General features: G+C 32.0%; 6 protein-coding genes across 6 annotated transcripts; 5 read left to right on the forward strand and 1 right to left on the reverse strand.

The window, feature by feature from the left end:
* Positions 1-5507: 5507 nt before the first annotated feature.
* LOC123906536 (potassium transporter 8-like) lies at positions 5508-12013 on the forward strand. Its single transcript, XM_045956467.1, has 8 exons — positions 5508-6112; positions 6197-6686; positions 7074-7127; positions 8859-9119; positions 9495-9547; positions 10009-10132; positions 10227-10481; positions 10797-12013. Exons 1-8 carry the CDS (start codon positions 6074-6076, stop codon positions 11864-11866), a joined length of 2346 nt encoding a protein of 781 aa, XP_045812423.1. The 5' UTR covers positions 5508-6073; the 3' UTR covers positions 11867-12013.
* Positions 12014-19431: 7418 nt separating this feature from the next.
* LOC123906537 (ATP synthase subunit epsilon, mitochondrial) lies at positions 19432-23145 on the forward strand. Its single transcript, XM_045956468.1, has 3 exons — positions 19432-19586; positions 21196-21396; positions 22934-23145. The coding sequence occupies exons 2-3, from the start codon at positions 21213-21215 to the stop codon at positions 22960-22962; spliced, it is 213 nt and encodes a 70-aa protein (XP_045812424.1). The 5' UTR covers positions 19432-19586; positions 21196-21212; the 3' UTR covers positions 22963-23145.
* A 1761-nt stretch (positions 23146-24906) lies between these two features.
* LOC123906538 lies at positions 24907-30423 on the forward strand. Its single transcript, XM_045956469.1, has 7 exons — positions 24907-25236; positions 25312-25398; positions 25659-25835; positions 27336-27506; positions 28023-28268; positions 28543-28631; positions 29493-30423. The coding sequence occupies exons 1-7, from the start codon at positions 25107-25109 to the stop codon at positions 30285-30287; spliced, it is 1695 nt and encodes a 564-aa protein (XP_045812425.1). The 5' UTR covers positions 24907-25106; the 3' UTR covers positions 30288-30423.
* Positions 30424-32768: 2345 nt separating this feature from the next.
* LOC123906540 lies at positions 32769-33614 on the forward strand. The gene has a single exon (XM_045956470.1). It carries the CDS (start codon positions 32862-32864, stop codon positions 33345-33347), a length of 486 nt encoding a protein of 161 aa, XP_045812426.1. The 5' UTR covers positions 32769-32861; the 3' UTR covers positions 33348-33614.
* Positions 33615-42422: 8808 nt separating this feature from the next.
* Positions 42423-46217, reverse strand: LOC123904034 (nodulation receptor kinase-like). Its single transcript, XM_045953733.1, has 5 exons — positions 46100-46217; positions 45760-45875; positions 45221-45481; positions 44488-44635; positions 42423-42478 (listed from the first exon to the last, which is right to left on the reverse strand). The coding sequence occupies exons 1-5, from the start codon at positions 46215-46217 to the stop codon at positions 42423-42425; spliced, it is 699 nt and encodes a 232-aa protein (XP_045809689.1).
* A 2605-nt stretch (positions 46218-48822) lies between these two features.
* LOC123906541 (probable zinc transporter 12) lies at positions 48823-50991 on the forward strand. The gene is made up of 3 exons (XM_045956471.1): positions 48823-49445; positions 49565-49714; positions 50376-50991. Exons 1-3 carry the CDS (start codon positions 48864-48866, stop codon positions 50688-50690), a joined length of 1047 nt encoding a protein of 348 aa, XP_045812427.1. The 5' UTR covers positions 48823-48863; the 3' UTR covers positions 50691-50991.
* Positions 50992-55427: the final 4436 nt, after the last annotated feature.

The following is a 55427-nucleotide window of genomic DNA, read 5'->3' on the forward strand; positions in this document are numbered from 1 at the left end:
ATAAACTTCATATAAAAACTAATTTGTTATAAGAATCTCAAGTCCTAATTAAAATTCTTGACCAGATTTTATTTATCTTCTGATTAAATCATAAATTACGATAAAATTATTCTCTTAAAAATCATAGGATTATACGGAAAAAAAAAAGTTTTTTCCACATTCACAAATAACCCTCCTCAGATGAGAGTGAAATCCCATTCATTATGTCACTTTCACTTATCTCCCACTTTATAATAATATACTATAAGAAGCCATACTCTTCTTATCTCATCTCCTAAATCTCTTATAATTAATTATTATAATTACCTCCATTTCACTAAAAAATTGATAGCTCCTTAACACACATAGCTAAAAAATTGATTGATCAGAAAAAAGCAATCACTAAAGCAATCTTGCCCAAAAACTTTAATTGGAGTTGGTATAAGAAGAATGGTGGTGGGGTTGTTTCATTTTATGTCTTAATATAAACTTGTTGATTATGTTTACATTAGGTTGCTTAAAATACACAAACTAGTAATATATATATATACAATAATACCTAGAAAAGTATTCTTAATGGGACCCTTGTGGTCAATAATAATTAATATTAAAATTATAATTATAATATTTGAGCAAGTAGCAAACAAATGATTGTGACAAATAATTAAGCCACACAAAGACGTGTGTGTGGTTCTATCACACTCACACGTAACTTTCTTCACAAATTGCTTGTGGGATTTTTTGGTGGTGAAGTGAAGGGTAAAACTTTCTCGAGGTTTCTTGAAGATTAATGTGAAAAATGTTCATGCCACGTGTAACACATTTTACGTATAGAATTTAAATACTTTGTTCTATACGTACCTACGTGGTTTGTTAATTGTTATATTCATCATTCATGTGTTCGTTGTGATAATTACTACAAAAGCAGATGGTTATTTAGGTAGAACTCAAATTCCACAGTCTTACAAATTTAAATTTCTATGTATCTTATCATTCTTTTTTTTTTTAAACTTCAAATATCATAGATAAAAATAAAAAGTGAAGAGGGGGACCAAGCCTAAACCCTCAACAAAGGAAACAAAACAACTAGCTAGCAACATCTAAAATAAGGAAAACCTAACTTATTTCTAGTTAAATCTTCCCTAATTTCAACCGGAGCAGATGCCCACCATGTGAAACCTTGCAAAGATAATCCGAGATTAGCAAGCTTGTCTGCACAATGATTCCCCTCCCTATAGATGTGAGATATAATGAAGCTCATGTTTCTAGTCATGTATATACAGTTCATCCATCTGTTCTTTAGTTTTCAAGGAATGATATTCGGAGATTTAAAGGTCAAGGAGACTAGTTTAGAATCACTTTCTATCCAAAGATGAAACCAATTCTGAGCATATGCATGCTCAATAGCAAGAATGACCCCCATTACTTCCGCAAACAAAGCATTAGCCAACCCCAAATGCTTGGAAAAGCAACTAACCATTTCACCTCTATGGTTTCTAAAAATACCAGAACAAGCAGCAATACCAGGATTACCCAATGAAGCTCCATCTGTGTTACATTTATACCAACCAAACATAGGCGGTTGCCACAAAACCTCAATGATCTTAGGGGGCCTAACATGATGTATGTTGATTTTAAAAAATTTCAAGATACTAAAATTAGTAATAGATGAGTTAGAAGACAAAGTAAGGCAGTTACCAGTTAAAGAAACTGAAGCAATGATTTGAGATATGATAGAAGTCAAGTTTGGCTTAATATTTTTGAACCTTAAGTTATTCCTGCTTTACCAAGTACTATTGAAGATATTTATAACTGCAGCAGTTATTGTGATTCTGCACTTAGGGTTCCATCCAGCACTGGTTATGTTCAAAATGGATGTATATGAACTCAAATCAAGCCTTTGATTAATTAGAGAGGCCAAGCAATGCCAAATAGACATGACTTTTGTTAAGTTTTAGTAGAGTGTGACTCAAGGAATTGACGTTCAACTTATGTCTGAATAATATGACAATCATCATTCATTTATAGAATGGTCCAACAATTGTGCCTTTAGCGCGGCAGAGATTGAAAACTGCGCTTAGTTCATATTTATAGGAAGATTAACATGGTAACAAATTCAATACTAATATTACTCATTCTTACTCTTTTAGGGCCCGTTTGGTGCACATGATAAGGAGACAGGATATGATAATACTATCATATCCTGTTTAAATCTATTGTTTGGTACACCAAAAGGAAAGGATAAATTAAACCTATCACTAATTCTATCCTGTTGGCTCTTTGTTATTTTAATCCTTAGGCTATGTTTGGATTGATGGTACATAACGGAATGGAGCGGAATGGAATAAGATGGAATGGAGCGGAGCGGGATGGAATGGAGCATAAAATGTATTCCATTGTTTGGACATTTTGTATTCCATCCCATACACCCCAAATTGGAGGGGAAGAAAAATAAGAGAAAATGATGGAATGGGATGGAATCCATACCATCACATACCACTCCATTCCATTCATTTTTAAAGAATCCAAACAATGGAACTTCACTTCATACCACCACATACCACTCCATTCCATCTCATACCACCAATCCAAACAAAGCCTTAGTTTTAGGTGGGTTAGCAACCGGAAAGAAGAATCGAAACCTAACACGCGGAGGAAAAGTAAAATCACGCTTAACTTTTCTTCCTACACATCCTTTCCCGTCTCCATCTCCAACTTCCTGCAATTCCAACCATCGGTCCTCCAGCCTCTCCCCCACCACTCCTTCATTCTTCCTCTCTCCCATCGACTTTCCTTCTTCCTCTCTCATATGCATGTTCACGTTGCTCCTCTGTTTCATCTAACGTTTTGCAATTTAATTTGTTTGTATTCCTAATTTTTTTTGTTGCAATTTATTTGCTCGTATTCCCGATTTATTTGTTTATGTTCCCAATTTTTTCATGGTCAAAGCCTCCAGTGTTCCCAATTTTTATTTTGTTCTCACTTTTTTTCCTCATGTCTCTGCCTCTTTGTCACTCAATTTTTCTAGGTTTTTAATACACCCTTTGTTTGTTTTAATATTGCTCTGTTTTTTTAACAAATCTTCGTTAGAATTGATCAATGTCCTATTATGTACTTTATTTTAACGATGTGGTATATGATGGAATTCTGGGCAAATATTACCTTTGAATAGCTTGGACTTGGGATAGTAATTAGCAAATTATTGATGCGGAGAGAATGAAAGCTGGTATGGTTGCAGATTGCACTAGTTTAACACAAGAATCTTGGTTTACATAATGGTGTGTTAATAAGCTGGTATCCTAGTTTTTATCATGTGTGCGTCAAACACATGATAGGATAAGTGTTATCCTGTCGCTATCATATCCTATCCTTATCTAACTTTTTATCCTATCATGTCTCAATCCTATCCTGCGCACCAAACGGGCCCTTAGAGTTTAATTTGTTCATTCCTCTATTTGGAGGGAGTTAAGTTGTTGCTACATGATGTTATAAGGCTTGATATACCCTGCATAGAGTTTAGCTTTTTGTTTTGGGCCTAATTTTTTTATGGGAACATTTTTGTTCCTTTTTAAATTTGTTTTCAAAGTTCAATAATATTCTTAGTTTATATTTAATTATTAATTGATCAATACTTTTCAACTAATATTTTTTAAAATGTATAATTCAAAGAAGAATTTTTGTTTTTGGTTTTTACCACTAGTATTCGATCTATTGGACCGCTTAATCTAATTTAAGGGTCAGTTCTAACAATAAGTGGTTTCAGTTTTGTCTCACAACAATCAAACTGTGAGATGGAGTAAGAAGGTGATAAAGATATTAAATGAATGAAATGAATAAGTCAGTTTCAAGAAGTGGTCACTAGTCAGTGTTAGGTGATTGTAACTCCAAGTGTGCAAGACCTCTCAATTACTACAGTGTGCTGTGTTTGGATGGAGATTGTTAATGCTCCCTCTCAGACTCAGCATGGAATTGGAATGGTATGGATGAGGACACCTTTTCTTTCACTTACCTCGTGACCCACAATTCCCTCAAAGATTGTTCATATCCTCATACACACATGTCTAATAGTACAACTGTTCTCCATCATATTTCTTTCATCACCCCAATATATTCCTTATAGAATCTCAAAAATCACAAAAAATCATTTTATAAACAACAACCCAACAAGCAAACAATTATTTATTATTTATTCAAAATAACTTTGTAACATAAGAGGATACATACATATTTTCTTTTCTGACAAAGATGTATACATAACTTTTTTTTTTGGGTACAAGGATGCATACATACTAGTATATGTTAATTATCAGTTTTATATTATATATGATGTTACAAATATTTTTAGTAATTGTCATAATAAAATAATTTTGATCGATTGATCCAAATGATAAATGTCTTGGTCCTCTTAATGATGTGGTCAGATGTTCGATTTTTGGCTCATGTTATAAAAAAATCGGTCGGAAGGGGAGAACTCACCCTGTGTGCCCTACAAGTTCCCCGACGGAGATTAATCATTGCTAACGGCGGTGGAAACTTCTTGTCAATATCATGGTAACCAAAAAAAATAAAAATTGCAGCACTTTATGTAGTAATTGATCAGAGCCGTTTGATTTGAAATCGGTGGATGGTTGACATTATCAAACGAGTTTGATCAGTTATTGAGTGTTGCAATTTTTTATTTTTCGATTATTAAGATATTGGTACGAAATTACCACCGTCGTTAGCGATGACTAATCTCCATTGGGGAATATGTGGGACACACAAGGTGAGTTCTCCCGTCCTAACCGAATTTTTTTTCATAAGCATGAGCAAAAAACCGAACCTTAGCCAAATGTTTAATAAAACCAAAAGTCTTACGGGTGGACCAATTCAATGTTAAAACTTTTATTCCAATTACGTTCAATCTCACAAAATCAATATAATCTCACAAAGTTTTTTAAAATCTTCGAGATTTTTTTGCCAAAATAGTCTTTTAAAATCTCAATCCAATACACCCCCCTAAAATCTCACAAAATCAATATAATCTCACAAAATCTTTTAAAATCTTCGAGATTTTTTTGCCAAAATAGTCTTTTGAAATCTCAATCCAATACACCCCCCCTAAAATCTCACAAAATCAATATAATCTCACAAAGTCTTTTAAAATCCTCGAGATTTTTTTGCCAAAATAGTCTTTTGAAATCTCAATCCAATACACCCCCCTAAAATCTCACAAAATCAATATAATCTCACAAAGTCTTTTAAAATCTTCGAGATTTTTTTGCCAAAATAGTCTTTTGAAATCTCAATCCAATACACCCCCCTAAAATCTCACAAAATCAATATAATCTCAAAAAGTCTTTTAAAATATTCAATTTTTTTTTACCAAAATAGTTTTTTAAAATCTCAATCCAATTCACCCTCTTATCTGAAATTTTATTTAAGATATCTAAATTCACTTTCTCTCCGTAACTTAAAAACTTAAAAGCTTGTAATTTATGCCAAATAAAAGTTACTTATAAAACTTAAAATTAAACCAAACACACACTCAACTAAAAACCTCACACCTTAACCACCATCATTCACATACCAACAAACACCTTTCTTCCTCCTCTCTCTCTCTAAATCTCTCCCTCCTCTCTCTCACACATACACACACAAGCACACAAAACATACACTCAACCATCCACTCATTATTATTCTAATAATCTTCATTTCTCAAAAGCTTCTTCACCAACAACAACAACCTTACCTCGTCACACCACCATTCTCCTAACTCTCTTGTTTGTTCTGTTTCATGTTTCTTCTTCTTTTGTCTTCATTTGTCCCTCTTTTGTTCAGCCACTTTTCCCCTAATACACACTTTTATTTTTCCTTTTTTATAATTTATAAATTATAATATTAAAAAAAAAAGGTAGAAGAAAAGTTAACAGTTACATTACATTTACATATGTAACCCACACACTGTACCATTAACAAAAAAAGCCACTTTTTTCTCTTAAATTTCGGTTTTTGTTTCTTTTGAACTTGTTATAACAATTGGGTTTTGTGTTAATTCATAAAGGGTCATATAAAAATGGTTTCTTTCTAGTTCTAAGAAATAAAAAATCTCATCATGGATCTTGAGTCTGTGATTCACAAAAACCCAATTAAGGTAAGTATGAAACATGTTTGTGTTTATGTCTGTATGAAAAAATCTTTGCTTTTTTAGTAATTATGTGACCCTTTTTGTTTGTAGGAGGAATCATGGAAGCATGTGTTGGTTTTAGCTTATCAAAGTTTAGGAGTTGTGTATGGAGATTTAAGCACTTCACCACTTTATGTTTACAAAAGCACTTTTGCTGAAGATATTAAACATTCAGATACAAATGAAGAAATCTTCGGTGTATTGTCTTTTGTGTTTTGGACATTAACATTGATTCCTCTTCTTAAATATGTGTTCATTGTGTTGAGAGCTGATGATAATGGTGAAGGAGGGACTTTTGCTTTGTACTCTTTGTTATGTAGACATGCTCGTGTGAGTTTGATGCCTAATACTCAGCTTGCAGATGAGGATTTAACACAGTACACAATGGATGAAACTATTGAAATTAATAAGAAAAATGTTGGGTCAAGTTTGAAATCTTTGTTGGAGAAACATAGAGTGCTTCAAAAAGTACTTCTTGTTCTTGCTTTGATTGGAACATGCATGGTTATTGGTGATGGTGTGCTGACACCAGCAATTTCTGGTATTTTTTTGTTGTGATTTTGATGCAATAATAGTTTGTGCATGTTTAGATTGGCGGTGAAATTGGTGGAATCACGGCGAGCCTCCATGATTTTGACAAAAGTTATACCTTTGAGTTTCAACAAAATCACGGTGCCATCGTGATTTTGCAAACTCATCATCCAAATGTACACTTTTTTGCATGTTTGGACTTACGATGAGTGTGTCAAATCACGGTGGCACACATATCTACAAAGTATAGCTTATGTAAAAATCAGGGTGATTCACTGTAATTCCGCTAAATTCGCCGACAATCCAAACTTGTAGTTTGTGATTTAATTTGAAATAGTGAACATATTGGATCTTGGTATGGTGGTGACTCACTTTTGTGACTTTTCCTTTTTTGCAGTTTTTTCTGCTATTTCAGGTTTAGAGCTTTCCATGTCTAAAGAACAGCACAAATGTAAGTTCCTTCTTTAAGAAATAAAAAACTATTTTTTGTTTTCAAATTCTCTTTTTGCTTCCATTTCTTCTTCAAATTTTTAATCAATGTTTTAAAAACCGAACCAGAGATCGAAACTAGGCCGCTCATGGTTTAAAGTTTAAACCCCTCAAAACAGGACAAAACCACAATCAAACCACTAAAATAACCGAACCGTAGTTAATCACCGGTTCAAGGTTCAATCGGTTGAATTGTCTGCTTCAATTTTTAAAACATTTATTTTAATGAAATAGTGATAATCTATCTTCTATTCTATGAAGTTTAAGCTTAATTACTATGTGGGGTATTTGTTTCTAAGAAATAGGCCTTTTGGATAATCTGAGTCAATTGGAAAAAGCTATCCAATTTTTTAATACACAACTTGGAGTTCTTTATTCAATCATCAACTTTTTTTTTATTATACTACATGTAGCTTACAATTGCTGATTAAACTATTTGATTTGCTTTACAAAATCCAACTTTGATGATTAGTAGTTATCAAAATGTTTGGTATCATGAACAATTCTTAGGAATATGTTCTCACAATAATTTACAAGTTTAGAATAATTCTCATTGTTTGTATATCTTGTTAAATGTTACATTGCATTTGTCTTAATCAATGGCATATATGCTGTAAAGATAATCAAAGATAATAAAATTAAAAGTTTGATTTGGTAATAGAATGGATTTGTTTAATGCATGAATAAAATCTTATTTTTAACCATTTCCTTTTCATGTTACCTATTGCATGCTATTTAAATTAGTGGAAGAAAATGGAGAATCGATTTTAAAAGTAACCATTTCCTTTTCTGCTAAAACATGTAGCCGATGAGAGTAAATTGATTAGAATAATAAAACATGTGGCTAAGATGAAAAGTTTCTTAGTAATCAGAAGATCAAGTATTAAATTGAAAAAGTAAGTTCCTTTATAAAGTTAACCTTTCATTAGATTATAAGTTAATAAACACTGTGATTTGGATGAGACTTCATGCAATAAATCCCTGTGGATTAATCTGGAAAAGTCCTTGATTGAATAAAAAATTAGGTTTGCCACTATTAGATTAGTCACGCACAGTGTGTGCAATCTTACTTTGATTTCTAAATAATAATGATTATATAATATGGCCTAATTCTGTCAACTTCAAAAAACATGTAGTTGTTCAAATACTATGCATGAAGTCATCCCAATTGCACTTTTTATATATTCACCTAACTTTTTCATTTGCGAGTTTGAAATCTGCATGATTATTATTCTGTTGTTTTATAGAAAAGTCATTTGAATCACTGTTAATAACAACAATGACTTCAAGAGACTGTTTGAGAGAGCTTATGGAAACAACTTAACACATATGTCCATAAGTTGTTTTCAGTTTATTTCCATATGTTCTCCAGGAAGGATATCTTATGCAAACATCTTATAACTTATATGAAATTTTTTGACTTTAATATATTTCCTGTTACAGAAATAGCTTATACACACACGCTTATATGATAAGGCGTTAAGCTGTAAGCGCTTAATTAAGTTTTTTATCCAAACATGCCCAATAGTTAATGTTTTCCTTTACATTTTTGTACATGAACTATTCTTGGGATTATGCTATAAGCGCTTAATTAAGTATACATTCCACAACAAACACTAAAGTTAGAAGATTTCTCATTTTTGAATATTTTCTCGTGTTCTCATTGTTACTTTGGTGTATTTTGGTTATGCAGATGTGGAGGTTCCAGTTGCTTGTATAATACTGATATTTTTATTCGCCCTGCAACATTATGGCACACACCGCGTTGGATGCCTTTTCGCACCAGTTGTGTTGACCTGGCTAATATGCATCAGTGCTATCGGTCTTTATAATATAATCCACTGGAATCCACATGTTTATGAAGCTCTCTCCCCATACTACATGTTCAAATTTCTGAAAAAGACTCAATGGGGAGGTTGGATGTCGTTGGGAGGGATTCTATTATGTATAACAGGTATGGAGTATTGTCAGTTTAGATGACTTATTTGAGCTTATGTAATGGCATAAAAACTTGTGAGACTGTTTGAGAGAACTTACGGAAACAAATGTCCATAAGTTTTTTTCAGTAGCTTACAATACGTCCATAAGTTTTTTTCAGTTTATTTCCATAAGTTCTCCAGGATAATTCATGAAAACCTTTTATAGCTTAATGAAAACAGTTTAACTTTATTTTATCTTTTGTTATAGAAATAACATATACATAAACACTTCTATGATAGGCGCTTAGTTAGTGTGTTTATCCAAATTGAGCTTATGTTAAGGAAAATGTGTTCCTGTATGCTTGACATTCGTGTCATCTTTATCTGATATTGTTGGCTCTATGTTGCAGGCTCGGAAGCTATGTATGCTGATTTAGGACACTTTAATCAACTGTCTATTCAGGTACACAAATAAATGAAGCCTTTTATTTGGCACTTTGAGTTATAAATTATGAGTGAATATTGGTTGGAAAATGATGAATTGTCATTCATAGTGCCTGTTTGAATTGGTGGTGAGATTGGTGAAATTATGGTGACACCTTGATTATGCGAAGCTACAAAATGTACATAGCTTTTGTCAAAATCGTGGTGGCCAACTCTGATTCTGCCAAAACCACCGTCAATCCCAACATGCACTAAATCATAAGAAATTGTCAAAGTAACTTTGATATGCACATAAGCAAACACGCACATACAATGTGTGCATCTGATGCATTCACCAGTGAAGAGATACATATGAAAAACTACGAATAAATCTTTTACTTCTTGAAGTTGCTTTTACCTTCTTCAAAATAAAACAATTCTCAACAATTTGTAGAAATAGAAAATAATCGACTGTTTTAACAAAAAGTTGTTTGCCTGCAGATTGCTTTCACTTTCTTGGTATACCCTTCTTTGATCCTAGCATATATGGGACAAGCTGCATATCTTTCCAAGCATCATTCCCTTGAAAGTGACTATAGAATCGGGTTTTATGTGTCTGTACCAGGTAGGTCCTCTGTGATATTCTCTACGCGCACATTCAAAGAACGGTTTTTGTTTATTTAGCTGTATATCTTACTTTTCTTTTTCTCTTTTTTTAGTAAAACTTAGATGGCCTGTTCTTGCAATAGCCATACTTCAAGCTGTGGTTGGAAGTCAAGCTATCATCACCGGAACATTCTCAATAATCAAACAGTGTTCTTCTTTAGGGTGCTTCCCCAAAGTCAAAATCGTTCACACATCATCGAAAATACATGGCCAGATTTACATTCCTGAGATCAACTGGAGTTTGATGCTTCTTTGCCTGGCTGTTACAATCGGGTTTCGAGATACCAAACGAATGGGAAATGCAGCAGGTAACTACATCATGGAATAATTTCACAAGTTGTTAATCTAATTGCATCTCAAAACTGTGACTACATTGATGTGTTTATATTATTTTATGTTTTCGCCTTTGGGGTGATCGACTGTCTTAAGCTATGCTGCACCGACACTTCAAATTGAAGTAGTGTCCAGTGTTTGACACAACACTGATACATGCAGTTACACTCAATCACTTCTATTTTCTTAAGTGTCGTGTTCGGTGTCTGTGGGTGTCAATGTTTCATAGATTTTAAGCATATTTTTGGTGTATAATAATGATTAAATGATTTTTTTCTTTTCATAAACAGGTTTGGCTGTCATAACTGTTATGCTGGTAACCACATGCCTGATGTCTCTGGTTATAGTCTTATGTTGGCACAAAAGTGTTTGGCTAGCTATTTGCTTTATACTGTTCTTCGGCTCCATTGAAGCACTCTACTTCTCTGCATCCCTCATCAAGTTCCTTGAAGGGGCTTGGGTCCCTGTTGCCCTCTCACTCATCTTTCTTATTATCATGTATGTGTGGCACTATGGCACAATTAAGAAGTATGAGTTCGATGTTCAAAATAAGGTCCCTATCAATTGGCTCCTTGGTTTAGGCCCGACTCTAGGAATCGTAAGGGTTAAAGGTATCGGCCTAATACACACCGAGCTTGTATCTGGCATCCCGGCTATTTTCTCTCATTTTGTTACCAATCTTCCTGCTTTTCATCAAGTTGTAATCTTCCTCTGCGTCAAATCTGTCCCGGTACCGCACGTTGCACCTCGAGAAAGATTCTTAGTTGGTAGAATCGGTCCAAAGGAATATCGCCTTTATAGGTGTATAGCACGGTATGGCTACCGTGACTTTCACAAGGATGATATGGAGTTTGAGAAAGATCTTATATGCAGTATAGCCGAATTTATCCGATCCGATACTTCTGAGTACGGACTAGGATTAGGAAATTTTGAAGATGATACTAAGATGACAGTTGTTGGAACTTCATCGTCAAACTTAGAAGGCGTAAGGATTTCGGAAGACGATCAAGACAATAATGATCAAGATAATAATTCTCAAATAGAAGGAACTTCGGAGTTGAAGGAAGTTAAGTCACCGGAAAAAGTGAAGAAGAGAGTGAGGTTTGTTGTGCCGGATAGTCCGCGGATGGATATGGAAACAAGGGAAGAGTTGCTTGAACTAATGGAAGCAAAGGAAGCAGGAATGGCATTTATAATGAGTCACTCATATGTGAGAGCAAAAAGAGGATCAAGTTGGATGAAAAAAGTTGCTATTAATTATGGTTATGATTTCTTAAGAAGAAACTCTAGAGGACCAACTTATGCTTTAAGTTTACCTCATGCATCTACCTTAGAGGTAGGTATGATCTATCATGTATGAGTTTTTGGTTAATCGTATATTAGCTATATAGTTCTAGTTTTGTATCTAGTGATCTATACATGATAAATGGTAGCATTTTGTATAGTGACAGTGACACTAAGTGTCCAAGCTTCTTTTTATCAGTAAAATGTTACCCACCTTTTGTTATGTTTTGTATTTTCTTGGTACATAGATAAGGTAGTAGGGATTAATTCCCTCAATATCAAGCTCATTTTATTACCATGAATATGAAATGTTGATACTGAAGTATTTTGAATGAAGAGGAGAAAACTCTGAAAAAGGAAGGGGTTAATAGACAATGTAGCAAATATCAAACGCGGCAAGATATACTATGTGTGTGCGCGCGCGCACCAACATATTCAACTTTTGTAACAATGTCATGCTATGGTGTTTCAATTGAAGAAATTATAAAATATTTTTAAAATCGATTAAAAGGGTAATTAAAATAGTATATGATCTTCTATCATGTAATTCCTTTGAATTTTTTAAAATCTTGAATATATATATCTTAGTTAAATGCTATTTATCGCGAACCAAATCTCACGAATGGATCACGAATGGTTATTTTTCCAAAAAATATCTTAGTTTTTTTTTTGAAGAAAATGAACTTATAGCATTTCATTGATCAATAGGTGTTCAATACAATTTGGTATATCAACCAAAATACGGGGACTAGCTGCATATGTGGCCGCCTTAGCTAAACTATGAGCAACCTCATTGGCTTGTCGCCTAATAAACTCAACACTAGAGTTGTTGTAATAATTAGAGAATAGCTGTTTACAATGTGAAATAATATCACCGAGCTCAGTAGCATCACACTTATTTGAACGAAAACTATCCACCACTATCTTTGAGTCGAGCTCAAAATCAACTGGTCCTAAGTTTAACTCGTGAACCCAATTGAGAGCTGAAAGTAAACCGAGAGCTTCACCAAAACGAACATCACATAAAGGTGTAAATTGTTCATATTTAGCCAACACATAAGCGCCAAACTCATCTCGGATACAAACACCAATACCAACTCTATTGTTTAGAGATGAAAAGGAAGCATCAATGTTGCATTTCATCCGCCCGCTAGAAGGTTTTTTCCACCTACTCTCGTGTCGCACCTGCTGGTTCTTCACACCAGTCCTAGCTGTGTGCACAACCCGCCAATCATGTAGAGTAATATTTGCACGTGAAAAAACAAAATTTTGCGCGTCGGTAACATTATTCCAAATAATATTATTTCTTTGCTTCCAAATACTCCATATAACACACGCCAAAAGAGAAGCATCCTCCTCATTAATTTGCTGCAGCAGGTGAAATATCAATTCAGCAGCATCATACCCATTTTGCATTGCTGCTACTATTATTGGATAGAAGGTACACATACTCCACACATTCCTGCTACTTGGACAGTCAAAAAATATATGGTAACTATCTTCTTCGTGTTCGTTGCATAAAGGGCAAGTATCAATACAATTTACTCCTCTGCTACGAAGATTAACACGAGTTGGAATACATCGACGACATATGCGCCACAACAGATTTTTAACACGCGGAGGGACTTTAATTTTCCAGAGCAAAACCCAAGCACCGTTCACCTTTAAATGCGAAGTATCTAGTAATTCTTGAACACAAAGGCGATAAGCACTTCTAACAGAATACATACCATTTTTCTCCACACGCCAAATACGCATATCATCTACCACTGATTTATATAAAGGAGTATCAAGAATTTTCGTTACACAGTTTGGCTCAAAAATTGATGTTATAAGGGGCATATTCCAACACTTCTCATCCTGAATAATGATATCAGCCACTGTAAGTCTAGCATCAAGAAGCACATTGGTTTGTTGAAGGCTCACAGCTGAAGCATCATATAACCAATTTTCGTTCAATAAAGGAATATCTTTACCACTTCCTATCCGCCAACGACTACCTGCTTTAAGAATGAATTTAGAATTGCAAATACTTCTCCAAACAAAACTAGGATTATGACCCACCTTAGAATCAAAGAAGTCACAATGAGGAAAATATCTAGCTTTGTAGATTTTGGAGATAAGTATATTCGGATTGGACATCACTCGCCATCCTTGCTTGCCCAACATAGCGAGATTGAATGCAGGGAGACTTTTAAAACCCATCCCACCATCACTTTTATGCATAGATAGTTTTTCCCACGACATCCAATGAATACCTTTATTACGAACACCTGAATGACCCCACCAGAAAGAATTCATCATTTTTTCAATTTCATCACAAAGCGAGGAAGGGATTGTAAAAATGCTCATGAAGTATGTCGGTATAGACTGAAGAACAGATTTGATGAGAACTTCACGCCCTGCCTTAGAAAGAGTTTTGCTACTCCAAGAGTTTATCTTCTTCCACACTCTATCTTTAATGAAGCTGAAAATAGATTTCTTACTACGTCCAATCATCGAAGGTAATCCTAGATATTTTCCAGTACCCAGGACAGCATGTACTCCAAGACACGTAGCAACAGAGTTTTGGATATCACCTGAAACGTTTCGGCTACAGAAGATTTCTGATTTTTGAAAGTTTATAGATTGTCCTGACGCTGCTTCGTAAGTATTTAAAATATTTTTCATTGCCTCAGCTTCATTAATATTAGCTCTGAAAAATAAGAAGCAGTCATCTGCAAATAACAAATGAGAAACAATAGGAGCATTCCGACATATTTTAACGCCGTGTATGTCACCACGAGCCTCTGCCTGTCTGATAAGAGCTGTGAGCCCTTCTGCACAAATAATAAAAAGATAAGGTGAAAGCGGATCTCCTTGTCGAAGACCTCTGCTAGGAGTAATCGGCCCAGCCACTTTGTCATTCACAAGGATGGAATAGTCAACTGTTTCTACACACATCATAATCCACGTTAGCCATTGTGTACAGAAACCCATCTTTAGCATAACTCCGCGAAGATAATCCCAATCAATCCTATCATAGGCTTTGCTAATATCGAGTTTAAGAGCTATGCCTCCTACTTTACCTCTTAACTTTGATTTCATATAGTGCACCACCTCTATAGCTACCATCGCATTATCCAGGATAGATCGACCAGGGACAAAAGCAGATTGATTATCAGAAATACACTTACTTAAAATAGGCTTCAACCTGTTCGCCAAGACTTTTGCCACCAATTTGTAGATAACATTGCAAAGAGAGATAGGGCGCCAATCTTTCATAGATACTTGTGAATCCCCTTTAGGAATGAGAGCAATGTTTGTCAAAGTTAGTGTAGAAGGGAAAGAACCTGTGGTAAGCCATTTACAACATTCATCAAAGATGTCTTGACCACACAGATGCCAGAAATGTTGAAAGAAACCCGGATTAAATCCATCAGGTCCTGGACATTTATCTGGTTGCATAGAGAACATGGCATCCCTGAATTCTTCCATAGTAAAAGGTGCTACCAACATAGTATTATCTTCCAAGGATATAGAGTGATCAATAATGTTGATGACAGGATAAATAATGCTATTTTGTTTATTGAAGATGTCAACAAAATAATCACGGGCTATCTCACATAACTCATTCTCCTTTGTAACCACGTTGCCAGCAGAATCCAACAAAGAATTAACGCGATTTACCTTTCGCTTAGATGTAGATGCAGCATGAAAAAACTTTGTATTTAAATCACCATCACGTAACCAATGAGTTTTTGCACGCTGACGCCAATAAGCATCCTCCTGAACAAGTAAAAAAGCCATGCGCTTTCTCAAAGCATTAAATAAATTCACATTATCAGGGGTCACTTGACTACGAATACGATCAATTCTTTTTCGACAAGTATCAATATCCCGCTGCAGCCGCTTGAAATAATTTCTATTCCAAGAAGAAAGATCAGATGCACACATATCCAGCTTTTGCAAAATTTGGTTGTCACCATAAGAGACCCAGCGGTTGCTAACAAAATCATTAAACTCGGGCTCAACAAGCCAAGCATTTTCGAACTTGAAACGAGACCGAGCTCTTCTAGTACGAGACTCAGGCTCACGAACCAGAAGGATAGGATAGTGATCAGATGCTGGGGCAGGCAAATTTTCTAGAACAGCATTAGGGAATTTATGGAACCATGCATCATTAGCCAATGCTCTATCAAGCCGCTCCTCCACTGCGCGAAAAGTGCCGAGGCTCTTAAACCAAGTGAAGGGATAACCCTCCATATGAACATCTGCCAAACCAGATTCCAAAACAGCTGATCTAAAACCATTGATCAGCCAAGGTGCTCTGTCATTCCTACCTTTCTTCTCAGACGGAGATAAAATATCATTAAAGTCACCAAGCACACACCAAGGAAGACTAGAAATCTGTGACAATTGTTTCAAGAAATTCCAAGAGTCTCTCCTTCGACCACTTCCAGGAAATCCATAGATGCCCGTTAACCTCCAATTACCATTAACTGCATCAGCTACCTCCACATCCACATGATTAGAAGAGAAATTTGTAACAGAACAATGGAAAGAAGAGCGCCACATAAAAGCTAAACCACCCCCTCTACCTTCACGATTAACGGCAAAACAAGAATCAAAACCCAACAAATGACGCAACTCCTCCATTCTACGAGTATTTGATAAAGTTTCACTGAGGAACAGAACATCCGGCTTATACACCCGGACGAGGTACTTAAGACCAGGAACTACACGCGGGTGACCCACTCCCCGGCAGTTCCAACTAACAATATTCATTTGTGCCGGCGGACTTGGTTTCCAGCACCAGCCATTACCACATTCTCAGCAAGTTTATTTTGCATATTAATGAAATTGCAAGTGGCACCCATTCCTTCATCATCAAATATCAAATTCCACAATTGAAACATAACCGGGTTATGATAAGACCCTATCATACCATCAATACCAGAGGAAGGTTATGATAAGACCCATTCCTTAGTTATATTTGTATTCTTTATTGATTCTTTATTAATATGAAAATATTGTAACCGCTTTGCCTTATTATCACTTGTGTTGCCCACGTATACTCTGTTTTTCCGTCACCGAATGCCCCAAAAAACTCTGTTTTTTTTTTTGAACAAGATCTGCTCTGTTTTGTTGCAATACCTTTTCTTCTCATATGTACAAATGGAAGTGAGAGTGATGATCTGATATTGGGACTTGGGACCATACAAAAGAACAAGTCATGAGAAATAGTAGTGCACACAGTGATCCCAAATTTCCAACGGTTGAGACTTGAGAGAGAGTACAGAAAAAATAATAAAGATGGAAGAAGTTGGAATGGAAAGAGAGGAGAAAGACTTGCACAAAACTAAACCCTTACATAGCATGTATCCACTTCTCAAATTGGCTTCCAAGGAATCCAAACAAAGATAACGATGTACCGGCGGTGAGTTCACTTTTGTCGACAAAGATATTTTACATGGAAGGTTAACTTGGTTTGAAAGAAGAAAACAAAACGCGGCTTAAAAAAATGAAGTGAAACACGCAAGTGGCAGTGCCACGTCATTCGTGAGCCTCTCGTGATGCTATCATTTGCGATAATCAGCATTTCCCTATATATATATATATATATATATATATCAATATATAGACTAAAATCCTTCAAAACTTATATCTTAAACATATCATTCAGAAAGAATTATATTTTCATCAGACAAAATTTACTATGTCACATGGAAGATGCAAACATTTCTTGAATCCTAAGTAAATTTAATTTGGAATACACATTTGATTTTTCATACATTTGAACTTTTTTTACTTCTCTGAAATAGATACGAGTATAATCGTACAATATGGAATTATAACGTTAATTTTTGATCAATTGTTTGATCTTTATCTCTTATTTCCAAATTTTGGATAGGTCATAGGGTTTCCTTAATTCAAAACCCTAATTTTGCCACTCCTTCCCAAAATGCAATCTCCTTGCTTACACCTATTATATGAGAAATGATAATTGCTTTAATTCCATGACACATTGCTCTACGCATCGTTTTTTAATGTATCTCTAAATTTTATATTTATGAATTGCATTTTAGCTTTTCAATTTAACATCAATTTTTTGAACCAACCTTTGATAAATGCAATGTATTTTCAACTCTATTTTGAATGCATTTTGAATTGGTGCTTGTTTGTGGTCCAACTAGAGTTTTTATTGAGAAGTGGTCCAGCTAGTTGTCTAGTACAGTTTTCATTTTTTGTGGCTGTTTTAATTGTGAACAACACTTGTAAGGATAGATCACTTAAAGAATAACTAAGAAAGAGTAGAAATGTTGGGTTAGATCTCATGTCATCCATTAACAAATTATGAATTTGAAAAGAAAAAAAAAATGGTTTCAATTTCACGATGAAAATTGTTACATGAAAGTATTTTCTTCTTTAACCAAGTGATTATACTTGAGTGATTGATGAATTTTTCGAAGTATTGGAAAAATCTAAGTTCAATTCCTAATTTCTGATAAAAGATATCTAAACTCCACGTGAGCTTAACTCAGTTGGTAGAGACATCGCACTATATGTGTAGCAATGTAGGAGCTCGAAATATCGGGATGGCAATAGGTAGGGTATGGGTAGGGTACTATAGTACTCATTCTCATACCCGCAGTTTGAAAAAATATTTGTACCCATCCTCATACCCGCATGGATAACAATCTTTGTACCCGTCCCCATACCCTATGGGCACTTAAGTATCCATACCCGTACCTGTTACCCACACTTTTGCTAAAAGTAAATGAATCAATTATAAAATATCATATCATTTTAATAAAATTAAAAAAAATTTAAAATTTTTAATGTTGACTCATGAAAATTATAAACAAAATTATTACTAAACTCATGATAAAGTTCATATTTTTTATGACATATTAACATTTTGTTTGCAATAAATAAACATTTTTTTTTATTAAAATGTGTAATAATTTAATAGTTTTGTATATTTTTTTGAATAAGAATAGTTTTGTATATTATTTAAATCGATATACATATATCATTATATAATAATATAAATAAAATAAATAAATATATACTATGTGGGTATGGGGCGGGGCCGGGGTGGGTACTAGGTACCCGTACCCGCACCCGCACCCATACCCACTCACTTTTATGGGTAATTATCCATACCCGTGCCCATACCCAAAATGCAGGTTTTTTACTCAACCCGTTGTGGGTATTTTTTGTGGGTACCCAATGGGTATGAGTCAAATTGTCATCCCTACCAGGATACTTCACTTATTCACTTTTAAGGTGAATTTTCTAGCTACTAGGCTACTTGAACAAAAAAAAATCTAAACCATTTCATCTAAACACACTCTCTTAAAAAACAAGTTAAATAAAAAAATAATTTTCGATAATTATTTTCCCGCAAGGACGTGAATTCAATTCACACAGTCAACGTAATAATGAGTGGTAATTGCTAGTGTCGGACGTCATGACTAGAGTTCGAATCTCAATCACTCTACTTTGTATGTGTGAGTTTTCAATAGTTTTGTCATTTCATCTATCAACAAAAAAAATTAAAGTTTTGAAAAAATTAATCTCTATTATTATAAATTTTTCTCAATAATCCATAACTTAGTTTTTTCTCTTGGGTCAAAACAAACGGGCTTAAATGAATTTGGGCTTAAACAAAACGGGCTTATGAATTCCCAATCCCAAAAGAACTTAAAACGCAAACTTCTTCTCACAACTCTCGCATCTGACTCTCTCTCTTCGCTCTGCAACATCTCGCTTGTGTCTCTCGTATTCTCCTTCTTCCATTTTCAATTCAGGTATTCATCCATGTTCTTTGTATTTCTGTGTTCGATTTGATCGTGATTTCTGTTTGTTCCTGATTTTTACTCTGATCCATTCATTCATCCAATTTCATTGTTCTTATTGTTTGTTCTTCATATCAGATTCATTTGAATCAGATTTACAACATTTATGTGAATATTGGAAATCTGAATTTTTTTCTATAGAGTAGAATATGCAAATAAATTAGGAATAAATTGATTTTTTAGAACCATGCTTTAATAATTTTTTATATATTCATCATTATTATTATTGGGAAAATCATCATTTTGATCCTCACAAGTGAATTGTAACTCGTTGTCAATTTGGTTCTTGAATGTATCAAAATTGCAAAAGTATTGTTTTTATTAGTTATTTTGGTCCTGGAAGATGTTTTAGGTTGTCAATTTAGTCCTCGAATGTGTTTTTCGTTGGTCAAAATTAGTTGATAAAATTACAAACAAAAGAGATACTAGGAGTGTATTTGCTATTTCGATAAATTTAGGGACTAATTTGATAGCGAGTTACACTTTCAAGGACCTAAATGACATGTTGCCCTGTTATTATTTTGGAATAAACCATCAATTTGGTCCCTAAACTATGAAATCTATATTTATATCGTAACTTCGATGAAAATATGTCAAGTTTGAAATACTGCTTATGAAATCCGTCAAGTTATGTCCTAATGTATATGAAAATCTGTCAATTTAGTTCATAATATCTTAATAGCAGGAATTGAATTGATGGATTTTATATACTTTAGGGGACTACTTATTATATTTATATAGTTTAGGACTAAACTGGAGGGAGATTGTTAGTTTAAGGACTAAATTGATGGTTTATTATTTATTTTGTTTGCTTTTTTTGGGTCTTTGATTGAATGATATGATCCCGTACTTATTTAATAACCACTTTGAGTTACATGTCACAAGTTCAATGCTAGCAGTTATTATCACTAAGCAATTTGGACACTCTTCTTCTCTATTGACATTTTTTTGCAGTTGATGAAATTGTAATCGATTTATACTTTTAATGTCCTATAATTTGTTTCAAATTTTTATTATGCTTTACTAATGTTAGTTTCTGGACACACTTCTCATACATTAATGCCGTCCCTAGTTTTGGTTCAACTTGATTAATTTACAATGTCCTCTTCATGTTCTAGAATTTTGTTCTGTAGTAGTAGTAACTATTGATTTGGTTTCAAAGCTGAGTTTGGAAGCACATTTTTAAAATTCCATTGGCATATCAAGCATGAAAGACACATTTATCACTTCTTTGTACATCCGTGCCTTATCTCAAACTGTCTCCTTATTGCATCCCCATAGACAGTGAGTATTTGTTACAGTTTCTATAGTGTTTTTGGGTGCTACATTTTTTTTGCAATTATTTGTTGTTTAGCTCTTGGAAAGCTATTGACGGTGTATTTGGAATGGAGTGCTATTTGGAATATGAGTATCGTGTGATATCAGTGTTTTTTTTACTTGTCTCATTTTATGTTTTCTTCTTTTCTTATTTGCTTTTTTGTTTAACTAGCGAGTCATTCAGTTATTCATATAACTAGACAGCTTATTATCTGCTTTCAAACATCATTTTATATCCAAATAGGTCCATATATTTGATCGATGGCGTCAACCGGAGCAGTGCCATTTTGGAGGGCAGCGGGGATGACATACATAACTTACTCCAACATATGCGCGAATCTTGTCAGGAATTGCCTCAAGGAACCTCACAAGACTGAAGCTCTCTCTCGCGAGAAGGTCCATTTCTCTCTTTCCAAATGGGCCGAGGGCAAGCCCGAAAAACCTAGTACGTCCCTTTTCTGTCCTCTTCTTTTTATCATATCAAATTAACTCTAGTTACCATGATGTTTCATTCCATACTCTAATTGCAATTTTTCAGGGTTAATTTTAGTACATTAAATGAATTTTTAGACAAGTCTAGGAATGTATTTTCTCATCTAATTACCTAAGATATGGCACCACAAGTTGTTGTAGTCTATTTATATGATTCATAGGTGCAACTATGTTTAGGATCTTTATGTCTGCCATTCTGTCTATACTCTATATCCCTTTCCTTCAGAAAACAAAAAACCTCGTTATAAGAGGATAGTTTTCTCTTCAATGTGAAGAACTACTGACCTATGGTGCATGTACAACTTTCCCAAAGTGCCTTGTAGTCAGACACATTTGGGACACTGATACTTAGCATACATTCCTCTGACATGTGTAGACACCTCTTAGCTGTGTCCAGTTAAAAAAAAAATATACTGGCTTAGACATCTATTAGACATGTCTTGAACTAATGTTAAATTAAAAATAAAATAAAAAAAGGTTCGAGCGTCTGTTAGACGCGTCTCGGACACTCGTCTATATTAGATCTTAAATTTTTTGGGATAAATAGCAAAATGATGTCTCTTTTTATTTTTTGCGAGGCTCATTATCATGAGATTTACTTGTTGTTATAAAATACATGATCCATTTATTGTCATAATTTTGTTATAATTCCTCGTAATTCTCAAATTCTTGTTATGTTAATATATATATATATATATATATATATATATATATATATATATATATATATATAATATGTATGCGGTGTTCAAATGTCCTATATTTTGGACATTAGCTGTGTCGCGGTGTCTATTTTAGAGTCGGTGCTTCATAGCTACTCACCCACTTCCCTGTTTTCTATTTCATTACTTCACATACACAAAAACCATGTCATGAGAGGATACTTTTCCAACTTTTGTCATTGGCTTGTTATATTTCAAATTCTATGGACGTTGCTTGATGGTATCAGTTGTTGCTGGTTTCTAATTCATTGTAAAACTGCGATCTTGGTGTGCAACATTTATTTCTCTAACTAGTTTAATTTGCATTCAAACCCTTTAAACTCACATTCAACCCATGCTTACGTGATTTTGGTAAAGATTTTCACTTAACATAGTTGTTTTTGTCTCCAAACCTCAAAGTCAAACTGGTGAAAAGTGATACGAGTTTCATTGATTTTTGCTTCAATTTTGCTTTGAATCCACTCTAAAGTGATGTTTCCAGTAGGCTTAGAAATTTACACCAGACTTCTATTTCAAATTTGATTTTAGAGTAAAAACATTCAAACAAATTATTTTGTCAAGTTTATTGAAACCACACTTAGAATCCAAGAAAAGTTGCACTTGAAAAGGATCTTAAGGAGAAAGAGTAACAACATTTGTTTTGACTGCATGCCCTTTTTCTGTTGTCATCTCTTGATGGATTGCATTTTAATGCCTTCAATTTTTATCTAGTTTTGTATATTTGCTGTATTATTTCTGATCAAAGTGTTCAATGGTTTTTTTTATCAGCCATTCGTTCAGACACCCCAGATCATTGATTCGAAATGGATAGAAGCTATGCAAGCAGAAACCTTTGAAATCTGCCGGAAGTTATTTTCCATTGTTCTTTTTTGTCCATGATGTAGCACATGCACTGAATTTTGGATTTGCATGGTTAATCTTGTAATAATTTTAGTTTGAACACATGGTTTTTAAACTTAATAATATGCTTGTGACTTCAATCTGTTTGCCCAACTAAGTTGGGAAGTTTATGAAAGAATTTACATGGTAATATGCATTTCTAGAATGAAACTTGCTGAATTTAAATGTTATAATGGAATTGAAAGGCCTTAACTATGCATGTTTGATAAATACATTTGTTACTCTCTAATTCATGAAGGGAAGGTTGAAAACATGACCTTTTAGATAATTGTTTAGGATACATCTACATGCCAATGGAACTTTGCAGAGATGTAACCTGTTGAATTTGGGATATAATAAAGTTTACTATACACATTGTAAATAAAATTTGTTAAATATCATTGATGTATTGGTTAAGAAAGTAATTCTAGTGAAACTCTTCAATTTGGCAATGTAGTGTAGAGGCTAATACTTTTATAGTATAACTTTTAAGCTATTCATGATTTTGGTTAAAATGTGTAAACAAACCTCCATGTAAATTTTTTTTTTGACAGCCACCTCCATGTAAATTATTGAAAGTGATGATGATACACAAAAAGGCTTTACCACATGAGATGTTGCAAGCAGCGTAACCTAAACGTTACTAATTGGACTAATAAAAAGCAATTTTGTATTTTGACCACTAAAGACAATAAAACAAAAGGAATGAAAATCAGATTCGAAGAACTTGTAAAAGAAAATTCTCATGACGATATCGAAGTATCGAACTCTTAAGACTCACATGTAATCTAACCTAAGACTCACATGTAATCTAACCTAAGACTCACATGTTTAGTTAGAAGAGATGCAATGTAAGAAATAATAGAACGTGAAGATTACAAAAGATATTTTGTCACTTTGATGCATTTGATGGAACACTCTTTCATGATCCATCGTGCCACACAATATTCAAGTAGTATTGGATCCATAACTAGTTTGCCTTTAAACTTTTTAACTGACCCAAGGACCATTAACTCTCAGACCGAAGGATGTTATGGTGTATGAGTGGGTAGGCGGAAAACATGTATGTGTGAATTTGACTGGAGTTTTGCCACTTGTTGGATTGAGAGCTGAGACTTTTACTGTGAGACAGTCAGTCTTCAAAGATGCTTCAAGTAAAGTGGCTAAACATGAGAAAACATGTTCTGACAATCAACATGCATTCATATCATTTGCATTTGACACTTTTAGCGTCCTCGCACCAGAGGTTGTGAGTATTCTGTACAAAGTTCAAAAGATTATGAATAGCAATGTTGTGCCCCCTAAATCTATGAATATTGTTTTTAAGAAAATTAATTTTTTCATTCAAAAAGGGGTAGCGGCGCAACTTGTTGTCCGTTTACCTTTCATTCATATGTAATTACCCTATATTTATTAATATATTTTGTCTCTTATATTTTTTATTTATTTTATTATTTTTTACTCTCGGGGATTTTATTATTTATTTTTTTAATATATTCTGTCTCTTATATTATTTTATTTATTTATTTTATTACCCTATATTTATATATTCTGTCTCTTATGTAATTATTTTTTATTATTTATTAAATTGTTGAAGCGGTGGATTCAATCTAATTTTAAATCCAAAATAATTACACTCGAGTGAAATGCAAATCAGCAACAAACTGTTAATTCTAAATGAATTTGGATCTCAATCTTAAAATTAACTCATCACATGTGCTACAAAATATGATACCATTTTAAATTGGTTTGGATCACACTTTATCCAAACATAAAAAAAATAGATACCTTGTCGATATGAGGTTTAAATATAAATATGTTACATAAAAAAAAACAATACAAAAACTCTAAGTTATACCATTCAATGTCTCTCACCATCAGGTCTAAATTCTGTCTCCCCTGCCCCTCTTCCAAAATCTCTATCACATCTATTTTTCTATCCCCTTAATCCTTACTTTTTTTCTAAAAGGGCAGTGCTACTTTTTTTTCTGAAAGTAAATATAGCTAGCTTATATTAGACACCATCAATGTAGTATAATGTGTGAGCATTTCATTCCACAATATGGTACTCTCTTTTAAGTCTCATAACTTAGGAAAACAAACAATGACTAAGAATTATTTTATGTTACTTTTTACTTTTGTTGTCCTACTTGGTTTGTTATCTCCAACTTCAGCTACACCACCACCTGCAAGTAAGTGCAAACAACCTCTAAACTCTTATGAATATTACTTATTTTACATTAATCAAATTCATATGTGACATGCAGAAATTGTTACTGGAGTTGTTTCAAATGTTGTTTCTACTCTTTTTAAATGGATATGGTCACAAAAATCCAAACCAAAAGTACCACCAGGTATAAAAATCAATCTAGTGTAAAAACTGGTGACCAAAATAATGACAAAAATTAGTGACAGAATTAGTGACGAAAAATGAAATTTGTCATTAATTTTTATAAAGTGAGAGAATTAGACGGATTTCACATTTTTTTCTCACTAAATTTCCGTCACTAATTTGATTTGTTTTTTCTTAGTGTCTTCCATCGAGTTTCTAATTTTCTAGTTACTATATTAATGTGCTAATATTGGTCTAATTTCATCAAAAATAATTTCTCAGTGCAACATAGTCGATCCATGGTGAAATTTGAGAGTGGTTACAATGTGGAGACAATATTTGATGGAAGTAAGCTTGGAATTGAGCCATATTCAATTGAAATATCTCCAGATGGTGAATTTCTGATTCTGGATTCTGAGAGCAGTAACATCTATAAGCTTTCAAGCCCAATGTCAAGATGTAAACATTCTTTGCTTTAATTAATTTTCTAAGTTTGATAATTTTATTTTTCAGTCCCTATAATACACTATTTTTAGTCTATATGATATTTGATCTATATTAAATTAGTCCCTCTAATATTACGAATACTAATTTTAGTTCTTAGCAAATGATATTTGTTAACCACAAGTGGAATAAGGTGCATTTTTTTTCTTCTTAAACCCCCTATTACACTGGGATACACACATGATAATCCGAAGTTTGGCCGAAATATGAATTTTATGTTGTATGAAGTAAATATTACAAGGATCAAAATAATATTTTTTGTATTTTAGGAACTAAAATCAACAATAAATTTGTATAGAGGTTTAAACAAAAAAAATGTATGTTTTTTTTTTGTTACTATATGAAGTTTCCACCATCGTGGGACACAAGGTGAGTTATCTCATCCGACCAAATATTCTCCATACACATGAGTCAGAAATTAAACTCCTGAACACATGTTTAAGGAGATCAATATCCTTATCACTTGAATAAATTCATTATTGTTACATAAATGTATGTTAAAATGACTAAAAAATATTTATGCATACCTTTCATTTAAATTTCTATTTTTTTTCAGTTGTTCTTGGTTGGCATATTGATTTTAAGAATGTTGTTCTTTAGTATTGTCACATTATGGCTTTACTTTGCTTCATCATGCAAATATACTAGATTCAAAATTCAAGTGTGTCCTTTAAGAATATTTGCTGTTTTAGTCATACCTTGTACCCATGACTTTGCTTCATGCCCGGGAAATCTTTTGAGATTCTACTAAGCTTGTTACAAAGAAGCAATGAACTTTTGTTAAGCTCAAGGTTTCACTTTTTATGTTACAACAAACTTAAATAAAAGTGCAACATATCCTACATATATTTTGCAATCATTAAAAAATAAATTAAAGTACTTATAAAAAAATAAAGCAAGGAATATTTAGAGACAATTAGTTTAAACACTAGTTTGAATTCTTTACCCCACTATTTTCCTTTACTTTTCTTTTTGTTTCTTCTTGCTACTTTATAAATCTCACATATACATTTATAATATTGTAATTATTGTTTATTTATTTAGTTTTCTTAAAGAAATTATGAAATATCACATGGAGGTAGGAATTGATTCGACTAAGGAATCGATTAATCAACTCAACTAGTTAATGAGTTCCAATTAAAAACCAATCTTTTGAAAAAGTTGAGTTTTGAATTCTGGTGGAGACAATCTTTGATCAGACTAATTTATTTTTCGGTCAAACTCTAAATTATCAGAGTTCATTCTTTATGGGAACTTGTTAGTAAAAAATGTCTAATCAGATTCAATTCCGACCTTCATGTGATATTCCATAATTTCTTTATTGGCACATGATTGTTAATTTGTAAGCAAAATCATAATTTCAGGTTTTTTCTTGTTTGAGTTCCCTCTAGAAAAGTTTCCTAATTTTTTGTTTCATTTTGTTGGTTTTTTATATAATGCATGGATAAACAACAGATAGCAAACCAAAACTGCTTGCTGGATCTTCTGAGGGGTATATTGGTCATATAGATGGAAGGCCTAAAGATGCAAGACTGAACCACCCTAAAGGGATTACAGTGGATGATAGTGGCAATATTTACATTGCAGACACACTGAATATGGCTATTAGAAAGATCAGTGATGAAGGTATGTATTACTTTGAATGCTTGAGAATTCTGTTTCATAATGAAATGAATAAACCATCATATTACCGACACTTCAAATTGAAGGTATGTTGGATGTCTGACATGTGTTGGTATTAGTTTTAGATACCGACACATGTGGTTAAATTTAATAATTTCCATTTTCTCAAATTATTATCGGCATCTATGTGTCAATATTGTGTCCGATGTCTGTACTGCCACCTTTGCACTCTTAGGGTAAAGAAGAAATTTGTTAATGCCCTTCTGGCCAAATTGATTTGAGTTTACCTATTGGCGGAAGTACTTGTGAGATTTTCTGAAAAAACTTATCGAAACGGCTTATATGACATGTTCACTTATAATTTATAAGAAAGTAATTTGACTTTATTTTATCGATTTTTTTTTATAGAAATAGCTTATACATAAGTAGCTATATCATAAGCACTTATGCTATGAGCACTTAACTAAATATTGTTTATTCAAATAGAACATTAACTCTATGCCATGCCTTTTTGTATAGGGGTAACTACCATTGCAGGTGGAGGAAAAAGGGGCCAAGTAGGAGGCCATGTTGATGGTCCAAGTGAAGATGCTAAGTTTTCAAATGATTTTGATGTAGTTTATGTTAGGACTAGTTGCTCTCTTTTGGTGGTGGATAGAGGAAACAATGCAATTAGAGAAATACAACTCAATCAACATGATTGCATGACTATTACTACTACTACTAATAGTGATGAGTATGAGTTTGACAATAGTTTCCCCTTAGGTATGCCATGATCAACATCTAATATAATCTATAGTATTTTCAAATGTTTATTACCGTTTAAATTGCATGTTCGATTCCTTATGTTAATTTAGGTTTTAAGTTGATCCTCTATTTAAATAGTTTTAAATTGATCTCTTACGATACTGATGTCAAACTTTTTAAATGAAAGGGACAATTTAAAACCTAAAATAAACGTAATGAACTGAACATACAATTTAACCTTTATTATACTTAATGCTAATCTAAAATGTGTATGCAATTATTAACATTACAGGAATAGCTGCACTTGTTTGTGCTGGATTCTTTGGATATATGTTAGCATTGCTGAAGAGGAGGGTGAAGGATATGTTTTCTTCTTCAGATGTAAGTTATACTAAAACATTATTATTATCTTCTATAGCATGCTATATATTATGTCATTGTTACAAGTTGGAAAACCTATGATTTCAAAACTATGATTGTTCCAAGTTAAATCTTTGTAAATAACTACTTGCATCTTAAGGATTGGTTTGAAAAAAATGTTTTCTATTTTGATTGTGGTTTTTTAGTTTTAATTGTTTTCACCCTGTTTGCTATTCAAAAATTTGTACAAGAAACAGCGTAAAAAACTTCATTTTCCACTTTTATGAGTATCGGTGCCAGTTGTAAGGAAGGAGTCTTGGTCTCGAGTCAAGCTGGGGGAGCCACTCTTATACAACTCCTTACATCACCCCCTTCTCACTCAAGTTGTATTAGAGTCCTACGTTGATAAAGTTCTCGAATTATTGGATGTAAATATGTGTTCGATCAGTTTAAAGGATGAGAATGTCCAATTAAATATATATACATCTAGTACCATGAATTCACATTGTCAACCCTGATGCCATGTTAAATAAGCTAACTTTTAAGGGTGAGATCCAAACTTAATTAACATGCACTCAAATCCTTGTAAACTAGAAACACATTTAAAAAGTAAAAATAAGAAATGAGAGTAGAAAATGTTAACATACCAAAAAAATTTGCTTGTTCACTATATTCTTAGTCACAAAACAAACATAGGATTATCAAGAGGTTTTTAAATTGCGGTAAATGTAGTTGATGCAGCCTCAAAAATGGCCGTGTTGCGATTTTGAAGACTCGAAATTGTTATGTTGCACAACTCAGATCATTGTCGCGGACCTTTATTTAACATCCTACATGTCATAGTATATATATGAAATTTCATAATCTTGTTTCATTTTTCAGGATTCAAGGGCTCCTATAAGTACAAAAGGAGCACCATTTGTATCACAACAAAGACCTCCACCTAAATCAGTTAGGCCTCCATTAATCCCAAATGAAGATGAATTTGAAAAACATGATGAAGGCTTTTTTGTTTCTCTTGGAAGACTTTTAGTCAACTCAAGTTCAACCATGGGAGAAATCTTTTTAAGCTTATTCATAGGATCCAAAAGAAAACCGATTTCATATCATCAATACCAACAACAACAACAGCAATATCATTATGCAAATAGACATCATTCAAATTCATGGCCAATGCAAGAAAGTTTTGTGATTCCGGATGGAGATGAACCGCCTCCGAATATAGAAACTAAAACACCTACACAAAGAAAAACATATCCTTACACGAATAAAGAATTGGAAATGTTGGGAAAAACAAGAGATAATAGTCTCTATGAAGCGAATATTTTTCCTCCACCTGTGCAAATAAATAGACAACCGGAAAATACAATTCCACAACGGAATCATGCTTATATGAACATGTTAGATAATGGTTACGATGAACAACAACAACAACATTATCAACAACAACAACCGCAACATCATTCAAAGGTGCAAAGTCGATATTCTTCGACTACTCCATCGAGTTACTATGAGAAGAATTGTGAAACAAATGAGATTGTGTTTGGTGCAGTTCAAGAACATGATGGAAGGCGTGAAGCTATGGTTATAAAGGCTGTAGATTATGGTGATCCAAAATTTAGTCACCATAATATTCGTCCTAGATTAAATTATGTTGGTTACTCTCATAATTATTGAATATTTATGATGATTTTGTAGCATCAAATTTCATGAAGAGATTGTAGTACTTTTGTTTTATATTCTCTATTGGAGAATGTTGTATTAGAACACTTGAATGAGAAATTGAAAATGTTTTCGCAATTGGGTATCGAAATATTATCTATATCTAGGCATATAATAATATAAAATTATTACAGTAGTACTAAACAGATCAAAATCCTAAAAAATGAAGAGGATGTTTCTATGTAAATGGTTGTGTGTAAATTACGGGAGCATTAATGCTTATGTGTAAGCATCATTGAAATTGTATTTTAATTCGAAATCTTATTGTATGAATTATTAAAAAAAAGCAAAGGAATAATTTAAAGAGAAATTAAAACAACACAAAAAATGTGAATGATCAAAATGTGTGCTGCTAGAGTCCTAGTTCAACTGGAAAAATGTCGAAATTATTATGTCGGACGTCGTGACCCGGATTCGAACCTGAGATCTCACAATTATATCTGAGTTTAATTTCAATGCATTACTACTTCATAAAAAAAAATGTGTGCTGCTATTTTTGTAAAAATAAAAGTGCATTACTATTAGATTTCCATTAGTGGCTTTCTAGTCGTTTGTTAGCACTACACACATGTCAATGCATATCTCTAATATTTTTAATTATCTATTATAAAAAATTATAGAAGTTTTATATTTTGAAAATATCTGTCGAGACAAATTGAACGGTATATTATTTGCTAACATTTAGTTTTATATATTAATAAAAATTTATGACCAAAGTAAACTATATTAATAGTGCATAATGATCCAAAACGATACTTAAAAAAAGGACGAGATGAGTAATAATTAGATAATTGTTTGCTCAATAATTTCTCAGGTATCTCTTTTTCTCTCATCTCCTAAGTTCTAACCCTAGCCGTCACCTTTTTTCTTCTTCTTAGTTTATCAAAGAGGGGTGATTTTAGGTCAAATCTTGACCTAAAATCACCCCTCCAAATTGTTTTTTCTTTCTCGTTATTAAATAAGTGTGATTTTTCACATATTTGTTTGGTTTTGTGTTATTTGTTATCCCGTCCTTGTGCGGTGTATTCTGTTGTGTCGTCTCTGTGCGGTGTATTTTGTTTTCCCGTCTTTGTGCGGTGTTCATTTGTTTCAGGTTGAAGGATTAGATCCGATCAAGTACAAATCTATCCAATGTCGACTTTTGTGTCATCAACGCTGCAGATCTGGGGGCATGGACATTCCAGACACTTCAATATAGTCATATATGTAGGCTTATGTAATTTGCCGTTTTATGCTATTAACATGGATGCTGTGAGTTTGTTTGCAGATTCATCCTTTTTGTTTTTAGCAAATTTGTATTTGTATTACATCGATGTACTCTATCAGTTTGAATGAATGAATATCCTTTATTTTTAGTCAAAAAAAAATAATTTCTTAGGTATTGTTACCTAATCAATCAATGATAAATTTCTAGTTTTAAAAATTGAATCAAAATGTTTTCCTTTTTTCATGAATCAAAGTACTAAATTTCTAGGTGTGGTTAGAGGTATGGCTGTATTAGGCTGGAGCCTGGAGTAATATTTTAGTAACTTACCTAAAATTATTCCCCTTAGAAAGTAACCCATCATAAATAAATACATTAGTAATGTACACTTTTGAATTTGGTGTGCTAATTCACATTATTGGTTGGTTTTCTTAAAATCACAGCTGTGTATAAAGTTAACCACCAAACTCTCTAAGCTAAATCTAATGATTAATAAATGATTTTCGATTTCACTTTAATTGATAATCATGATTATTCAATGATGAATATATTAAATTAATTAGAACCTCTAATGTTATCAAACCAAACCTAAACCACCACACCTAATGTTGCATCGTCACACTAAAGTTAAATTAACGAATGAATCTCACTTTATATTGAATTTTTGAAGAGTTGTAAAATTATTATCGCATTTTTATAATTTATTTTCTCCGAAAAGAACTTTATATTTTTTCCGATATTTTTTCCTAACATGAACTAATGTACTTATGACATATAAAAAGTCATTTTTCCTTAACAATTTTTTTTCTTTTTCAAATTCTAATCTAAAGTGATATAACTAATTTTTTGGTACATATCTTTGTTCCAATTCTAATCGAAAGAGATATAACTAATTTTTTTCTTTTTCAATGACCTAAAAGTCCTCAATTGGTTGCCATATCTTTTCTCACGCCGTGTTAAAGGCTAAAAATGTAATTTTACCAAAAAATATGATTAAAACAATATACATAAATAGTACACATAGTCGATCAAACTAAATCACTTAAAATGAGATTAAGAGATTTATTTATCTATTAAATTTTATTTATGTCACCATCAAACTTTAGATTATTTGTTCACAAGAATCAAGATTAACTTAACAAAAAGAAATTAACAAATCGACCCGTTAGTTAGGTAGGTAGAAAAAATTCACTATATAGGCACCTTTTCAGTAAATTTGTTACTACATAACCGTCACCGCTATATAATTATAAACCCTATCACCCAAAAAAAAAATCACAAAACCAAAAACCTTTCTCTTCTAACTCTCAGATTCTCCGGCCAAAATGTCTCCGTTACCGGCACCACCAACAACCACCATGACCGACGCCGGTAACAACGAAGACATGCAACAAATCGCATTCTCCAAAAACTCCCGCATCTGTTCCTGTATGATGATTCCATGTTGTTTCTCATCCGAAACTTCACCGTCATGGTGGGAACACATGAAACTTCAGTCACCGGAGAAGAATAGAGAGCAGCGATGGTGGTACCGTGGATGGATGAAGGTTCGTGAATGGTCAGAGATCGTTGCTGGACCGAAATGGAAAACGTTTATTCGAAGATTCAATAATAATAACAAGAATCGTAACGGTTATGTTAAACAAGGTCCGTTGAACTATGATCCGTTAAGTTATGCTCTTAATTTTGATGACGGAAATGACGGTGGTGACGGTGATGGTTACGGTGTTTTTACTTCTCGATTTGCTTCTGTTCCGGCGTCGGCGAAATCGTCGATGGATCTCGGAAAAGACGCGTCAGTGATCACGTGAGTGTCACGTGCCTACGGTGAGTTTTGTGTTGAGTCGGTTACTGAGTTTTGTTTGAGATCGGTTTTGCGCTGTTTGGACTAACGTGCGCGGGATCGAGTTTGTTGAAGGCGGTGTTTGGGAATTGTGAATGAAATTAAGTGATTTTTGTGCGTTGGAAAATGAATTTTCGTTTCAATTTTCAGTGCATTCACTTTTTGTGTAATTTTTTCTTGTAATTTGATGTACATTATTTAAGAAAATCATAATAATAGTTATTATCGGAAAAAGTAGAATAATCTTTGGCGTTCACGTTATTACAATTTTTTTTATAACAATTTTTTTTATAAGGCTAAAAGAATACTATTCTCTAAAGAAGATGAAGTTACTTTGAAGAATATCAAAGAGACCTTTTAGGGAAAATGCGTGAATCAAAGTAGTAGTGTTAGTTTCAGAAACCAGTTTTTTGATCTCTTGAATCAACTAGCATAAACATGATTAATTTATATTCAACCTTTTATGAGATTGACAGTGGAAAAAATTGAAGTATCAAATCCAACTCATTAATGGTCATATTTTTTGCAAAAGTGACATCCTGCTTGATATGTTGTTAAGAATTAGGTTGATAGAAAGGGAGAAGCTAGCAAATTAATTGTCAATTTTCTATTAAGGATTATTGGCCCTATCTTATAAAGATTTTTTTGGTCTTGGAGGCTGCATTGAAGTTACTAGTCTTAGTGGTCATGTTTGCAATTGTCATTTGAGATTGTTTGCAATGGTCATATATTTTTAAGTCATAACAATGCAGGACATTTGATTAGGCCAACATTTTTGTTGGGTGTAAATCGGATATGCGCACAATTGCAGAGACTAATCATTCGAGCCTTGTGTGATCCAAATGGATGACAAACTCTCCTAAGAATTTTAACAATGTTGCATACGCAGAGATTAGGCCAACATTTTAATTTAAAGAATGAAATCATAATACCCAAAATAGTAAAATGCTATATAAAAAAAAGTAGGAATATGTAACTTCCATTTAAAAATTAATTAATTGTCTTAACCAAATTATTAGGCTTAAGTGGTTAATGAACTTCACCAAAGGACGAATCGTTCGGAAAAATCTGAGTTTATTTTTTAAGTGGAATACTTTCTTCGTCATGCTTTACTTACTATTACATTACTATATGTAAAATAATTTTAGGTCAACGTCTAAGTTAAAATCACTCATCAATTGATTTTCTTATAAAAAGGATTGTAAGGATTTTTTTTGTCAAGAAAGAAATACTACAGTTTCTTTATGAAAGAAAGAAATCATATAGTTAATAGTACATTACATATTAAAGAGTAATATATAGTTTGAAGTAATTTATATGAGTTAGTATCCGTTGTCAAATTAAAGTTTGACACCTATATATATATATATAGGTGAGCACTCCGGTACACATATTATGTGGACATGTACCGGTACACCGTTGATATGTATAATTATAATTGGTCCACTTGTAATGATAATTTAACATGTCATTTCAAACTTATTTAAACATGAGTTTTCTAAATTACTATTTTAATTTACAAAAATTTTAAAATGACACCCATAGGAATAATTGTAATTTAGAAATCTTAAAACATGTTTCAGTAATTTCAAAAAAAGATCAAAACATATTTCCTTCTCTCTCGTGTTCTAGCTTCTTTGTTCTATGTTCTTCAATTTTGGCTTCATCCCGGCGGCGCCGCCTCTCTCGACGGAGTGGTTCTTCTTCCATCATCTTCCACTACGGAAATAATGCTTTGTTCTTTAATCTTCTATTTTTAGGTTTTATCTTTCACCAACAAAATAATGTTTTTTAGGGTTTTTCTTGTCTCTCTTCTCTATTCTTTAATCTTCTATTTTTAGGGTTTTTTAACATTTGGGGAAATTGGATTTTTCTCTCTCTCTTTTTTTTTTTGTTTTTTTTTTTGTTTTTGATAATTGACTTTTCTCTCTTCTTAGTTTCACCTGGTTTTGTAAAGGGAAGCTCCATTGCATCAAATTCTCTCACCAAATTCACATGTGTTTAACATATAACCACACTTGTGTTGCCGCTGTAACCTGAGTTCTCGTTGTGATCTGCTTCCTCTCACTCGCGTACATCCATCATCACGCCGCTGCCGCCACCGACCTTGCGTGAGTATTCAAAATTATGTGTAGAATTACGTGTAGCTACATCATTAAAATTTTGTTTTATCTTAAGAGGGTTATGACTATGAGATAGCTTATCAAATTTGTAATGGTTGAATCAATGAATCTGTTTACTATTTTGTTGGAGAAAGTTATGATACGATGCAACTGTGATCCCCTTTTCCACTGCTTGATGGAATGTGATTCTGTGAACTTCTTATCTTTCACATTCTGAATGATACAAAAATAGGGTAGCAGATAAAAATTAATATGAAATGCAGAGAAGAAAATTTTTATGTTAATAAAGATGATTCTTGACAGTTCCAATTTTATTTTTTTTGATAAATGGACAGTTTCAACTTATTGTTGTCTTGAATGTTCCTAATAGATCCTTATGTCATAAACATGTTTAGAAGGGTAGTATTTTTGAAGAAAATCAAATTGAAAGATGTTAATTTTTGTTTAGAAAAGTATGGTATTTTTGAAGAAAATCGAAGTTGAAAGATCTTGTTTTTTGCTTACTGTGTGCGACGGCAGAATGGGGTTAGGAATGTTGTTTTAGGTTTAAGGTCTTTCAATTTCTACTTTTTATTTTTACAATATAAAATAAAAGATTACTATAAAATTATAACAAACAGTTTTTTTTTTTTTAATGACAACAAACAGGTTTGTTTAAAAAAATATGATTTGTCTTATTGGTATATTGTATGGTTTGTTAATTTAATATATGATCAATGGCGCAACCCAAAAAAATAAAAAATATGATTTTAGCAAAAAATTAAAAATTTTATTTAACTTTTTTTATTTATTGAATAAATTTTAATTGTCGGGTTAATTTTTACTTAACTTTTTTTTTTTTATTGAATAAATTTTAATCTTTACAAAATTACGACCTTTTAAGGACATGTTTGGATTAACTTATTTTTGAAAGGATAATTAAGTTTCAACTAATTCCCGATCGTGATTTTTCAAAAAAATAATTCTACCGACAATAACTAAGAAAATCAAATTTTATCTTAAATAATTCAATTCCACCTAATTGGAATGAGACACATAGAATTCAAATTTTTGGCGATATATAGGCTCGATATTGCTAGTTTGATTAACTGTTACTCAAAAAACCTAATTACCAGTAGCAAATTATTAAGTCTCTACCAATTCTATCGATAAGAACCAAGGAACTAAATTGTCCAAACTAAATTGGCGCGCCCGCTTAGTCTTCTCGAAATATCTTTGATGCATGGATCGAATTGTTTTATTCGCGTAATGTACATATTTTCGAAGCCTTTGGTGACTTTGGAAATTATAAGTAAAATTTTACATATAACAACAACCAACTAGATTGAAAGGGTCTAAGGACCGATAAACACTTAAGAATTCAAATTTCGACAATCAAGCATTAAAGAATTAGAAACACTTAAGAATTCAAACATTTAAGAATGAGAAACATTTAAGAATTCAAATTTCGACAATCAATCATTTAATCATTAACTAGTTAGATTAACTATAACTTAAGAAATATAGTTCATATGAAAAGACCGTTAAGTCTCAACTATGACAATGGGAATGAATTCATCTCAGTCAATTTGTTCAACTTAAGACGTTGAATTTGAACAATCTAAGAGTTCAATCTCATATCGTTGGACTAACTATTACTCAAGAAATCTAGTTATTATGAAAGAATTGTTTACAGCCAACTAGACTAAAAGAGACAAAAGGAGATAATATATTCTCAATTTGACAGTTCAACTTGACCAAATTGAAACGAAAACACTTAAGAATTCAAATTTTGACAGTCAAACAATTAAGCCTCAACTAGTTAGATTAACTATGACTTAAGAAAGTCAGTTCATATGAAATGATTGCTAAGTCTCAACTAATAATAATGTTGATTATGACTAAAGAAATACAAATTTCTAGGTCAAAATCCTTCAACTTGAAACATACTTCATATGTAAACCTAGCTAATTATACTTACTTTCATTAAGAAATTCAAATTTTCTCAATCAAGTCATTCAATATCACCTAATTAGACCTACAATAACTTACGAATTTAAATTTCGACAATGTCTAGAATAGAACAATATAAAAAGTTCATTCGCAAAACTTTAGTATTTTTCAAAATGACTATGAATTAAATATGAAATTTTTACATCAAAATATCAAGATAAAAGTAACAAATATTTTTATATAAAAATCAAATTTTGAGCTCCTTATTTTTGCAAAAGAATGATAATCAACTTAACAACATCACTAAAATTGCATGTATAAAAATTTAGTAGGGATGAAAATATGACTTTTTTTTATGAAGATAAAAAATTAAATTTAATAATTTTGCAGAGACTAAAATTATTTAATCCTATAAAATATTATGGATCACTAAAATTTAACCATATTACAATAAAATATATACACATTAAAAATTATAAGTTTTTTTTTTGCACAAAAAAGTAAATGTATGGTTAAACGATAAATAAATATTAAATTTTATAAACTAATAAATAAAAAAATTGAAGGATCCATAAGGATACACATTTTAATGACCCATGAATTAAAATATTTGAAGGATATATACATAAGGATAAGGATGCGCATTTTAATCAAACGGTAAAAAAATTGAAGGAAACACATTTTGATAAAAAAAAAAAAAAACTAGGTTGAAAGATTTGATACATCATACATGTCTTGATTTACCGTGGAATGATTGATCATTATATTTATGTCAAGGATATATTTGCAAATATTAAAAGGTGTTGCTTAAAATAGAAAATTTAATAAATAAATAAAATCTGCATTAAATGTTTGCCACTTGTTAACCACCTCAACGGTGTACCGGTACATATACACGTAATATGTGTACCGAAGAATTCACCATATATATATATATGTAATATTTGAATAAATTATTATTTTTATTTGTGGTAATATTTGATTTCACAAAAAAATTACTCATCATATCTTTGACTTTTTTTTTTTGACGCAACATATCTTTGACTTAGTAGTTTTTATCAAATATATCAAATATTTTTTGACTAGCTAGTCACTCTACCCTTTTTTATTTATTAATAAAGGCTACCTTTTTTCTTTATTTTGTTTAATTCTTTTTTTGACGAAAAAAAAAAAGAGACAATGATGATCAAATATTTTTGACTAGCTAGTCACTCTACCCACCACTGTTACTAAAACTATCAGAGTAATAATAAGTATCCAGGCCCAATTCGGTAATTCGATGGGAGGACCGGTGTTGATCTGGTGGGAACCATGTCGGAGGAGGAGGCGGATGAGATGGAGGGGACGTGGAGTAGTAAAACGAAAATGATGCTCTTGGATGATTATGCCAACATTTTAATTTAAAGAATGAAATCATAATACCCAAAATAGTAAAATGCTATATATAAGAAAAAAGTAGATATTAAAGAGTAATAGTATATATATATGGGGGCTGCTAACTTAGACCCAGTTGGGTTTAAATTAGCAAAGTGCACCTTTTTAGTTGGACCAAAATACCCATTCTTTTTAATTAATTAACCAAATTATCATCAATGGACGCGGATCCAGTGTCGCGCGCGTACCGCAGGACCATGGTTACAGGCCGTTGATTTCCATCAGACAGCCAAGATCTGATCTCATCAAGACTGTCTGATCAATCAGACATCCCAGATCATCCGAATCCATCCGATTCCAGCGCGTGCACCACACTGGATTACACCCTGGAGAGAGAAGAATCTACTTTTTAAAAGCAGGACACGTGTCGCTGTCTGATTGGCTGAGCGTGATTTTTTTCCATTTAATACTTTGAACTCAATTATTTCGTTGTAAATTAATTTTTTTTTTTTTATACCAAAATTCATAATTTTTTTTTCTCTACAAATAGAGACTTGGTTCGTTTGATTTGGACACAGAAAAAAAAACCTAATTTTTCACTACCTTAATCTCATTTTTCACTACGTTACATCAACTCACTGAAACCATTCTACCAGGAAAATGGTTTCAGATTACAACTCTCTGAAACCATTGTACCAGATAAATGGTTTCAGAAGCAAACACAATTAATAAATTACTCACTGAAACCATTCTACCAGTAAAATAGTTTCAGAGTACAACTATGTGCAACCATTCTACAAGCTAAATGGTTTCAGAAGCAAATAACTAATAATCAACTTACTGAAACCATTCTACCAGCAAAATGGTTTCAGATTACAACTCTCTGAAACCATTGTACCAGATAAATGGTTTCAGAAGCAAACACAATTAATAAATTACTCATTGAAACCATTCTACCAGTAAAATGGTTTCAGAATACAACTATGTGCAACCATTCTACCAGTAAAATGGTTTCAGAAGCAAACATTAGTTTTTAATTACCGTTTTATCTCATTTAATTAACTAAAAATAGTTTCAGGTCTCCAAAAATTTCATAAAATATACCAAAAGTTCCAGAATATTATCTACTATTTTCCTGGTATAATGGTTTCAGTGAGTTGGTTGAGTGGTGCGTGTTAAATTACAACACACAAGTAACGTATTTAGTAGACAAAAAATGAGATTAAGGTAGTGAAAAATTGCATTTTTTTTTCGGTGTCCAAATCAAACGAACCAAGTCTCTATTTGTAGAAAAAAAAAATTATGAATTTTGGTATAAAAAAAAAAAATAAAAAATTAATTTACAACGAAATAATTGAGTTCAAAGTATTAAATGAACAAAAATCACGTCCATCCAACCATTGTGTGACACGTGTCCTACTTTTAAAAAGCAAATTTTTCTCTCTCCAGGGTGTAATCCAGTGTGGCGCACGCGCTGGAATCTGATGGATCAGGATGATCTGGGCTGTCGGATTGATCAGACAGTCTTGATGAGATCAGATATTGGCTGTCTGATGGAAATCAACGATCTGTAACCATGGTCCTTCGGTACGCGCGCGACACTGGATCCGCGTCTATTAATGGGTATTTTGGTTAATTAATTAAAAAGAATGGGTATTTTGGTCCAATTGAAAAGGTGCACCTTGCTAACTTAGACCTAACTAGGGTCTAAGTTAGAAAACCCCATATATATATATATATACTATAGTTTATGAAAGAAATACTATAGGATCCGTTGACACCAACTAGTTTGACACCAAATGTTACACCTCTCAATAACGTTTTAACCGATATAAAATTTATAAAATCCACCTTTGGATTGAAAGTTTACATCATATAGATCATTTGTGTAAAATTTCAGACAAATACAAAATCATTTGATATGCTATTGAGACACATAAAGATTAACGGCATTTAAAAAAATACAAAAACCGTTAATTTTGATGTATCTCAATAACATATCAAATGATTTTGGATTTATTTGAAATTTTACACAAATGATCTATATGATGTAAACTTTCAATCCAACGGTGGATTTTATAAAATTTATATCGGTTAAAACGTTATTGAGAGGTGTAACATTTGGTGTCAAACTAGTTGGTGTCAACGGATCCTGACTCTATATATATATATAGGTAATATTTAAATCAATTATTATTTTATCTGTGGAAATATACTCGTTTTAAAACATAGGATCCAAAGCAAACCGAGACCAAATTCATGGGCAATTTTTCCCACATACACTAACAGCACAAAAGAAATTGGCACACCCAAAAACTCAACACCCTAAGCATAGTTTTGGGATAGAAATCTATATAGTGTTTATATTTGTACTTTTAAAAAATAGTCCTTATCGAGAACCTGTGGAATATATAAAGTGAATTCTCATCTAGCAATTTCTCTCTAGCAACCAAATTATATTTGTAACTAGGAGTTAGAAATCGAACCGTGACCATCTACTTAAAAGCCCAAGACATTGATTTGTTGGTACATAGATTTTTTTTTTTGGTAAAAAACAAAAATATAAATTATGAATTAACTAATTAACTAATTTACGCTCTCTTTGGACCTCAATAGACAATAATTAATGTTTTGTCAAAAATAAAAGAAAGACAATAATTGATGTGTATATAGTTACTTCTTAGTTCTTAAGTGAGACATGGCCTAACTTGACCTACCATAGAAAATAAGTTCGTCGAAGACATGTCTTAATCTTTACTTGTAGGCCTTGTTCTTAGTGTGGAAGAAGCTTATTTCATCCACTTTCTAGGGACTCATTTATGAGTTTTTTTTTTTTTTTTACGTAATTATGAGTAAAAATAAGTAATTGAAATGGGACAACAAAACTATGAAAAAATGTCTTATATAACAAGGAGATAGAGGTAGTATTCAATTAGAAAGATATATTTTTCCTTTTCTACTATTAAAATTATTCAATTAGGAGGATATTACATTTTAGGTTTAATAGTTTTCCAAAAAACTTAAAAAATAGCTTGTTTTTTATATTAAAAATTGAAGGAGTAATAATTAGATAAACATGATAAAAAAAATATTTTTTTATCTAAAAAATAAATAAATATTCTAAAATAGATAAACAATAATAACACACGCGCTGGTAGAGAGTGGACTTAAAATTTATCACCAAAACTCGTTGACAATTTCCAACAGTGACAGTAGCATGAAATTTTTGTTTCCTACCCCAACAATTATTCCTGTACCCCAACATATTTTCCAATATTCCAATTCTACCCTTATCAAATTTCAGTATATTTTTCCTTCAAAAAAAATTTCAGTATATTTTTTAATTTTTGGTATTATAACTTTTTTCAGTAAACTGGTAACACTGTTCCGGTATGTTAATCGGTTTGAAAAAAGATATGGATTGTTACCAGAACACTTTTGAAAAGTGTTCCGGTATTATAAAAGTGTTCCCGTGCATACAAAATTAGTTCTGATGATCAGATAATTTGGCTTGACACATGATAACAGAAAAGTGAAGGAAACAAATCTAAATATACAACAAATCAACAGAAAATTTGCAAACAAAAATGCATCCATGTCTGGTAAGTACCGACTCAACCAACATCCTGCATTTTCCAGACATGCAATTGCCCATAAACATTCCAGTTACCTATTAATATTAAAGTTAATAAATAACTAAGGTAAAATAGGTAGAACACATCATCGTATTATTCTCAATGGCAGGTGAATGAATGGTTTCATAATTCAAACTCCTGTAACTTTTCCTTAACTTCAACAAATCCTAACAATTGCAATTTGGAAATTGAACTGAAGAACTGGTATATTAAAAAATGTAAGTTTAACATGCCAGGTTTGTTGGAACAACAAATAAAGGCAATCAGTTTGCAAAGAAGCTGGCTTGCTTGTGGATATGTGGAGAAAATTACTGATAATACCGGCACACTTTGAGAAAGTGTTCCGGTAGGCAAATTTAAAAGAAACATAAACCGGTACACTTTTTCAAAGTGTGCCGAATCTTTACCGGTACTCTTTTTTTTAAGTTTTCCGGTATGAATATTAATACCGGAACACTTTTATGTGAGTGTTCCGGTATGAATATTCATACCAGCAAACTTGGAAAAAAGAGTACCGGTAAATATTTCAAACCGACACACTTTGAAAAAGTGTACCGGTATGTATTTTTTCATTTACTCTCTCTTTTACTCCTAAGACACACCGGCACACTTTCTCTGAGTAGTGTAGAAAATAATTTTTTTTACAGTTTTACCTTATATATGAGGGCATATTTGTCATTTCAATTCTAATTGTTGGGGTGAAGTGATAAATGTAGGGGTAGAAAAAAAAAATTTCCCATACACAAGGTATAATTAGAAACAGGCGTGCTATGCTAGAACTACACCTACCTTCACAGCTAAAACTTTCTCTTCCATTTTAACATTTGCACATAAAATTTTATTTTTGAACAAATACATTTTAATATATTTCTAATGATACAAAATATTTACCGAGTTTAATGTAGTATTTACACATTCAAGTTAAACTTTGATTCGGTGCAACTACCAATTGAGTTATATTTACCGAGTTGCTTTATTTATCATACCAATGATACAAAATATATTTATTTTTGGCTAAGTTTGAGAAACATGAAAAATTGAATAAGCCTTGATTTCTTGTACTTAAAAACATAGGCATGGATGATAGATCTCATAAGTGTAGTTCAATTGGTAGCTACCAAGAATATTATTAGAGAGATTGAAGTTTGAATCCTGAATTTTCTACTTCTCGACAATTATATACCACGTGGAAACGCTCTTTAATGGAACTTTAGCCTTAATTGGTTGTGACCAAGAAACTATCGATTTTGCTTGGTGGATCAGGAATGCCCGACTTATCAATTTATCCGGTAAACTATTGGGGGCCCATGTAGCCCATGCCGGATTAATAGTATTCTGAGCCGGATGAATGAACTTATTTAAAGTAGCTCATTTCGTACTCGAGAAGACCTTATATGACAAGGTTAAAATATATGAGTCTAACTACTAAAGTAAATACAAAAAAGAAGAAGCATAGATTTCAACAAATAACTCTTATGTTTTGGACGTTAGATAATAATCTAGAATATCATATTTTTGTTGTGTAACAGAATTTGTTTTCCAACTAATCTCATTATATGAATACAAAATTCCATGTTACAATTCATTTACAAGAAGTAACATTCTCATAACAAGTACTTCAAAAAAAAATAAACAATTTCCAAACTAAGATTATAAAAATTGATTTTAATAATATTACTATTTCATGGACCATTAGGGATATTAAGGTCTTGTAAAGTTTCTTTAGTAAAAATCTTCCTTCCCTTGGAAATCAATAAGGCCTTTTCTAGTGTATTGACAACTTGTTCCATGGGATGTTTTCTCTCCCCACCCCCCGTGTTTCTTTTATCCCCCCTGAGTTTCCAATTTTACCCTTGAAAAAACTTCGGTTCGTAGAAACCGAAGTTTTTTTTTGCCTTGAAAACAAATTTCGGTTTCTAAAAACCGAAATTTACTCTGAATTTGCACTAGAAAAAATTCGGTTTCTGCGAACCGAATTTTTCACAAGGGCAAAATTGGAATATTGGGGGGTATAAAAGAAACACGGGGGGCCCGAAGAGAAAACATCGTTCCATGGATGGTCTTTGTTGGTTAAGGGATGTGCATGATAGAGCCAATTGAAGTGTAAAATCAAATGCTTCTTCACAATAATTTCCTTCAAGTCTAGGATCAGCAAATTCTGTAATGCTACCATTCCTAGTGAAAGCTTTTGCCTAAGAAATGATGTCGCACAAAATTGGCACAAAGGGTCAAACTCTTAATTAAGAAAACTAAAGATTATAAGAAATTGAAACAATAGTACTTTATCTATATGCACACTTCTTAAAAAAAAAAAAAAAAACCATTTGAGTGTACTACTTTTAAAGATAAAATTACTACATTCGATTTCAAATATAAACAAAAAATCTTATATTATAAGTGGTCTCAAATATAAGAAATTTTTTCTAAGAAAAACTTTTTTAGAAAAAAATCTAATTACTTTTACTCTAATTAATAGTGTCATTTCTAATGTACCAAAAAAAAAATACACTTAATTAAATTTTTGTTTATAAGATGATAGTTTCATTTACTAAAGTATATTTGTTAATATAATAGTTAATGAAATAGTCAAGTCCGTTAAGATACAATACAACAAATAAGAGTACTTCCTCCGTCCTAAAATATAAGTAAAATCTGAACAATAAAAATTGATGTATGTAAAATTTAGACTAAATACATTAATTTTTATTGACCTATTTTTACTTATATTTTGAGGCAAATGAAATATATTATAAGAGATTTTAGACATAATTTCTTACCATTTTACTAAGTGACATTGGTCTCTTTAATTTCAAATTTATGACCCTCTTTCCAGAAATAATTTGTAGAAGTACCATGCCAAAACTATAAACATCACCAGATGAATTCACATGGTGATTGCTTTGGTACTCAGGATCCACATATCCAAAAGTTCCTCTCACTTCTGAACTAACATATGTTTCACCTATCTCAATAATTTTAGACAATCCAAAATCTGATAGCTTTGCCTCAAATTTTGACCCTAAAAGGATATTTGTTGGCTGCATGTTAAAAAAAATTAGTATGCTAATTTCTTTACTTCTTTTAATTTTTATGGATTAAAATATTTGTTTTTGTCTTTATAGTTATTTTTTTAGTTAAACAAAACTGAAAAATAGTGCATGTTTGAATTGACAGTGAATTTGACAGAATCATAACAGTGTGCCATCATTTCAACAAAATCACGTTGCTACTATAATTTCGTCAAATATATGGCAATTCAAAACATCATACTATGCATACATGTAAGAATCATGACGATGTAGTAATAAAGATTAACCTTAATGTCACGGTGAACTATACAGCCTCCTTGATATGTGTGCAAAAACCAAAGACCTCGAGCGCTATCGATTGCAATTTCTAGCCTCTTTATCCATGAAAGCACCTTGTTCTTGCCTAATGTATATATTCATTTGTTAAATCTTCATAGATCACGTATAGAGAAAAGAAAAGAGGAAACCAATTTCAAACTCTCATGCCACATTTAGAGAGATGGATTAGATGCATTCCCTTTTTTGTGCAATCGTGCAGTCACATTGTTTTTTGACCGTTCAATTAACATCAGACGGTCTAAAAATTGCATATATTATTTTTATTTAATAGTTCTAAAAATACTGTACTTAAATCAGGAACGTCTGACTGCACAACTGCAGACACTTTATGACTGCGTGTAATCTTGATTCCACAATTAGTGTAAAAAATTATAATTACCAAAAAGCCATTCTGAAAGGCTTCCATTGTGACATAATTCATAGATTAGAAAACAAGCATCTCCCTCAACAGCACAACCAAGCAAAGAAACAAGATTTGGATGAATGATATGAGATAGACTTGTAACTTCTCTAACAAAAGTTTGTATATTTCCATCATCATTGATTATTTGCTTCACTGCAACTTGCTGATTATTCTTCAATGTACCTTTATAAACTTTACCTAATAAGATTATTTGAACAAATATTTTTAATTGGTTTGGTAAGAAGAAAAGCTAATTAAGATTTTAAAAATTAAACCGAAAATTTCAAGCAGGTGAATTATGACCGGTCCAGAAGTCTTTTTGGTTCGATGTCTGGTTCAATTTTTAACAACGAGAGAAAAAGAAGCTAACCTGAAGTTCCTTTCCCAATGATATTCATTTCATTGAGATGGTTGGTTGCAGCATACACTTCCTTGATAGGAATTTTTGGACAAGAAATTTTCTTTAACAATTTTCCAAATGTCACTATGAAAAAAATTTAAGTAGTACATAAGCATGATATTATAGACTTTATCTATGATATGGTATCTAATATGAGCTTGAACATTTTTTGGTCTTACCTTCATTTTGTAGTGAGGCAGATCTAAGATAAATGAAGTATGCAGTGAGAAATGCTACCAAAATAACTCCTATTGTTGCTGCTCCAATCAAAATCCATAAAGTCATTTGGATATTATGCATTATATAAGTGTAGGAATATGAAGAAATGAAATTACATAAAAAATTAAAAAAACTTTTAAGGGGAATTTATAAAATGTAACTCCGGTAACATGTGGCTAGAGTAACTAAGAGGTGTGTGAATAAGCATTTGTTTGTGTTTATGAAACTGAGAAAGCAAAAAAAGAGACTACTCAAGATTTTCTCTTTTTGAGTATTGGACTGCTTTGTACTATATATACAAGAAATTCTTGGAAGTATATAATTGGTATAGTTGTGGAAAAGTCTAGAAGAAATGACAAGAACAAAAAATTAAATTAGACCATAAAGATTTTTGGACATCACATTTTCACAAAAAATCTTAAGACATTAAGTTTATTGTTTACTCTATATATTAATTAAGTCAATATGGAACGAACCACTTGCACCACCGTTACCAAAGCAATGTAACAGAAAACAACCACCAAACTACATATTGATAGAAAGATGTACAAGGATCCATATGCACGGGATCTCCCATCTAGTTAGAATAAGGACTCTGATACCACGTGTTGAAGAGTCCGGAAGAATACCGAGAGCAACAAGGGACTAAATTGAACCACCAAGATACATGAACGTTATATCTTCACCTAAAACCTTATGAAATTGAATATATGTATTAAGTCTCTTACATTTTTATTTTAATCGGTGTTAAATATGCTTGGATCTCATCCCCAAAAGTTAGCTCAAAGGGTGATGTTACCCTCACATATTTATACACTTCACATCCCGGGAACCTAATCAATGTGGGACTTCAAACAACTCCAACAACACAATACCATATTCAACACCCACCCTCACGCCTAGCGTGGTCCTGGGTCAGATGCTCACATTGCAGTCCTTAACCCGACTTTGATACCATGTTAAATATGCTAGAATCTCAACCCCAAAAGCTAGCTCAAAGAGTAAGGTTGCCCTCACATATTTATACACTTCACATTCCGGGAACCTAAGCAATGCGAGACTTCAAACAACTCCAACAACACAATACCATATTCAACAGGCAAAAATTATATATACTAAATAAAAAACAAAAGAGAAACATGAATTTAATAGAAGAGGTATTTTTTTTGTCAAATACTTTAGTGGTCGGAAATTTCACTCTTAAAGTGGATAAGTGAGATGTTCGAAATTCGAACTCCGACCCTTATATAAAACACGACGTCCCTACCAACTGAGTTAAACTCACATGTACATACAAGAGGTATTCTAGCTACCCACAACTTTCATTTAACTCGTCATTTATATTCAATGCAAGACTATATATAGACTCACACTTGAATTTCAACACTAATTTTAAGAGTTTTTTTTTTTTTTAAGTTAATAGAATATTTGTTTTTTCATGTTTGTTAATAGAGTATTCGTATAAAAACATTTCAGAGATTTTGGTTACACCGTCCATGTTGAAACATGAACAATAAATCAACTAACATCTCTCCTTTGATTCTTGTGTACATTTAGTCTTGTTACCGGCCAATGCAATTTATATGTTCCAATTAGAATTTTATTTTCACTTGGTAACAAAAGTCATTTTCATGTACAAAAAAAAAAGTTTTACAATTAAAAGAGAAACCAAATGAAAAAAATTCAAAAAAGCAATGGTTATAAGAAGACAAGAGAAGTTTTATTATTCTTAGGCAATATATGATTCTAAAGGTGACAAATACAAGCACTTGTATATTCTTCTTTGTGTTATCTAGCACAAACTAGTTTCATTGTATTCTTCATCAATTATTTTTCTATTAGCTAATATAAAATAATATTTTTGTTATTAGCTGTTTATTTCCCTATAGATTTCACTATTACTCATTATGCTTCATATATTCTATATGCTATATATCTTTCAAGCACTTAGAAATTTTGCTTAGATAAACCAATTTCAACCACAAAAAATTTCCTATCATGTTCTCTCTATTTTCAAAGCCTTAGATACAATGATAAAATTTGTAACAAGCAAATTCATGACCATATCAATAATTATTCTTCTTCAACAAAACTTAGTATGTTCAAAATGTAGCTGTGAAAATCAAGTAGAAGATTCTTATCATAAAGTATCTGAGGCATTGAAATACAAATTAATTGCTATGGCAACAGTTTTAGTTTCAAGTCTAATTGGTGTATGCATTCCAATCTTTGCAAAAAATTGGTCATATTTAAATCCAGAAAACGATTTTTATTTCTTGATTAAAGCATTTGCTGCTGGGGTGATCCTTGCGACCGGTTTTATACACATACTTCCTGATGCGTTTGAGGCTTTAACGAGTCCTTGTATAGGCGAAAAACCGTGGAAAATGTTTCCTTTCTCGGGTTTTGTAACAATGCTAGCAGCTATTGGGACATTGATTATGGAAGCTTTGATCATGGGGTACCAAAAAAGGTCTGAAATGGAAAAATCTCAACCATTGGATGAGGAAGACGAGGCTCATGAAGCGAATGGTAGTCATGTTCATAGCTCATCACTTGCATCGGATAAATTAGATTCAACAAATCGCCTTCGGTATACCATAGTTTCTCAGGTATTATTTGTTTTCTATTATCGATTATCTATGAAATGTGTGCTTATGCGCGGCTAAACATAACTATTTTGATGAACCACAACAGGTTTTGAATTAATCATATAATAAAAAATATGCAGATTTTGGAGCTAGGTATTCTGATGCATTCCATCATTTTAGGGATATCTCTTGGGGTGTCTAGAAGTCCTAAAACAATCAAACCTTTGGTGGCAGTATTAAGTTTTCATCAATGCTTTGAAGGAATAGGACTTGGTGGCTGCATTTCTCAGGTGAATTTTATATATGCTATGATTATTTTTATTTTGGTCTTTAATAATGCGGGAAATTTCACTATATAATCTCGAATGCATTTGATATGTTGAGGCGCAAATGTGAACCTGAAACACTTTAATTCTCCGCACTTAATATATTTCGCCCATTAGGCTCTTTGAAACAACAAAAAACAACATCGAGTTTATTTTCTATTAATAGTACTTTCTTAAACCAACTTACCTATAGAGAAACATTGGAATTTAAAACACATTTGAGAGCCAACCTGACGAGGAACAAGCTAACTAATAAAAAACATATTTGAGAATAAGCACACTAGAGAAATGCACTTTTGAGGTTGGTTTTGTACTTTTGATAAATTCAAGAACTACGGTGACCACATTTAACACACGGAAGTACTAGAGTGATTGTTTACTCACTCTTTAAACGAATACGGATTTGTGACTGTTTGATTGAAATTGGATGGTTTTAAGTTTAAATTCGGTATTTTTTGTTTTTTAAAAAATCGAAATATACTTTTATTTAAGACCATCTGATCTCAATTAGACGATCACATATCACTATCTGTGTGACTGCACGCATACAATAACCGCACAAGATCCCCCTCTTTATACTCAATAAAGTCAAATGTATTAATACTTATTTCTTTCATTTTATCAGGCACAATTCAAATACTACAAAGTTGCAATTATGATAATATTCTTTTGCCTCATTTTTCCAATTGGAATTTGCATTGGAATGGGAATATCAAAATTCTACAATGAAAGTAGTCCAAAGTCACTAATTGTTGAAGGGTTTCTACTCTCAGCATCTGCAGGGGTTCTCATTAACATGGCACTTGTTGATCTTGTTGCCACTGACTTCATGAACTCAAAAATGCTAAGGAATTTTAGGCTACAAATTGGAGCAAGTTTAGCACTTTTTGTGGGGATGATTTGTATGTCATTTTTGGCATTGGGTGAAGAAGATTTCTAGCCAAGACTAGTTGTAAAGATTTAATATTTTGATAGAATAGTTGTATCATTTCTAAATAGGAGGGTTTCAGAGGGTATTCGAGAGGAGCGACGAGGGCACCACAATTTTAGGGGTACCAATTTTTTTCCTCACTACATATTAATAAAACAAACTCTTAAAAGGAATATGTGGGCAACAAGGTGGTAGACCTTGTACATTTCCAACAAGAGCACCTGCAATAGCAGCAATTAACAGCACAAACTTAAAAAAACATCTTCAAAGGAGTTTCCATCGTATCAAAATTTAGTTTGTAAAGAAAATAAGTAGATATATAATATTGAGTAGTATGTTAGAACAATTGGCAAAACTTGTTTATTTATAGGCAATAAGAGAACTCATTGAAATATTATAATAAAAATATTTACTTAAAAATGTGCATACCATAAATTTTTTTTGAAAAGTCAAGAGATTCGTTTGACCATGCCTTACTGATTTATTTGACTATAATTTCTAACGCTATTTATTAAGAATAATATTATGATTTGTCAATTCTACCTAAAAAGTTCTCTATGCATATGATATGAATATAGTATTACAAGTATGAAATTTATATTTACAAACTTAAGCCTTATCCGATATATTCATTACTTACTTGAATATTTAATTTTATATTTAAAAATATAATTTAATATTAATATGATGACGAATATTTTCCTGTAAAAAATAAATAAATATATAAAAACAATAAAAGTATATTAACATGATTAGTTCTTGAACTAGGACTTGGACTAGATCATTCTTTTTTTTTTACTCGGGATTAGATCCTTCTTGATACATTTAGTTAATAGGTTTACGATTAGTTTTTTTTTTGAGTAAATGTTATCTAAAATGCTATGACTTGAAAAGATAAATTGTATTAAAATTAATTGAGTTTCATACATTAATCGACATTAACAGCCATATAAGAAATTATCCTTGTGCGTTTTGTATGTAAGTGTGTGTATTTGTTTCTATTTGAGGCCGTGTATTTTCTCTCTTGTAAATGAACTCGCTAGATGAGATTCTGAAAGGTTATAGAGAAAGGTAAGAAAAATAATTATAGAGAAAGTTACGAAACTGACCCTTCACCAGAACAAGCTCGATCTTGGACATAAATTAATGAATTGCTGGAGGTGCTCTTACAAACAATTCATTGTATAAAAATACCTTTATAGCAGAGTTCTTAAGTCAGTTCACCTACCACCCGACTTAATAAACGACACGGTGGCAGTTTCGTAATTAATTTTAACTTGGTTAGGTCGGTTCTCTTTTTAACAGACTTAACAACGACTAAAAAATATGTATATAATTTGAATTAAATTCCTTAAGTCAAATTAACAAAATACTTATAATAGAAACTTTTGCGAACGCAAACTGCAAACCCCTTTCCACTCTATCTTCTTCTTCACTTCAAATGAGCAAACAATCCTTCTTCTTTCTCTGCAAGCGATTGATTCAACCTTTGGCTAACATGGAAGACTTCACCAAGTCTTCCACAGTGCTCAAGTTGCTCATATTATTATAACGAATACGAATTTTACAAAATCGAACGTTTGTTTGAAAGTTTATATCGTATAGATCATCCATAAATTTTATAAAAAAAAATCGAAAATCATTTGATATGTTATTGAGACCCATCAATATTAACAGTTTATGGGTTTTTATTGAATACCGTTAATCTTGATGGGTCTCAATAACGCATCAAATTATTTCTAGTTTTTTTTAAAAAAAAAATTATGAATGATCTAAATGATATAAACTTTCAATCCAACGGTCGATTTTGTAAAATTTATATTCATTATAATAATATGGACAACTTGTGCACCATGGAAGACTCGGTGAAGTCTTCCGCCAAAGGTTGAAACATTAAAGAGCGACGCAACTAAAAGAATATTGAAAATCACAAAGATCAAAACAATTTAATAACAAAATAGTACTAACACCAAAAGACTTGTTAAATATTCAAATATATCTTAATGATGATGCTCATCTTCATGTTAATATCATAAAGCTCTACAAAACTTGATAGAGGCCATACAAGAAATTAAAATGAGAAAACACATTTACTTCAAGGAATTACATATATCACTTATATATAGAGAGAGTAAAAAACTACTAATTAACTATTAACTAATTTCATAATATGTAGGACTAATCTTTGAGGATGTAGAATACCGGTTAAGAGAAAGCTCTTATGCCAACATAATGCAACTATATTCTTATCACCACGATTCGAACCAAACTTTGGTTGTACCATTTAATGTTCTTGTGATTCCACTTCTAATGTTGGATTATTTTCTCTAGATTCTATACCAACATTTCTAGATGAACCACTTTCTATGGTTTCTTCTCCATTGTCTATAACAACTTTGTTGGCTCCATGAAAACAAACCCTAGATCTACAAATTGGACAAATTCTTTTCTTCAAAAGCCATTTGTCAACACATTGAGTATGAAAACTATGGTTGCAAATAGGCAACAATCTACACTTATCACCAATAATGAAATTCTCCAAGCAAATTGCACAATCCAAAGAGTCACTTCTATTTTCTCTTGCAACATAGTCATAACATGGAAGCTTCTTCAAAAAAGATTTGAAAATAAATCTTTTGTAAAAACATTTATAAAATAGGACCAAGAACACCATTACCAAAAACGTTACAAGACCTACCACTGTGAACAAAGTACAAACACTTCTGATAAAAACACGTCTAGACGTACATTTTATAATTAAATATGGAAACATAATCTTGTATTATCAATGCATGTTTAACACAAACTCATAAAATTGAAACCTTTGTGTTGTCTTCACCTCTCGAATCTTGATTGAGGAAATTCTGGAATCCGGAATTAAAAAATATAGCAACCAAAGATCCGCCAAAGAGAAACTATAAACTAGAAGTAAAGCACAAGAAAGAGCTAGCTAATTTGGAGTTCGACTGATTCTCTTGAATTTTGGTCTTTTAACTTTCTGGTTCTTAGAAAATAAGAAAGCTGATAATTTGGAGTTCGACTGATTTATGTAAAAGTGAGTTGATTGTGTTATAGAAACTCAAGAATTTCATTTAAAAGAACATAGTTGTACATGACTTAATTGTTTTTGAACAAGTACATGACTTAATTGTGTTATAGAAACTTAATAATTTCATTTAAAAGAAGATAATTGTACATCATCAATACATATTGGTCATTTGTGTATTATTAGGGTGACTAAAATGTCCATGGAGTGGATGGGAAAGTAACCATTTTTGCAAGTATGGAAGCAAAAATTCACGGTTAGCTTGTAATTTGAAACTTTTCCTCTTCTTCAAAAAAATTTGAAACTTTTCCTTTTTCCCTTTAATTCCCTTCTTTTGGTTTTTTGCAGTATGTACCCCTTTTAGTTTTCTCATTAACATGAGATAAAAGATATGAGAACATATCCTCTCCCATTAAATTTACCTCCTGTTATATCCTGGCTACCCATCTTTTTTTGTTGTGCATTGTTCACTCAAATAAAAAAAATTGAATGGTGGAGATTAAACTGGACCACATCCAGTGAAATTTGGACGGGAGAGGATCCTCTCTCAAAAGATATATACTCATTCAATTTATTTTTAATTTTCGTTTTAAGTTTATTTATCTAATGTTGAAATTTATCCCCGTGAACATAATTCGGTTGATAGAAACATTGCATATAGTATATAGAGGTTAGGGTTCGAATCCATATACTCTCACTTATTCACTTTAAAAAATGTGAAATTCTAACTACAAAAATACTTGACAAAAAAATTATTTTTAATGTTAAATTGAATTTTGAAAAGAACAATTCAACCAGACCAATATTTTTTACAAAAGCAATGGAGGGAGAGTTTAAATCGTGATTTAAATCTCTATTGTTAGAAGAGATTCATCGTCTATCAAATAAGTAATGCGAAAAAATTAGTTAAGCCTTTAGAAGAGTATTAGAAATTAAATATTCGTTTTAACTCTTCTTTTTTCTTAAAGAGACTAAATGTCAAATTATTGAAACTCATACACATACACACAAAGTGAAAAGATTGAGATTTAAATTTCAATCATAATATCCGCGATCTTAGCAATCTATTTGATCTAGAATCTGTACGTAGACTTTAACTCTCTACTTTTAACATTTATTTTTTTATTGGATAAAATTTATATAGATCATACAATTTCAGAAATTAACGCCAAGTGGTAGATTAGTTTCTAAAGTATTTTTATTAAATTAAATGAAGTTTGTCTTAACGTATGTGAATGATATATTAACATTTTTCATTTTTCTACTTTTTTGTTTACGTTATTATAAAACTTTTCAAACTTTTACATTAATTTATGAATTTTCTTACAACAATGTCTCTATTTACCTAACTATCGGGAAATGTAAAAAGATAGAAATTCTAATTTGTATAGATAAAAACATCAAAGTAACACAAAATTTTGATAGGATATACGACTACTTTATCATGAGACCATCACGATAGTGTACTTGGCTAAATATTCTCTCGACCTCTTTATCTTTATTCTTTAGCTGCCCATATTTTTCAATAATCGCTTGTGAAATTTTCTTTCGCGATGAATATCACCACTGTTTCTCTTAATACCTTCGTTTATAATCAATCTACTAACAACTTGTTTAAGAGATTCAAATCTTTATCCCTTGAATCAATCATTGTTTAGTTTTTTGTTTTTGGTATTAATACAATAACGATTAATTTTGTG

Source organism: Trifolium pratense, linkage group LG2 (genome assembly GCF_020283565.1).
Source record: "Trifolium pratense cultivar HEN17-A07 linkage group LG2, ARS_RC_1.1, whole genome shotgun sequence".
In the NCBI taxonomy this organism is placed as follows: Eukaryota; Viridiplantae; Streptophyta; class Magnoliopsida; order Fabales; family Fabaceae; genus Trifolium; species Trifolium pratense.

Coding starts and splice junctions, on each gene's coding strand:
- LOC123906536 (XM_045956467.1), top strand. CDS start 6,074: ATGGATCTTGAGTCTGTGATTCACAAAAACCCAATTAAG. Junction 9,548..10,008: donor TTAATCAACTGTCTATTCAG/GTACACAAATAA, acceptor GTTTGCCTGCAG/ATTGCTTTCACTTTCTTGGT. Junction 10,133..10,226: donor GTTTTATGTGTCTGTACCAG/GTAGGTCCTCTG, acceptor CTCTTTTTTTAG/TAAAACTTAGATGGCCTGTT.
- LOC123906537 (XM_045956468.1), top strand. CDS start 21,213: ATGGCGTCAACCGGAGCAGTGCCATTTTGGAGGGCAGCGGGGATGACA. Junction 21,397..22,933: donor GGGCAAGCCCGAAAAACCTA/GTACGTCCCTTT, acceptor TTTTTTTATCAG/CCATTCGTTCAGACACCCCA.
- LOC123906538 (XM_045956469.1), top strand. CDS start 25,107: ATGGTACTCTCTTTTAAGTCTCATAACTTAGGAAAACAAACAATGACT. Junction 25,237..25,311: donor AGCTACACCACCACCTGCAA/GTAAGTGCAAAC, acceptor TGTGACATGCAG/AAATTGTTACTGGAGTTGTT. Junction 28,269..28,542: donor TGACAATAGTTTCCCCTTAG/GTATGCCATGAT, acceptor TTAACATTACAG/GAATAGCTGCACTTGTTTGT.
- LOC123906540 (XM_045956470.1), top strand. CDS start 32,862: ATGTCTCCGTTACCGGCACCACCAACAACCACCATGACCGACGCCGGT.
- LOC123904034 (XM_045953733.1), bottom strand. CDS start 46,217: ATGGAAGCCTTTCAGAATGGCTTTTTGGTAATTATAATTTTTTACACT. Junction 45,876..46,099: donor GTCAGACGTTCCTGATTTAA/GTACAGTATTTT, acceptor TATATACATTAG/GCAAGAACAAGGTGCTTTCA. Junction 44,636..45,220: donor CAATGTCACTTAGTAAAATG/GTAAGAAATTAT, acceptor ATCATTTCTTAG/GCAAAAGCTTTCACTAGGAA.
- LOC123906541 (XM_045956471.1), top strand. CDS start 48,864: ATGATAAAATTTGTAACAAGCAAATTCATGACCATATCAATAATTATT. Junction 49,446..49,564: donor GGTATACCATAGTTTCTCAG/GTATTATTTGTT, acceptor AAAAATATGCAG/ATTTTGGAGCTAGGTATTCT. Junction 49,715..50,375: donor TTGGTGGCTGCATTTCTCAG/GTGAATTTTATA, acceptor TCATTTTATCAG/GCACAATTCAAATACTACAA.